The sequence below is a fragment of the Talpa europaea genome (assembly GCF_964194135.1).
Source record: "Talpa europaea genome assembly, chromosome: 5".
Taxonomy (NCBI): Eukaryota; Metazoa; Chordata; class Mammalia; order Eulipotyphla; family Talpidae; genus Talpa; species Talpa europaea.
The window spans coordinates 126188403-126260491 of record NC_140071.1 but is presented as its reverse complement, the minus strand read 5'-3'; positions in this window follow the sequence as shown (position 1 = coordinate 126260491).

Genomic DNA, 72089 nt, shown 5'->3' with positions numbered 1-72089 from the left:
CCAATATGGTCTTTCCAGCTCTCTGTGTACTTTATGTACACAGAGAGGGAGAGCTCCTAATTGTCACGTAAGTTAGTGCATCCTGGGTTATGTCTTTTGTCTACCCTGACTCAATTGAATGGCTCATTTAAATTAATATGCAAATATCCTCTGGGCAGAAACCAAACTAAGTATTAATCTGCAAGTTGTCACATTTCACTTGAGTTAATTTTTTTAATTATTTACTCCAATTTCAATTTATCAATGCTCCTGCAATGATAGTATGTGTATGGGGAAGTGATTTGATCCAAAGTACACAGACCAAACAATGATCACAAAACAAACCTTCCTATTTACCAAGCACCCAGCTCAACAAAATCCAATCCCAGCATACCACCAGAGCACAATCTTGTGTACTCTCCCATATCACAGTTTCCCCCCAAAAGTATGTACTAGTTTGAATTTTAACACCGCATATTTGATTTGCTTGCTTATCAGTTTTATATGCAAGAAGATAAAAGGGGTCTTACAGTAAGTACTCCTTTGTTTGGGCCCTTTTTCAATCATTAACATGTTGATTTACTTCAATTTTGATTTCTATGAAAAAGAGAAGAGCAATCTCTGACAGTCAAGAAATGTCCTGATACTCAGATACTGCTAGCAACTGGCCCTTCACACCCAGCTGGTCAATGTATTGTCCAAATTGACCAAGTTCACAATATAACATCAGACTAGAATCTCTCCGTAATCATAATGGATGGCATGAAAACATACCCATCCTTTAATAATGTCTAAACTTAGGGAAAACAGCATTTATAAAACAAAATGATCAAAAAACCCTATTCTGAGTGACTTGTTTCTTTACCAATAGTAGCTTTAGACTTCCTTTATTCTACCAAACTCTAGAACAGATCAATTAAGATGCCCAATCTTCATACCCTCACAGTATACAATTTGTAGCAGATCCCTATTTCCTTGAGTCCTCTTCCAAATCACTTGCAGAAGCTAAAACCTACCAGGCCTTTCTATCATCCTTTTACTGAGATGACACAACCTCCCCTGGTAATACTTTTTCTTTGTATTTTTCTTTGTTGCAACAATTAAAATACAAAACAAAACGATACAACTTTGTTCAGCTACAAATTTATAATTAAAAGTGTTTTGTATAACCTTATTGTTAGCAAACTCTTTGGATGTTGTGAACTTATACATGTCCCTAGAGCTATTTATGAATATATAGTATTTGTTTTAATAATATGTTTTCAGAGGGTTTAAACTTTTTGTCATTTTTTGTACCTTTCATTTATAAATATCTTTTTTCATTCCTCAAATATTAATGAAATGAAAGTACATTAAGGTCTATCATACAGTCAATATATGATAAATCAAGGAAAGAAGTCATTAGCAAATTAATTCTTAGACTTCTAGTGAGAAACTGAAATCCACAATTTATCTTATTTTCCTAGACACCAGTGACACATATTATAAGTGATGGGATCGTGACCTGGAAAGAATATTTTCTTTTGTACAAAAATCACTCTCAAGTATCATACTCAAAACTCTTAAAACTTTGACATAATTAAATCCTTTCCAACAAATATTACCAAAGTGATGATTTTTTATTATCAATTTTAAAGAGGATGTCACCAATTTACTTAAATCCAGGAAGCCCTGAGTTATAAATCTCTCTCCCTCTTGAACTGGAAAATGAGCTGAGTAACTGTCATCTAGTCCACAACCACAGCTCCTGTATGATTTGCTAGTCAGTAGCACAAGGAGATCTGTACCTGGACTTGGCACAATGTATTGTGTGATGGGAGTCCTGGGGAACATTTATGATGCTTGTGCTATTGCAACTGCTGTTCTGGGTTTTCTTTTTCCTGTTTCAAACAATGGCCGTGACAGTGGCAGAGACAGTTGATGATTTAAGAGTGAAGGATAGTGTTGCTGTTATAGATGTGGTGTCTGTGATGAATGGAGACATAGTCAAGCAAAAGGGAAAGAAGACGTGAAATAAAAGAGAAGAAGGATAGAAAATGACAGATTTAAAACCATTCTCCAAAACATTAGCCAGTTTACCCTGTGAGGGAAACTATACAATCTTAATTCTGAAAGATTTTATGGGATGTAATGCTAAATTTTTTTGAATCATGGTTTTAAATATAAATCACCACCTACTTAGCAATTACACTCACTTGGGAGAAATACCACCTGTTTTTGGACTTCTTAAAATTTTGTTGTTTTTTTTTTTCCTGAAAACATAGAAAATACTGTTTTTAATAAAATATGAGACTATAAAAACACTGAAATGTACAGTTTTATTGTTCAGTTAAATAATAATTTGGTACCATATTCTGCTATCATTTAGAAACTCTTCATAAAATGTTGATAAGATAATCATGCTTTTCTACAACTTTGTTTATAAGTGCTCAAGCATTTACACAGCATATCCTATGTAAACTCTGTAATGTTGGATGCTGGAAGGGGAAAAGGGTGGGGGGTACTTTCACAATACTAAACTTAGAACTTTAAAATGTTTCACGTTTTAAATTTGGTTGCACTGATGGTAAACAAAACAAAGTCATCTTATAATATAGGCCAATAGGAAATCCTGCTACTGGGTTTAAATACTATCAAAAAGAGACAAGAGGAAAAAAAAAACATTATTAAGTAGCTTTACCATGAATGTTTTAATGAAATACCTCGATCTGATGGACCAAGAGGGTAATTAAGAGGAATCTAGTTTTTACTCTAAGCTGTGTTTAACTAGAATTTAGTCATCTCACAACATGTCCTCTCAGAGGACTCAATTTGCATGATATATGAGAAACTTTCTAAAAAGGAACTTATTTCAGGAAAGAGAAAGTTAAGAAGCTTGACTTTCTATGCCTGCTCTTAAAGCAATACCAAAGAGCGGACGTAGAGCTATCTTGCCAATACACCATGGATTTGTACTTCTCAGACGGTTAAGCGATTTCCCTACAAAAAGTAAATTCTTGATACACTGGAAGTACAAAGTAGCACTATTCAGACTGAAGTGTAATAGCATGAGTCACCTCAGAGAGAATGTGTAGTAATTCTCTCTCCTTCCATCAGTGTACATAGAGCCTCGCTAACTCCACAACCTGGGTTATTTCTGTAATGTGGGCAATCTAGAGGGAGCCGTTTTGCACAGTGTGGCACCACCGTCAGCAGGAGATGGCTCTCCAGCCTCTGCTGTGGGTCCCATTAGCCACTATGAGAGCGACAGCACACAGATCCCGGGGACATGTGTAACTACACGGTATTTGTAGGCATTGCATGAAACAAGAAAGGGATTCAGAGCTTAGGTGCTAAATAAAGAAAAGATGAATGACATATTTTAGAGTTAAAACTTATTTTTGGAAATACACACATCTCCATATATATATTCTCTATGTATTGTATATATGAAGAATGGTGTGTATATAGACTTGAGTGTATATATGTGTGTTTGTATACAACTACTTGTGCGTAATCTCAGAAATATGTTTTCAGGTAATGTTGGAAAAAAGGTATGGGAATATCACATTTGTAAACATTTTAGCCCATTCAAGTTATTGTAACAAAATACCATAAATTGGGTAGCTTATAGTAATGGAGAAAATTTATCACAGTTCTCGAGGGTGGAAAGACTAAGACCATACTGCTGCCAAATTCAGTGTCCAGAGAGACGCTGCTATCTGCTTCATAGAGACCTGTTTTTTCTCTGTATCCTCACACAGTAAAAGGGGCAAGAGAACCTCTGGGGTCTCTTTCATGAGTGCACTATTTCAATACATGAGGGTGCCCCTTTAATGACTTAATCACCTCAAAATTATTCTGCTTCATATACCATTCAGGGACTAGGCTTCAACTTATAAATTGTGGAAGGACGTGAATATTCAGTCTATAGTAGCAGAAGATACCATATTTCCAGCTATCTAAAGTCTTGGAGATCATGTATTTTCCCTCTTAGAACTGAGACTTTGAGATTAAGTGTACAGAATGGGTTTTTATGGGCAAACAAAGAGGGAGTTGCTAGGAAAATGTTGTGCTGTCTGCTTTGAGTAATAAAAATATCATTCATTCACACATACAATCATACACAGCTTATTATAAATTCTAACCAGGATTACTTTTTAGAATTCACAGATCTGATTAAGTTTTACCAGAGAAGACTGGCCTGGAGTTTATGGATTCCTAATTCAAGCTGTAACATGTATAATATTAATACCACATGATAAAGTTTTAAAATGTACCTTTAATAAAATTGTTTCCCACATCATGTATTGTAAACCAGGTATTCAGCTAGGTGGGAAAGATGTGTATTTGTAGCAATAGTGTTTAGTGCTAAGAGAGTGAACTTTAAAATTGACTATTAGCAGTTTCTCAGCTTGTAAACTATGTAACATTAGACAAAACAATTGATCTATAAGGACTACAGTTACCATATTTAAAAAAAAAATAAAAATAGTAACAGCTGTAAAGTCATCTAGCTATTGTTCTTGCTAGTAGAAGATTTGTAAAGAACTTGGAAGAATATTTCATACATATTAGCTATTCACTAAATGCTAATTTCAATGATGTGTACTTGGGGCTACTTGATACACATTTTTTACATATTTGATGAGGAAAAATTTTCAATGTAGCTCTGCAACTTAACATCATTCATAATTAAAATTTACCCACAAGCCATATTTATATTTTAGTTTACTTAATGAAAATAACTTAAAAATGAATCTGGTTAAATAATATTTGTACATAATGATGAAGTTCAATAGAATTATGGGAACTCTGAAATTATAAACCGTCAATTTCTTATAAATTATTTATTTAATATACCAACATAAAATATAGCAGAAATAACACATAAACAGTAAGCCACTACATAATCCATAGCTGTGTGGCTTGGAAAATAAGATCTCCATTATCCAGGATTTATTCTAAAAAGCTTCTTGTGAATTTCAGTGACCTACAGATAATTTTTATATGCATTAAATTCATCCAGGATCTATCAGAGAAAACTTAGAATATCAATTCAGATTTGAACAATTTTGCTACACAAGTACATGTATATAAGGTATTCATACTGCTGGATAATATTTGCAGCAGAACAAATAAGATGTCCTTATTAACATATTTGAGTAAAATAAAGGCAACATGAAATTAATGTTATCAATGCAGAGAGCAACATAAAAGGATATTCTTTTAAATCTCTAGTACCTCAGAATATGACTATTTAGTAAAATACCGTTATAAAAGTAATCAAGTTTAAAAATAAGGCCTTTAGAAAGGACCTCATTCCAATCTGACTTGCGTCCTTCATTATGAGAAAAATTCTGGATACACAGAGTCACCAGGGGCGCATGCACACTGAGGAAAATCTAGTTAAGGACAGAGGATAAGGTGGTCACTGAAACCCAAGGAGAAAGGCCTCCTAAGAAACCAAACTTTGCAACACCTTGATCTTGGACTATGTCTTTACCTGGGAGAAAGTAAATTTCTCTTGTTTAAATACATGGTACTTTGTTATGAGAGCCTTAGCAAAAGAAGACAAAAGTATACCACTTTATAAAGTAACTTAGGGAGGGGCCTCCCTGGTGGCACAAGGTTGTTAAGTCTCAGTGTTACAGGGCAGGGAGAGGGGCAGCCCAAACCCCGCAAACCTGCCCATTTTAAATGGGTTCTAACATCCGCCGCATCAACACAAAACATGAAACTTTAATGAGAAGGCACTTTAATACAACTAGGAAACAATACAGGAAAGGCAAAGAATTTAGTTTCTAAATCAAGCACCCAAAGTTACCAGTCCCCTCATGGGATTGGCCCAGAGCAAGGTCCCAAAGCCTGCCACAGGTCTAAATCATCTTCCAGTGGGGACCCTCAGAAAAGGGTCAGAAATAACCAGACAAGCCCAGAAGGAAAAGAGCAAAATCAAAATCAAGATAAAAGCTGCCATCATCACCTCCCCACGGGTCTCACCCACATCTGTGTCACCCAGTCCACGACCAAAAGACAAGTGCAGTTTCTTCACGTGTCTCTAGGCTCCATGTGTCCCTTCCAGGTCTCCTTCTGGCTCCATCCTGCTTCCTTCCTTCCTCAGTCTCCTCTGCAGCTTCTTCTCTCCCAGTTCAGCTCCACCCTCCATTTGGGTGGGTCAGGGAACCTGGAACCTCCCTGTTTCCCTGGGAACCACCCTGTTACATCAGCACTATGAAGCTATCAGCAGACACTGCAGCATGAGCCTGGCCAGGGAGCTAACCCACATGGTGCAGCAGACCGCTCCTGGGTTACCCACTGCTACCCTCAGCAGCATATTTCAGTAGATCAGCCTGTTCTTCTCCCCACTCTGTCTCTGATGAATCCTCTCACTCCCCCACTCCTCTGGCCTACACCCCAGCTCTTGTATGCATAAATAAATAAAACTTTAAAAAAAAAGTGATGTAGGGATTGGAATAAATTACTTTCTCACTAAGTTCTATAATAAACTATATTCATATTTGTAATAGTTTGATGGAAAAAACCAAGAGCACAAAGTAGCATTCAAGGACTAGATAATCAAACATATTCAATTCTGAGTAGAAAGTAAAGGAGATGAAGACTGAAATAATAATTATTAAGTGATAAGCTTCATAGTAAGTCATATAAAATCTACCAAAAAAGGAGAAAAAGTACATGGCATAGATTTCTTATTGATATACAGTCCTCATGTTCCAGGTACACAAACATTTGTCCCTCCATGCATCTTACATAGATGTGAGATCAGGTGACACTTTGACCAACATATTTAATTTCCACAGAAAGTCACTCTTTGTGTTTCATTGCTGCAACACAGTCACATGAACCAAAGAGCACAGTCCTATCAGCCAGAATCACTACTTACCAGATTACCAGTCATGGAAAAAATGAAATGTTTAACCTATACTGATCTTCTAAACTTTTTAAGTAAAAAGGATAAATCATAGTTTGAAAGATAAAATGAAGGTAATGGTTTTAAATTGAGACTTAATACTTTTGTACCTAAGAATGGATAAATGAAGTGGTTGATTGAAAAAGTAGTAGATATAATGAAATTAAAGATATTCTGAACTAATTCTCAGCTACTTGAAAATTGTCTGGGTAAAACTAAAGCTGTATTTACTAGAGCCTTGTGCATATAAGACAAGTGTTAAAGGTTAGGGAGGAGGAAAAATGATGTAAAGAATGAGAGAGAATAAAGAAATAACTGAAATTGTATCTACTATATCCAGGATGGGTAACAGCATGGAGTACTGCTGACAGGATGAGAGAGAGGCAATTGAAGTGTTGGAAATCTCTGTACATCATTAGTCATTCTTACTAGTAAGCTTAAAGGAAGTTCAGAGGTAACTCAGGATGAGGATTTGTTAAATGAATCTGAAGAATATCAAGGAAGGATGAAGACAGGCAATAATAGCCCTTAAGTGTTTCAGACAAAATACCAGTTTGACTGGGAGAAAGCATTTCAAATAGAGAGGTGTAAGTTTGACCTCATCTTTGATAGCATCATTGTTTTAGAAATACAACCTATGTTGAATAAAAAGCAATGGGAAATTATAGAAAAGAAGGCAGATTCCAACTCTCTGTTCTATATTCATTGCTTAGGACTTGACTTCATGCTAGGCAGAATATGATTATTTTAAGTCTATTAAACAACATGGGGATATAAAACATCTTCCATTCTAGGAATATTGTATCAACAAATGACTAATATGATTTTATACCCATAAAAATATCAAAGTCTGCATATCTTACAGACTTATGTGTAATTTAATTTGATAATTTTTTCTGCGTGGTTGTAATAATAATTTATGGGGTGCTATTTTATGTGCAAAAGGTGTGTACTAACATCACAGCAACATCAAAATTACCAATTATTAAGCCAAACCTGTCAAGAGCTTATTTAAGTTTTATCATTGAGTATTTGGGTCATCTTGCAAAGTAGCCATATAAACAAGAGATGTTCTCATCATTTTTGTCAACAAAAGAGGATGTCAATGATTTAAAAAATAGATTTGAATGAAACTATAAGACAAATGTAGTTAAATAATATAAAAACACAATGTGCAGAATAACCATTTCAATATGTATCAGGCCTCAAAGAAAAGGGTTGTTGTTGTTTTCTTCTAATTACAGGGACTAATTCCAGCTATAATCACAAAAAAAATAATTATCATTTTTAAATTTTTGGTACATTATCTCAATCTTATCTTTAAGAATGTAGTCATCCTTATGGTACTTCTTGAATCTATACCAAAATTACTAGACCAACTTATTTTTTTAGTATCAACTTCTGGCACAATTTCTAAACATTTCTGAGGGACGACTGATATAATCATGTCTAAGCGATAAAATTCTACCATTTACTTAACAAAACTTCCAAAATAAGCTCTATTGCCATTCTGAGAGAAAGTTTCCACTTAGTCAACTCTGATTATAGTGGCTCCTTTATTTTTAATTTCACACTATCTAGGCATTAACCATCAATCACATCCCATCTGTATTCTTTAAAGTAGAGACAATACTGTTTTTTTTTTAAGATTTATTTATTTATGCATGCAAGAGCTGGGGTATAGACCAGAGGTTCAGGGGAGGGGAAGTGTGAGACAGACACCACAGAGTGGGGAGCAGAACAGGTAGACCTACTGAAATACACTGCTGAGGGGAGCAGCAGGCGAGAGAGGAGAGGTCTGCTAAGGCATGTAGGTTAGCTTCCTGGCCAAGAATAGAACTCATGCTGGCAGTGGCAGCTGATAGATTCATAGTGCTGACACTTAACCCCTTAAACCACCAGAGAAAGCCCCTCAATCTGTATTCTTATAGTGTTTTTTCTATCCCTCATTATGCCAATTGTCTCACTGTTGTGATTACAGTGTCTCATCCAAAAGCTCCTTAAGGAGAAGGATTTTTTTTTTTTTAATCTAAGCAACACTATTTAATGCAATTCAATATATTTTACTTTAAAACATCTTCTCAAGGACAATAAAAAGAAAACTAATTTTTTCAAAGCCTACATTGAAATACTAGTCAACAAAAATCTATAGCCATCTGTATATATAAAATACATGTGTATTTTAAATTTTTTTGTGACATCTCCATACCCTTTCCCATAGGGGCTGCACCAAATTACATCCCCATCAACAATGAATGAGGCATCTTTTCCCCCCACATTGTCACCAACATTTGTGGTTTTCAATCTTTATGATACAGTCATTCTCTCAGGAATGGGGTATTATTTCATTGTGGCTTTGATTTGTACTTATAAGTGATGAGCATGTTTATATCATCCTGTAGGTCTCCTTAATGTGATCCTTGGAGAAGTGTTTGAACATTTGCCCACTGGATTACTTGGCTCTTTGTTCTTGAATTTAATGATTTCTTTATATATTTTGGAAATTATCCCATTGCCAGACTTGGGATGTGCAAGCATTCTCCCAGTTCATGGGCTGCCAAACAATTATCCACATCAGACCTTAACATATTTGGGGAAGCAAGAGGTCATAGATATGAAGTTTACTGGTATAGCAATAGTCATATGGGTAGAAAAATGAAAAATCCCTATATATGCTCCAAGTTTTTCTCTTGAACCTAGTGTCTCTTCTCTTAAGAAACTAGTAAAGGGCCTCCCCGGTGGCGCAGCGGTTGAGTGCTGGGTTGCGAAGCTGCCCGCAGCCTCTGCAGCGCTGGTTCGATCCCTGGCTGCTCCCCGGCCACCAGAGGAGGGTCCCACATGGCGCGCAGACCTCTCCTGCCGCCCGCTGCTCCCCTCAGCAGTGTACTTCTGTCCTTCTGCCTGCTCTGCTCCCCGCTCTGGCTCTGGTGAATTCTCTCGCCCTCCCACGCTTCTGACTGTACCCAGTGCTTGTATAAATAAATAAATAAATCTTTAAAAAGAAACTAGTAAAAATAAATTCCTATTTTATTTTCCAAAATTAAAATAATTCAGAAAAAAGTTCTAAAATTTCTTCTTTCAAGATGTGCAATGATTTTGCATTTGATTCTTCTTTAGCAATGATTTTGGATAATAGGGCAAATATTTCATTAGATAAAATGAAGGCATTCATGCTAAAATAATAATAAGTAGATTTAGAGAGAGCCCTTAAAAGAATGTTTTTGAAACATTCTTCTTGAAACATACCTATATAGCATGTAGAACTGGCATTATCCTCATATTTCATATCCTCATACTTCTGAGGAAAAAATGATAAGATTAAAATCTTAAATTATTTTCCTGAGAATCCTCAACTGTTAATAGCACAGAGATATAAAGTCAGGTTTCCTAACTTTATATTTGCATTATTTCTATTAAATGATAGGACATATTCAACAAGGAAAAGTTTTATATATATAATGAAAAATATTTGAAGCAAAACATAGAAATCACAGATGATAGAGATAAAAATTATTGTAGATTTTAAGATTCATGATACAATCACAGAAACATAGTCTAATGAGAATTTAATCATAAATCAAAAATTTAAATGTGCACATCGAATCAGATTATAATATTAGGTAAAGCTCTATTTAATTGAATAAATTAAGTAAGCGCTTAAAAGTTAAACTTATGTGAAACAGAAAATATTAGAAGTAGCCCAATATATACAGTCATGAAATAAAGGGAGAATGATCATTTGATTTGAAATTATGATTGAGGGAAAAAGACAAAAGCTAATGTGGTCCCCACTGTCATCAAAAATACACTGAACTCCTTTCAAGGTCTGAATCTTCTTTAGAACAAAATTCAATATAAAGGTCAATCACTGAAGGGTCAGATATAACAGGAAAGATAAACACCATTTATTTTCCTATGAAGAAAATTTGTAGTTAGACTAGTGATGCAGTACTTACATTATGCTGACACACAGGCTCCTAAGACTTATACTGAAAGCTGGGCATAGAAAAATAATAATGTGCAATTGTGCATAGTTTTGAAGGATGATAGTAGCATCAGTGTTACATTGTCCTTGCTGACTAAATCACTCTTGTTTATTGCAATCTACTTTAGGGGTAAAATTTTTGCAGAACATTGGAATTGAACCTAATAGATAAGGATTTTATATTGCCTTTGGGACTCTAGTCTACAGAGGCACCATTTGAGGTCTTGTATTTGTATCAAATTAATGTCAAGGTTTTTGCAAAATGTTCACAGTGTTCAAAAAATTGTTAACCAATGACAGAGAATTTATTCATAATTCAACTTTCTTTTTCATTTCTTTCAAATTTATTTTTCTTGTGACAGAATAAAACATCTTTTTTTCTGCATAGAATAACTCAAGGTTTTGGATTCAAAAGACCAGATCTACAAGCTAGCAAAATACTCACGTGTAATTTACTTATAATTCAACTCTCAGTTTTCTAAAAGTACAAGAATTATGACATTAACACCTCTCACTTAGGATATATGTTAAATAACATAATATTTATCCAAGAACACAGGCCATGCCCTTTAAAGAATTGGGGCTGATTTTATATTTGGACAAGAGACTTTTATTTGTTTCTCCAAAATTTTTATTTCCTTCCTTCATTGCCATCAGAGCCCATGATGCTGCATGAATTAGAAATGGACCTGATGATCAGCGGGATTCCTTTGAAGCCATGGATGATCGCTAAACAAGTCAGAGCAGAAGTTAAATTGTGCTTTTTAAAAATTATAGGCTATATTCTTCATCCTTAGTGCTATTTTCAGTAAGGCTGGAAAACAGATGCAGTGACTGATAACACAGCAATCATCTTGAGACCACAAGGACAGAGTACATCTTTAATATGTTAGGACATCCAAGTGATAATTTGAAAGTCTTTGGTTCCTCGATACCATGTTTCTGCCCAAGCAGTCCTAAAATGCTTATCTCTGGACAACTTGTTATAAAACGTGAGAAAAAATAAACAACTATGTGTCAGGTATTCTAGAAAATGCATATAGATGCAATCTTTGCTAAAGGTTTGATGGATAACAATAAAAGATAATAATAGCAACAGTGCAGGAGAGTTCCTTTTTCTCTACAACCTCGCCAACATTTGTTGTTGCTAGTTTTTTTTTTTAATTAATAAATTTTATTTTTATATTCCCCATACAATTGCAATCCCCCCATTCTGACCCCAATCCCTCCCCTCCCGCCCCCCACCCCACAAAAAGTGTCTCTGGTTCATAGTTTTTGTTGATTTTGATTTTCACTTTCTTATAGTTATTCATTTTCCTGGTCCTTTATTTAAGTTTTCTAGATCCCTGCTATGAGTGAGACCATCCGGTATTTTTCTTTTTCTCCACTATGGAGAGCTGTGTGGAGATTTCTGGACCTACTAAACATAGAGCTTCCATATGATCCAGCAATTCCACTCCTAGGTATTTACCCAAAGGACACAGAAACATCAATTCCAAAGAGCACCTGCACCCCTATGTTTATAGCAGCACTATTTACAATAGCTAAGCTTTGGAAACAACCCAAATGCCCAAAAATAGATGACTAGATCAAGAAGATGTGGTACATATACACCATGGAATATTACTCAGCATTCAAAAAAGATAAACACATGCAATTTGCAGCAACATGGATGGAACTGGAAGGGATCATGCTCAGCGAAATAAGCCAGAAAGAAACAGAAAAATACCGGATGGTCTCACTCATAGCAGGAATCTAGAAAACTTAAATAAGGGACCAGGAAAAAGAATAACTATAAGAAAGAAAATATCAAAATCAACAAACAACTATGAACCAGAGACACTCTTTGGGGGGTGGGGGGCAGGAAAAAGGAGGGCTTGGGGTCAAAATAAGGGGGTTGTAAATGTATGGGGAATATAAAAATAAAATTTAAATAAATTTTAAAAAAAGATAATAATAGCTAACTGATAAATAAAATGATAACTATATTGAGTCCCCACTATGTCCATGAAGCAATGCATTTTAAAAGAATCTCAATTTTCTATTGTCCAAAAATGAAAAATCTAGTCAAAAGGGTAAGAATTACAGATATGAAAAATACAGATTTAACATATTATTTATTTCATACTTGGCAATGTATAGGTTATTAGAGAAAAAGTTTTTAAAACATTGGGCACTATGAATGCAGTAGAATGGACATCTGTTAGTTTTTAAAAGGAAAATGATAACTATTGAAAGATTTTGTGAAGAAGAGATTTGAGTTGAATCTTAAATTTTTTTCCATCATCTATGTATGTATGTATGTATGTATGTATGTATCTATCATCTGTCAATCATCTAGAGTACAAGTAATGAAAACCTGCACAGATCATTTCAAATTAGTACTTTGAACCTTCTAGCTCTGACTGAGAGTATGCTTTTTACTGAAATTTTAAAATTTAAAGGATATGCATAGTAAATTATATATTATAAAACTATGAATTTTATTTTTGTCTTTCTCATTACTATTTTGAATTTTAATATAAGAACTATAACTTTTTGGTGGAAAACTGTTATGCAACACTGTTGTGCTTTAACAACTGATTTGGGATGGGTCAATGTCTTATTGGTTTGTTAATTATTATATGAAAATCTCTAGAAATTCTGGACAAATATGAAATCATTGTGAAGTATTGTCCCTAGGACTACATATTCTTAATCAAATATCAAATAGGAAAAAAACACATTTCCAGAGTAGAGCATATGAAAAATGTAGAGTTCAAAGTAGCTAATTTCAGGCATTTTTATATTTCTGTCAATGTAATTAAAATTTGATTAAATTTCCAAATGTTTCCTAAGCATACCAATCCATTAAATCAGTAATCATTTTCTTCTCTCGATCTCTATTGCTGATATAATTATTTCAGCTCTGCTCATTTTAGTTCTCAGCTAGAGGATAGATGTGTCTGTTTGTGTGTGGGGGGGTATTTCTAATGGGCAACATCCTTTGATGTCTAATATTTTGATACATGAAACCACTGCACTGTACGTATCCAAGAAGTGGTTAATGGAACTACTTTCTTTTTTTTTTTTAACATTTGTTTATTTATGAGTACAAGAACTGGGGTACAGGCCAGAGGTGTGGTGGGTGAGAGAATTCTCCAGAGAGAAAGTGGGAACAGAACAGAGAGATATACATAGCTGAGGGTAGCAGCAGACAAGACAGGAGAGGTCTGCTGCACCATGTGGGTCACCTCCCTGGCCAGGGATCAAACTCATGCCACAGTGACTGTGGATAGCTTCACAGTATTGCATCTTAATGAACTACTTTCTTAGAAGTATTTTATTTTTTTAAATATTTTATTTATTTATTTATTTAATCTATTTGTTTGTTTGTTTATTTATTTATTTATTTATACAAGCACTGGGTACAGTCAGAAGCGCAGGAGGGTGAGAGAATTCACCAGAGCCAGAGCAGGGAACAGAACAGGCAGAAGGACGGAAGTACACTGCTGAGGGGAGCAGCGGGCGGCAGGAGAGGTCTGTGTGCCATGTGGGATCCTCCTCCGGTGGCTGGGGAGCAGCCGGGGATCGATCCAGTGATGCAGAGGCTGCGGGCAGCTTCCCAGCCCAGTGCTCAACTGCTGCGCCACCAGGGGAGGCCCTCTTGGTAGTATTTTAAATGTTATATGATTTATGTAATACAAAAATTATAAGCTATAAACTTAACTACATAAATGCTACATGCAAAATCCCTATAAACCTAGAGTACTCCTTGAACATTGGGCATGCATACAGGTTTATACTTAACAGTCTATATTGTTTAATTTAGATACTAATACTATATAACTAAATCAAAACATTGCTGCATACAAAGACTGTGTGCTCTAATATCCTGTGATATGATGAGTTCACATTTATATGGGTATATCTACTGAAATCCTAGTCCATTTCTGAGAAGCAGTCAAAACAAGATAAGCTCAAGTAACCCTGCACTACAAAAAGGATTTAAGTGTATGATTAGGAATTGGTGTCAAGACCAGATTTTATTGTCAATCTGGAGGATGTAATTTTACCTTGTGTTCAATTGATACATATGAAATTGTATTTTCATATTTCTTGAATGAATACCCATAAGTGGGATTGTTGGATCATAGAGTAATTCCATGTTAATTTTTCAAGGGACCGCCACACTATTTTCCATAATTTAAATATACATCAACAGTCCTGCAAGTGTTAATCTACCCCTTTATACTAAATGAGTTAAATTATTTAATCAATGCACAAAAGGAATTTAGAATCCAAATGTGAATTATTTACTACAGTTATTTTGGCTCAGTAATGTTTAAAAAAAAGCCTATAGCCTATTTGAAATTTATGTATTTTATTCATGGAGTCATAGATTAAAGTTTAAAATAAAATTAACCATTGTAAAATTCAGACTTACTACTTTCAGGAATTCCAAATGTGATCATTCCATTTTTAGATGAGTCTATTGATATGCAGGTAAGTTAAATCATTTATTTAGTTACATAGCTAGATTTTAGTAGAACTAGAACCAGATCCCAATTACTTAGTTTTCCTTTTCATAGTTTCTTCCATTTTTTCCTATACTCTTCAGTACTTATTACAATAATTATTGTGGACAGGAAGTGCTATGATTTAGGTTTATAATGTTAAGGGAGATTGATCAACACAAGGGATGTATATTGAATAATAATGAAAAATTAGTCTGTGTCCTTGGCAAAAAGGACCAAAATCACACCATAATTAATTGCAGCTGTTTTCACAAAGCGATTGTGCAGTTTCCCCTTCTTCTTAGGAGTTGCTGAATAAGGCTATGCAGCAAAGTTGATGTAGTACCTTCCGTGGAAATGAGATGTTTTAGATACTCTGTTCTCAGATGCCAGGATGGATGACAGTGTGAGATATAATACTTTCCTGTTTAATGTAACCCAAACCAATCTACATTCTAGAAGTCATTTGATTTCTTCCCTCTGTAGTGCTATCAGATAGCAACTAGCTCTCTGGGGACTCCATTCATGCTGAGATTGCACTAGCTAGTGATTACACTGCTGAATCAGTCTGTAATCAATCTTGCATCCTACTGATCTTCTTTGGAGTTTTTCTTTTGATCACCAACTAATGGGAAACACAGCATGCTAAAGAAAGAAATAGTTTCATCTAATTGTGGTTCCATTGAAAAGGCCTCTGGGTACTCTTGTGTTCACCTTTCAATGAAAATGTTCACATTGCAGTCAATTTCTAGTCAAAACATAATTATTAGAATTAGCTTGATTTATCTTGAGTATAAATGCATCATCAAAAAAATTGATGAGTTCTCAAAACAAATATAGCTTCCGAAGATAAAATTTTCTTCTATGTTTCTAATATGGTCAATCCAGACATATTCATAGATACTTACATAAGTAGCCAGATAGGTTTCATAATAGAAGATGCTGTCTCCAGCTATTAGACATAGTAAAGAAATGTATACATGAAATAAATTTAAAGAGAAGTTAACATTATCTTATTTTGTAAATAGTGTGTTTTCTCATAGACAAGGTGAAAAGATGATCAGAAATCTGTTTTCAGCTACTAACAAAGTAGCATATATATGAAAGGATATGAAACAATAATTTAGGTCACATCTAAATTGAAAACAAAGGAAATGGAAAGAAAATGGAGGTAAACTCAAGGCAAGAATTTCTGTTCTTACAATGCTTCCAATATGTATTTTAGGAAGTTTGCTAGATTATGCATTACCAAATTACCCATACCAATTCCTGCTTTATCATTGACAATGATTTGAGAACCTAGATCTCTGAATTATACAGTGTTGCAAACCAATGTTACTTCAATAAAATATAGTTCAATAAAGATTCAAATAAAGTTTTTTTCCTGAACCTGCACGCCTATGTTTATAGCAGCACTATTTACAACAGCTAAGATTCGGAAACAACCCAAATGCCCAAAAACAGATGACTGGATCAAGAAGATGTGGTACATTATACACCATGGAATATTACTCAGCATTCAAAAAAGATAAACACATGCAATTTGCAGCAACATGGATGGCGCTGGAAGGGATCATGCTTAGCGAAATAAGCCAGAAAGAAAAAGAAAAATACCGGATGGTCTCACTCATAGCAGGAATCTAGAAAACCTAAATAAGGGACCAGGAAAAAGAATAACTATAGGAAAGAAAATATCAAAATCAACAAATAACTATGAACAAGAGACACTCTATGGGGGGTGGGGGCGGGGAAAGGAGGGCTTGGGGTAAAAATAAGGGGGTTTTAATTGTATGGGGAATATAAAAATAAAATTTAAATTTAAAAAAGTGACTTGCAAGCATAAAATGTCATTCGTAAATTTTGAAGTTGGGTGGAGACGAGGAAACAGGACAAGCAAAGCAGAAGTGAAGAAAAGAAACTATAAATTATTAAGCTGATTACTTTTGGGATAACTGGGTCTTTCCAGTTAGGTCTGATAAATCAAGTAAAACAATGCCTCCCAATCCTTTGAAGGATGGATACAGAAAGCATATATCTACAACTTCTGTATCTTTCAAGTAAGATTATCTCATGCTGCATATACCCAAGTATAGTAATGTCTCACTTAACATCATGGGCAGGTTTTTGGAAACTCACTTTAAATAAAACAACACATACCCAAATTAATTTTACCAAAGGCTATGTTATACCAAGAGTTAATTTTTACAGCATGTTTCTGGTGACAAAATCATGAGAAAACTTCTAAATAAAGACCCAAAACATCTCTGATAGTAAAAATCACTGTATTCATCACCTCATTTATTCACTTTCTAATCTTATTCCAGTTGTGGGTCAAAGGCACAATAGGGGAACCAACAGTGAAGAGGAAGCCCTTCTACCAGAGGCTCACATGCACACACACACACACACCCTATACTCATTCAGACTGGGGCAGTTTAGACACTCCAATGAACTCAGTCTGCACATTTTTAAGATGTGAGAGGAAAAGAGAGTGCTTAGAGAATACCTAGGCAGACACAGAGAGAGCATGCAAAGTCCACAGAGACATTGGTTCTTCATCAGTATTAAAACAAAATGATGTTGTATGAATGTCATTCAAAGATGTGCTGCACTAACTCTCAGAAGCTGAATGGTGGGGGGAAGGGCATATGAAATATCAGAATAAGGACTTTTGAAAATATAATTAGTAATTATTACCTTAAAGTTTTCATTTATAGTCCTGAAACTCAATTTATATAAAGTTAGAATTGTAGCAATTGCTCTATATTTGTTCAAATATCATGAACATAGAACCAATGGTTGACATTTTTCTGTGCTGTAATAAAACAAAAGCAGTATCTATCATATTTTGCACTATACGTTATATGCTCTGCTTCCTGTGTACTATGCTGGGTGCTTTAACTCCAAACAAACCTGTAAGGTAAGCCTTTCCCACATTTTAGAGATGAAAGAATCCAGACTTAGGAAAATATGCTTGTCAAAGTCATACTTCCAGCCACAGCAAAAGCAGGAACACACTCTCATTACCTGATTCCCCAAACAAGTTCATCTATAAAACAAAATGCTAAAGAAAGCTGAGGAGGTGCCTCCCTGATGGCTCAAGGGGTTAAGCACTGCACTATGAAGCTGTTTGCAGCCTCTGCAGCATAAGATCGATCCCCGGCCAGCCAGGGAGCAACCCACATGGTGCAGCAGACCTCTCCTGTCTCACCCGCTTCTCTCCTCAGCAGTGTATTTCAGTCAGTCTACCTGTTCTGTTCCCCACTTTGTCTCTGATGAATCCTCTCACCCCACCCCTCACAACTCTGGCCTGTACCCCAGTTCTTATGTGCATAAATAAATAAATCTTTAAAAGAAAAAAGAAAAGAAAGCTGAGGTGGATGAAAAAGAGGATGATGGTGATCTATTGTTCTTCTTCTCTACTAAAAAAATTACATTAAAACATTAATCCTAGCATCTAAGTGAAACATAGGACACTGAACAGTTCATTATGGATATTTAGATTATAAAGTTCTGTTATCATTTGCTAACTTGAGGTAAGCTACTGTAATTTTATAAAATACTAGTGGTAAAGTGATGGCAGCCTAATTTGTTTTATTACTGTAAATTGCATGATGGATAGTTCCAACAACTGTGGCTAACAGCCATGTTGTTCAATAGCTGCATATTTACTTTTAACAAAAATGATTAAATTGTTATAAAATGTATGCCTGATTTATATAGTTTATCATGATTAAATAGTAGGGAATTTTTGATTAATTATAGATAGATGAAAGATAAATAGGCAGATAGTTTAACTTTCTCTACTGATATGTGATCAATATCTCTACTCAATCCCCTATAATTCTTTTCACAGGTTTAGTCATTAGAATGCCCTGATCCTTCTCAAGGTCTTTGTTTTATTACATTTACTTGTTTTCTGTATTGCTTGTACTCACTTAAAACTTGATTAAGCAAGCAAGCAAGCAGTTATTAAACATCATTTTATGTCAGAGAAATTACAGAATATTTTTTACCTAATGACTAGCATGAAATTTCAACAATGGCAAATATATGTGTCCTTTAATAAGATTCCTTATTAAGCTAAAATCTTTCTCACTCTTTCAACTTTTCCTTATGCAACTGTCTTCAACCAGTTCCAGATCCTAATCACTTCTTTGTTTCCATATTCCTCTTTATCAAATTCTCTCTGAAAATGTGGTCCTCGTCATATCATAATTTGTAGAGAGTGTACTAAACTAGGAAAATTAATTCATTTTTAAACACTTTGTTTGCTTGTTCTGTTTTGCTTATGTCTGAGGGTCGTTTTTACTAGAGAATCAGATTTGAAAATGAGATAATGCCAGTCTACCTGGGTTCAATTCAATGCCTGCCACTTACTGTTCTGTGACCTTAAAGTAACCTTAAAGAGGTTACTTTACCGCTTGAGCAATTACTTGAAGAATGAAACTGCGAGAGATGAAAAGCAAGGTAAAGAAACCAGTTATGATAGCATGGCAAGAGTCCAAGGAGGTAAGATGGAATGCTTTAATGATTGCGATGCTTTATTAAGCAAATATTAATAGTCACATCTTCTTCTAGATTCCAATGACATAAAATTTGGTAAGTCATGGTCCTTACATGCATGTAATTCACAGTCCATGGTGGAAATAGATACATAAAAAAAATAATAATAAGCCAAGTTGATAATTGCCATAATATGGGTGTAAGTTAAGTCCTAGAGAACAAAAAATTGATTCCATTATTCCATATGTGTCCTGACCAACACACTCCAATGGGGATATTATTTCCCATTATCTAGGCAATTAACTTCTATTATGCATCTTAAGATTGTATTACCTTTGTTAACTACAGCTCATTGATAGCTCAAATTAAGCAAGAGAAAAAGGAGTTGGTTGATTTGTGCCCTTTACATTTTTATTATATAAGTCTGTGATGACATTGGAGTTTTACCTTTTGATAAATTTAGTTTTTCAGTGAGTGTTTATATTAATTTTACATTATAATATACAATATATTAAGGACTGATATTCTTCATATGTTTTCCTATAGGTAGGAAATGTGTCCTGTTATTTTCTGCTTTCAATATTACCTGCTTTCCTGTAATGAAAATATTGCATCTATTCTTTCTTGATGGTATTTTCCAATAGATGGTCTTATGCACTTCGTTTTGATATTAGGTTTTATTATATGTTTATATCAAAGTTAAGAAAAATCTATAATAATTTAGTAGTTCTGAAAATTTCTGAGACCCTTTGTACTTTCATTATCCTGATAAATGTGTGGACATTTTTAATACAAGGTAAAAAATAAAAACATATTTGAAATCAAAATCAAACAAATGTAAATTTGAATCTCAAGTCTGATACTTATTATACTGATACAGGGCAGCAAGGGGCACTAAAACTGGCCAAGGGCACTGTCCAAATAGTTTATCAGTCAACTGAGTTCTTCACCTGCAGGCACAATTGCAAGACTACTCAGGCTCAGAAAACAACAACAAAGGGATTTATTTTAAAAAACAAGCAAAAACAGTTACTGAGGCGAAAAAAGGCCATTTACCTCACCCAAAGCTGTGTCCTGTGTTTTTAAGTCTTAAACAAAAAGCAGCAAAAGCAGCTAAGATGGCATGTCTTCCTACCATTGAAAATGTGGAGCTCCTCTCCCAAACAATAGGCCATATGCTCAAGATGGCATCTTCCTGCCACTGTGGACACAATGCAGCCAGACTATAGGCCAGGTTCCAACTCATGAAGGCAACAGAAGACACAACAGGAGATGCTCCCTGAGCAGCCAAGATGCCCCAGCACATCACCGGACAAGTGATACTCAAAACAGGAGCTGCAGTGGCAACAAACAGCCACACTAACGCAGCTAAGCGAGGCTCCTGGCTCCTGGTCTTCACCTTTTCCACCAGGCTTTAACAGCAGCAAAACCAGAAACAGTTCAGTTGATAGGCAACTTGCAAAGCCTCCAAATTTTCCTCTCTGAGGTTGGCTATTGCAGACCTCTTCCTTTAGAGGCCCACAACAGCCTTCTGAATCCGAAGCACTGAATCCTCAAAAGCCTAATCTGGGACACTGAATCCTGAAGACTCAATAATCTGTGGCTGCTTTTTCAGTCCCTTATTTTCTTATCCATCACTCCACCCCAAAATGTGATACTTTTTAGCATTTTTCCTAGCGTTACCTATTCTCACCAGCCACCCCCTCCAGGTGGCACCAACTGTAATAGTCTTTAGGCTTTAGCCACTGATTACAATACTATTAAACATTCCATAGAAAGTTAGCTTTTTAGGATGTGAGTCTCTTTATGCATAAAATGGGACAATGCTTACCTCACAAAGTCACTGTGAAGAGAAAAATTGTAACAATTTAAAAAATCTTACAGCAGTTTCTGACCTTTGAGAAATAGTCTACCTATACACAGGTAATGTGTAACGTAGATTTTCCTATGGAAAAGTGCAAAGGACTTTATAATTGTAAGAAACAATATTGATTTGCACATTTATCTTCTTTAAGATTAAATGAAATGTAAATTGATTTTGAAATTCCAAATGCAAAGGGTGAAAATATGAAGCAATTCTTGGGAAGAGCATATGCAAAATATCAAGATAAATGTATTTACCCTTTGGGGGTTCATCTGTTAATTGAATAATACTGGTTTCATTAATGGATCAAATTAAACTTAATATGTAAAGACATTATAAATGTTAGTTGTTAAATTTGAACCTTATTTTAGGGAAACCTGGGAAGAGGAAATTTGTTTTTGATGTCATTTACTCTGTAGTTATTCTTTTATTTTTAACTTAACTACCATATATCAAGCTACAGCATTTGTAGGGCATATTTGCTGTTTTATTTATCCTGTAAGCACCATGTAGAAATTGAATTTTTCATTGGTACCATTTCAAAACTGTCCACGTATTCACCATTCACATGATTATAATGACAACTGCTATGTTGGGAAAATGTGACTTCTACTCCCAGTTGATTGATCAAGGCCAGGATTGCTGATGTAAATTGGGCCTATGAAAGTGAAACTATGATAATTCTAAATGGAGATATGGTATTTCAGAGCTGAGTTATGTTAATGACAATGTTCTGAAAGAATATCCAACACCTTCTACTTAGTCATTTTCCTTCTTGTATGTCACAAGATAGTTCAGTATTTTAATAATTTTCCCTAATGTCACGACATCCCTATTTTTTCTTGTTTATTTTGCTTAAGCAAGCTGGGGAAACCACTTGCTACTTGAAAACTAATAAACATTAAAATAGATATATTAAGCAACTAGCAGGTTATTGTTCTTTGGCTCCCTGAACCATGAATAAAACTATCATCATATGCAAAGTACAGGAAAATCCACAGGGTATTTTCCCTCTAATGTCAGTATCTACAGCAGAAATTGTAAAATTTAAGCCACTATCAAAGGCCTCAACTATGGGACTGATGATAGTACTCACCATGTCAAGTCAATTATGTATCGTGCCAATGGACTGAAGGATGTTGAAGATTGATGGGGATTGATCACCTTAACTTTAATCTTATAATAAGTCCAAAGCAACCTAAAATTTCAGTTCTGTTCCATGGCCTCTTAGAATAATACACCATTCATTTGTTAAATAGATATATTAGTCTCTCAATGGATTTTTTTCTCACTTTTTCACTATACTACCGAAAATAGTTTGCCTTCAAGCACAAGTTTTCTGTCCCAAGGACTTTTACACCTCATTTCCTGACACGGCAGCTATGTTACTGGTTCTTCATGGCTTAAGTGGGAGTTGATGCTATTGTAAGTGTGCTCATGTTAATGCAAACCTGTCAGGGAAAATGTTCTTTCTTCAGTATCTCTTAGTGTGTCTTCGTTATGCTGAAAAAGCAAATCAGGGTGATTGCATCACCTTTGAATCTTTCTGAAAAATTCAGAAAGAAAAAAGATACTCTGAATGTACCACAACTGCTAATCCAAGAGTTTGAAAACAAGGAATAAGTTACCTGCAGAACCCAGAAAGGCCTAAAAAGTGTCGATCATGCTTTAATGTTGTACATATAATAAGGTCAGTGCTGTGCCTTTACAGTATGAGGGTTGCAATAGCCTTTGGCTGAACTAACAATTTTCAAGAATTTAACTGAGGTGGTGGAAACTTTTACTCTGTAAAAATGGGGTAAAATGATCAATTTCCTTTATGTGCATTTCTCTGTGACTATGTCCTTAATGTGTGTGTCAAATGAATCTCCTTAGAGGAAGATGTCATCATTGTGATTAATATTATACTTCAGCTCAGGAGAAAATTGGAACTGATAAAGGTATTGCCTCAAAGACTGAGATGATATGACTGTTGAGGTAACCAGCAAGATGAAGATGCATTGTGTCTTTTAGAAGGTGAAGGCAAATAACAGGTGAGAGACTATTGAAATAGATACTGAACAGAACCTATTAGTCAAATCTATCACTGCAGAATATTTGTCATTTGCTGATTGGATGAACACATTCATTTCAGTAATATTAGTAAAGAGGACTTTAATAGTAGAAACTATGTTACTAGGGTTATTCAACATGCTAATTCAACATGTGGTGACATTCATTTTTTCTAAGATTAAAAACAAGTCAAATTTGGTTGATAATGAAGAAGCTGTGTATATAGTCACCTCTTCTCTAGAGGTCTTGTATAATTGGTTTCAATTTTTGAAGATACTATTTTAATTTATATTGAGCTATAAAAACTATCTCAATCAAGGAAGAAGTCACATGGTAGCCTTTTGGTCAAGCTTTCTAAAAGCCAGACATAATTTAATTCTAATTTATTATTTATTGGATCAAAATGTTAATTCCTACTATGGAATATTTTAGTGTTGTAGGTACTCTCACGGTGGAAAATTAAAACATAGCTCTTTTTGTATTTTATGTTTGATTATTCCCCTAAGAGTATATGGGATAAAAATTTAAAATAATGAAATAGTAGTTTTACTCTAATTTGAGACCTAGTATCAATTTAGTCCATTAAAATGTCCTAATTGGTGCTTTTCAGACAATGTTAATGATAATTTATGAACCTATGTCTAGAGGTACTAAACTAAGTCAACCACCTTTTATCTTTTCTTGTCACAAATTCTTTTACCAAATATTTAGATTTCCATGTGAACCAAATGGTTTCCCACTCTTTACCCTAGTGCTTTGTTGGTAATGTTTTCGGTGTATACTTTAAGAGATATTCACTATCATGTTCATATTTATAAATTTCTTTCTGTAGACCATCCCTCTCTAATCAGTATTATTAGGATTGGGGCCTCCCTCATGGCAATGGCCATTTTTTAGAGTTTATGTACTTCAGGCTTAAGTTGGGTTTGAATTAACCTCTGGGTTTTGTACTGAGAATGGACTGGGTATTTTCGATTAAAACTCTAAAGATGGGGCCTCCCTGGTGGTGCAAGGGATTAAGAAACAACCTATGAAGCTCTCCCCAACAACTGCATCACCAGTTCAATCCCCGCCAGCCAGGAAGCAACCCACATGGCTCAGCAGACCTCTTGTGACTCGCCCTCTTCTCCCCTCAGCAGTGTACTTAGGTCAATCTGCCTCTTCTGTTCCCCACTTTGTTTCTGGTGAATCTTCTCACCCTCCACACCTCTGGCCTGTACCCCAGTTCTTGTATACATAAATAAATACATATTTTTTAAAAAAACAAAACCTGGCCAGGGAGATTCCGACATGGTACAGCAGACCTCTCCTATCTTGCCTGCTGCTCCCCTCAGCAGTGTATTTCAGACCTTCTGCCTGTTCTGCTCCCTGCTCTGTCTCTAGTGAATTCTCTTACCCTCCCGTACCTCTGGCCTATAACCCAGTGCTTGTATAAATAAATAAATCTCAAAAAAAAACCCTCTAAGGATCATGGGCCTCCCTGAGGCCACAAGGGGTTAAGCCTCAGAACTATGAAGCTATGGACAGCCACTGCAGCACAAGTTCAGTCCCTAGCCAGGGAGGTGACCCACATGGTGCAGCCGACCTCTCCTGTCTGGTCCACTGCTTCCCTCAGCAGTGTATTTCAATCAATCTGCCTGTTCTAGTCCCCACTCTGTCTCTGGTGAATCCTCTCACCCCCCTGCACCTGTCCCATACCCCAGTTCTTAGATGCATAAATAAATGAACCTTTAAAAAAAACTCTAAGGATCAAGATCTTTTTCAAGATAGAGGCATAGGCAGAAGCAGCAAAGATATTTTATGGGGTTCAAGTGAGGTATCTACTTTGGGGAGTGTGGCTCTCAACAGGACACAGGATGACTACTCTTTCTTTTACATCAGTGACTATCCAGGGGGCCTTCATGTCACATAGGCTATTAGGCTTTCCCTGAACTCATGACAGATTAGGGCCTAATACTGAGCTGATATATAGAATTCCTGGGCAGAGAGTAAAAGTTGTCCCATAAATATAGCATCCATCACAGCTTTTGCTGGAATCAAGACACATGATTCAATCTGAGATACAAAGATATGTTCTCACAGAGATATATCACCCAAACCACTTGAAGAAGGCCAGGCCCATACCCTGACCCCAAACATCACTTATTGAAACTCTGACTTAACTAAGTTAAATCTCTAACATAAGTTTGGTAGAATTCAACAAATGCAGCACAAAGCAGTAAGAGCAAGATCTGTAGCAGGCAGCAGCCCAAAACATAAGTTTGCCAAGAGGTAGCAACAAAGGTCAAAAAACATACAAGTCAGCGGGAAGTAGAGCATATTAGGAAGCTAAGAGTAAAGGAAACAGACTCCTAGTGGTTGTGATCATTACTCAGAGATCTTGCTCATGGTTAAAATGGTTGAGGATACCCTTAAAATCAGGAGACATCCCATCCAGTCTAGACTGATACACCACTCATACACCAAAGGTATAAAACAAACTTTAGGAGGTTTTCTGGAGGAAGTAAGGCAGGCCCCAAGTCTCTTATCCTTGAGAGAAAAGGGTAAGAGACTAGATTAACTTTTTAGAAGAGAGAAATGAAAATCTGACCCTGAATAATGACCATTATCTTATTTCTGACTTCATAGCAGACATAAATTACATCTCTCACCCATTCCTAAATGTCAAATAATCTGTCACAGAAAAAAATTACACTAACTCCAACCAGTCACATAAGCAAATTCGGGGAGGGAAGAACAGTGTGAATTTAAAGAAGCAGAATAAAAACTGTTCACATTTGGATATCGCAATTCTATATCACAGAGCCTCCACTTTTATACTTAAGAAACATAATGCCACTGGAAATTAAAATAAGAAACTCAAACACATGTTTTTTTCTCTGTGCCTCTTCATTGATTAATGCCCTGAGCTCACAAGACTGTAAAGTTATACCGATGTCCTCTTTAGACCATGCCTCACATGACTTTCCTGGAGAAGGGAGAGAAAGGCTTGTCAAGTATGGGAGTAAAGGAGATATCTCATTTGCACTGAAATATAGAAAGGATCAAAGAAAAGAGCTGCTTTTTCTTTGCTCACTATATTTCTTCTTTCAAAGATACTGATGATATAATGGAGCTGAACATGCCCCAATCGTTTGTGCCTGGCCTTGCTTTCTATAATGACTTCTTATGCCTCTTTGGAAAAAAAAAAAAAAAAAAAAAAACAAAACCGGGGCCTCCCCCATGATGCAACAGGTTGAGCACAGCGCTGTGAAGCTTCCACAACCTCTGCAGTGCTGGTTCGATTCCCCGCCAGCCAGGGAGATTCCCACATGGCATGACAGACCTCTCCTGTCTTGCCTGCTGCTCCCCTCAGCAGTGTATTTCGATCAATCTGCCTGTTCTGTTCCCTGCTCTGTCTCTGGTGAATCCCCTCACCCCCCCATACCTCTAGCCTGTACCCCAGCTATTGTATAAATAAAAAAATAAATCTTTAAAAAAAAAAACCCATAAAATATTGAATTCCTCTACATTCAGGAATCTACTAGACCTTTATGCACTTTTCTTTTCGTATGCTGAGGACAATATCTTATCTATCCTGCTCTGGATAATTTTATTCTATTAAAATAACCATGTGATTGAAAACAACCTTTTAAAAAAAATACCCCAAACTTACTATGTGATAAAAATGTTTTATCATTTATTCTCCTTACAGGAAGTACAAAGGTCATCAAATATATTAAACCAGACATTCTTTACTACTTGACTTAAAGCATTATTCACCAGAGGCCAGTGGTTATTTGGACACTCGTATAAAATTACTTTTACTTTTAGGCCATATAAAATAATCTGATTCTTTTTGTTCACATGAGACATATTCATTATGAAAATATTACAATAACATTTTTCTATCATATTCTTCATTTTCCTATCATATTCTTAAGTAAACAAATTAACAAAAACTTTTGTCAAAAATTGTTCTGCTCAAAAAGATGGATATTAACTCACTTAATCAATAAGCCTATGAAATTAACAATTTCCTTGTCACTTTATATCTTAACAATGGCAGTGACATGGATGAATATTCCAGAATCAGTAGAAACAGTCATTAAACCAGGCTCCAGCCAGCATGACACTAGAGGGGATACAAGACATTGCATCTTAAGAGTGAGGAATTGTCCTTTCTCACCTAGTTCTCTTGCACTGCTGGATTCACTCCTGCTTGCTGGGAGAGTAGAGGGCTAATTCCCATCCTGCTGTTTCTAGGTCAGGCTAGTGTGCCCTTGCCTAGATTATACACACAGACATTTCAACAATTAATTACTTCTCCTCCCGAGTGTTGTTCAAGGACCTGCACCCTCGCATGTCACACTGTTAGGTTACTATGATAAAGTGCTAATTTAATTCATTATTGGTGAATATAGAATTAAATGCAAGAAGTGTCATAAGGAATAAACCTCTAGGAAGAACATAATTTAGATTGCAAACTTTTAGTTAAAGTCAACCCATAAACTGCATTAAGTACATAGGATTATTTTACCCTGGGGTACAAAACAACACCAATTTGTTAATGTTAACATTTAAAAATAGATTACATTCAATTTTCAACACTAACATTTTTAAATTTATTGCTTGTTAAAAATTTTTGAGTAGCTCATTTACATATTTTATCATTTTACTTAGACTTATTCATGTATAAATTCCTGATCTTTAAAGAACTCTGCTTCTTTGCATTAGTAAGCTTTGTGATAATACAGTCTAAATCCACTATCTTCCCTTATCAGGTTTTATTCATTGTTCTCTGTGGAACTGCATTGCCCTTTGTCTGACTAACTTCATCATTATACAGGATTTTTAAATACCTAAGTGGCAGAAAGTATTAGAGGGTAAAAATTTCTCTGTATGAAGTACTACAAAAAAATTACTTTCTTGAGCCTCCCTGGTGGCACAAGTGGTCAAGTCTCAGCACTATGAAGCAATCCACAGCCACTGCAGCACCAGCTCCATCCACAGCCAGAGAGTTGACACACAAGGTGCAGCAGACCTCTCCTGTCTCACCAGCTGCTCCCCCCAGCAGTGTATCTCAGTCAACCTGCCTGTTCTGTTCCCTACTCTGTCTCTGGTGACTCTTCTCAATCCATGCACCTCTGGCCTATACCCCAGTTCTTGTAAGCATAAATAAATAAACCTTAAAAAATAACTTTCTTAAATTTAAGGGAATTAATAAATGGTGTTTCTTAATTCTGGGTACATTGAATCTTTAAAAGTGAAGTAAGAAGACTGAAGAAGAGGTCAGAGATAATTTGATATGAAAAGGACTCAACCTGCTATTGCTGGCTTTCAAGACAAGAAGAAGAGGTCTAAGAGTCAACAAATGCAGTCAGCCTCCAGAAGCTGAAAAAGGCAAGGGAATTGATTCTCCCTGGCATGTTCAGAAAAGAATACAGGCTGACAACACCTTGATTTTAGCTCAGTGAAGCCTATGTAAAGTGTCTGACCTATTGATTTATAAGATAATGTATTTCTGTTGTTCTAAGCTGCTAAATTTGTGATAATATTTTACAGAAACAATAAGAAACTATTATAGAAAGTTTGGGGAGAGGTGATTTAGGAAAGAATTTCCTTCTATATGGGAAACATTACACTAAAACTCAATTATTTTTATCATTAGAAGAAAAAGTTACTAGTGTTGAAGTTCTACTTCTCAAACACAGGGTTAGAAGCAGAAGTCAAGGTAAAACAGATAAATTAGTATTATCACCCTAGACTGAGTTAATAAATTGTGGGCCTGTATGTTTTACACTTTCTGTAGTTTAAACAGATTAAGGGCTCAACCAACATGGAGGGCAGGGATAACTTAAAGAAGCAGATGGAATGATAAATATATAAACAGATATGTATTGTCTAGAAATCTTTGCAAGTAGAGGGAATGAGAACCAACAAAATTGTCAAGGAAACCAGTTAAATTCTAAGAGTACAGGTATCAGTGATATATACCTATTGATAGTCTAAGGATTGACTTGACACCAAAAACCAAGTAAACTAGTAAAATGAATTAACAGTGACGATATTGACTTTGAAAGTTTTTTTTTAATGAAATACAAACAGCAATAGGCCCATCAAACCCTTAATCATTAACACAAGTTCCTTCAACTTGTGTTCTTTAATCAAAAGGACATGTGTTTATAAAATCTTATTAATACTGATTGTTCTGGAAAGCATATCATACCTTAAATTATTTTCAAGCATTTTCAGTGCTTGCAATATTCTTTATCTACCTATTGCTTTTTCTGTAGCAGTTACAGCTTTTATGGTTTTCCAAGTAGTTCATGTTTGTACTGCGTGGTATGGACTCATGGTATAGATTTTCTTAAATAGTTTTCACTTTGTTCTTTGAAAAAATATGACTTAAAAGTGTATGTATTTCTATTATTTAAACAAGTCAATCTAATATAAATATACTGATTGCAAATGAAAATACAAAGACATATCAAGATAACAAAAATTCTTTTATAAATCACAATTTATTTAATCTTCAACAAGTATTTACTGAGTTGACTACCAGTCAGAAATGGACATAAAAAAAGCAATGGACAATAATGTGAGAAAGTTAAAGTCCATTCCTTGCCTGTGATGTAAACAGGCAAATGTGACTTATAAGTGTGGAAGAACTAATCTAGTACTCTCAGTCTATATCTCAACTGAACAGACTAAGGAATGGACATTCTAGAGAAGAAAATGCAGTCCTTTGGCATTTCTTCAGTCAAAATACATAGATTCTTGCATGTTCTAATCATGTATTCTAATATCAATTTTGATATTGGCATAATACTTTTCAGTTTTTGATTGTTTGGACATATAATTTTCAACCATAAATGTACTTTCAATCAACATAAGGTGAGAAATAATGCATAAGGTGAGAAATAATGCTTGCTGGTAGCAATAAAATAAAAATCTTAGCTACAAAAAAAGAGACATTCTAATGTTAAAAAATGCAGTTTATTCTAAATATTCTTAGCAATATTACCGAATGTACACTGTTTTAGAAAGTGAAGAAATAACAATCACAAACATTTCTGAGGATTAGAGGAGAGTTGTCAACCATTGTTTTGTTGATTTCAGTTTGATTTCTTTTCAGTATGAGAAATTATAATGAATCACTACCAATCAGCAAGTTTAGTTATGAATGTCATCTATACGCCTGAAAAAAATGACTGCTTCTTACATCAGTACTAGACAGCTGTGGGTGAGACTGGCACTAAATAGACATTTGCCTGCTTTGTTGATTTTGGAAATCTTCCATCCTTAATACTTCTCCAAATGTAATATATTTCTTAAATGTCACCTTAATTATGTCACATAAAATTTAAATTTTGATTTAAGTTATAGTATATAGATTTAGGATATGTATTAGTACATAAAATATGTAATAATTCATATATATCATTATTTATAATGTAATCAGTTATCAGATTTTTGTTGACAGAGTTCTCATTTTATAATAAAGATGAAGATAAACAGAAGGAATAAGATGATATACAAAGACTGAATCACCAATAGGCAGGACACATATAATATATGCAAATATAGACATAACCCAGAAAAAAGGGAAATATAGAACCTAAAATAAAGTCAATATCAATATATGTCCATGTATGTTTCAGGTAAGTTTCAAATTTTATGTAATGATGCAGTGTTATCTTCACTTCAAATTATTTAAAAGGTATTTATAATATTTTCCAAGGCATACAATTACTAGAAACTTAATTCTGCCCAAAAATTGTAAATGTCCTCAAAACATAATTGGCTTTCTTGCACAAGGCAGAGTCTTATACCAAACACCTATGATACAATCGAGGTGTTTGGCTGTCCAAGTATATAATTGTCTTTGGCCTGAGCGTTAGCTTGTTATGAAGTCTGTTTAGGTAAGGTTGAGCTGGTCAATATAATAGAAATTTTTCAAAACATTTATCAAAAGGAAGAGACAGTTTAGTGATGTTTCTATGAAGAGGTAGCATTAACAGATAGAAGTTGTAGGTAAGATAATTTCCAAGGAAAAAACTTCAATTAATATTATCAAAGAAACACTTTCCTTGGCCAATGTTTTCTTCCTTTATCTTCAAAGTCAACAATGGTGGGTGGGGTCCTCCTCATACTGTCATTTTTGGGGTTCTTTTCTGCCTTCCTTTCCACATTTAAGGACTCTTGTGATTACAATGTGCTTACCCAGAATACCCACGATAAATTCCTATCTTTTTAAGGTCAACGGATTCACAACCTTAGTTCCAGCTACAAACTTAATTCCCACTCCTGTTTGCCAAGTTACATATTCACAGGCTCCAGGGAATATACATATATTGTCGGAATGACCCCCATTCTGCATACCTCAGCTATCCACCAGCTCATCAGAAATCAGCTTTAGTTATTTTTCATCAACTCATTAGTACACTGGCCAAATACAAATGATCCAATCTTTCTGAATGTATTTTTCCTCATGAAGAAAATGAATGCTTTGTTTGGATGAACTCTGCCATCATTTCTTAATATGAATTTAGTGACCATCTTTAGAAAGCCATAAATATAAGAATTAGATGTAATTTTATATTTGAAAAATACATCATTGCCAATATCCTTTATAAAAAATTAAATGCAACAGTGAGGAAAATACCCAGGTTATTTTGAGGACTTTCATTATGAATGAGATAGAAAAATAGAAAGCCTTTGGATAAGAAATCAGAATCTGATATATTCTAATAGCCCTACTTTCAAGCTAAGGAAATAAAGTGAACAATATCGGCAAAATTGTTCATCACAGAAAATTATGTAACTCTTAACAATCAGATTTTTGAAGCTTATTCATTAACATCTCATAATGTAACTTTTTCTGAAAATAAAAGATACTAATCTTTTGTTTAATATAGTTAATTGTTTTAGTTATTTTTAAAAGGGATATAAATGAAATAGAACTAATTAATAAACATAATTTATCTTGCGATATCTTACATATGATATTTTTCTTTTGTCTGGATAGTCTCATTCCTACAATGAGATCACAATTAAAGCATCTATAAAAACTAATTATTTTTAATTAGAAGATTTGGGAGATACTTAATAAAAATATTGGTGAGTAGTTAAATCACTAACAGCCCCATGGACAATTAAGGGCTAATATAGAAATAACTAGAGAGATATTAGTTAATACAACTCTTGTTCATGCAACAGTTTAATCCTCTGTCATTATACAGAACTGCAAAATCCTCTGAAACAATGAATCAAATTTCCGTTTTAAACAATATCTGTGCAACTGGATAATTTTTTACTTCAAGCATATCAAGTCTTGAACTTCTAAGTGGCTCCAGTTTAGTGACCATTGGAGTTTCTTCTTTCTCATCAATCACTATCTATTCATTTCATTCTTTGCAGTGTTTAGGAACTCTGGGTCATAATTTCTATCACTTTCCAGACAATATATTGTTTCTGTTCCTTTAAATTAAATTTCCATATGCCCGTTAAAACTGGATCCTGATTGCATTAAACACGGAAATTGCACAAATCCATTGAGCCTGCTATGTACCACAAAAATCACATAACTTTTAAAATTAACACTACCCTATTTTCAGGGTGGTCAGCCCAAGTTCTTACTTGCTAATCTACAGACTAATGGGAAAATTTTTCCCTATAGGTTACTTCCATTTTTTTTGAAAATTGTAGGATTCTATGGGTTCATAAAATATAAATGCAATTATGTCCAGAAGATAATATTATTAATTGGAATTTCACTTTTTAATGAACAACTTCTAGATTGTTCACCACAATAGCTTAAACTTTCTTTTGTACTATCTCCATTGTTGGAGCAGTAAGGTTGTATACACAAAACTTTTGTTTAACATTACTTCCCTTTGAGACTTGAGTTTGATTTTTACTCAGAAGGCTTCTACATTTAATCAGATAGCTAAATTTTTAAAGTAAGAATTCAAAGTAAAGTATTTTTTACTAACTTCCTTAAGTAAAATGAACTATTTGGGGGGAATTAAGATTGATTTATTTATTCATTCATTCATTCATTCATTCATTCATTCATTCAAGCACTGGGTACAGTCAGAAGCACAGGAGGGTGAGAAAATTCACCAGAGCCAGAGCAGGGAGCAGAACAGGCAGACTGAAGAAATACAATGCTGAGGGGAGCAGCGGATGTGGCAGGAGAGGTCTTTTGTTCCATGTGGGACCCTCGCAGGTGGCAGGGGATCGAACCAGCACTGCAGAGGCTGCGGGCAGCTTTACAGCCCAGTGCTCAACCGCTGCGCCACCAGTGGGGAGGCCCTATTTTGGGGGAATTATACCTTAAATATTTACTTGTTCAAGATACAAACAGCTTCACAATATTGAGTCCTGAAGCAATCACTCAAATCACGAATGCAATGGCTTTTATTATCAATTTATTTTGTAAACATAAAATTCTTAGAAATTTTAGGTTTTTTCCAAAATTAAATGTCTCAGGTAATGAATATTCTTCCTGTGCTCTTACTATCAGTCCCCTCAAAACAAAAGATTTACCTGGGCCTCCCTGGTGGCTCAGAAGTTAAAGTCTCAGTGGCATCGTACTAAGGGGAGCCACTGCAGCATGAGTTAGATCCCCACCAGTGAGCTACCCACATGGCACGTAAGACCTCTTCTGCCTTGCCTGCTGCTCCCCTCAGCAGTGTATTTCAGTCAGTCTGCCTGTTCTGTTCCCCACTCTGTCTCTGGTGAAGCCTCCCACCTCTCTGCACCTCTGGCCTACATCCCAGTTCTTGTATGCATAAATAAGTAAAAATAAAATCTTTTTCTTTTAATAAAAGCATTTACATACAACCTATAGAGTAGGGCTTTTCTTTTTTGCCATAGTTTTGAGGTAAACTAAACCTCAGCATCCAGTTACTAACAAGATGATGACATGTATATAAATATATGTAAAGCTGCTTAGAAACTTCTATATGTATTCTACTAATTAAGAATATTCAGCCTCACACTTACATTCATTCCAACTGCTGTCTTCCACCAGCCATTGTCATAAGTAAAGAAAAATTTTCCACCCAAAGTTCATCATACAGATGAGAACAATGTGACCAGAATAAGTGTATAGTTTTACTGAAGGGTTAAATACTAATTTCAGGCACAGCTGTTGTTAGAATAAATGTCTCCTAACACCCAATATACATTCCTAATTACTTACATTCTTTGCTGATTCATTCTTATGTGCTTTGTAGTTATTAGAACTAAGATGTAGATGAGTGAAGCAAATTGCCTTAAACATAAAAGGCAGTCAGTACTGTTTAGTGAATTAATTTGTTTCAGCCACTTCATAGGTAAAAAACATAACTATATTGAACTATTTTCCCAAGGAGTATGTTCCTTTGAGGGTTCTAAATATCAATGGTTTCATATCAAATTTATCTCTCATTTTTTAATTATAACAACCATTTAGATACCAGAGAATTATTACTATAGAATAAAATACAAGTTATTCATATTTTTAATAAGGTATGCTTGGAAGTTAGAAAGCCAAAGTACATACAGAGATAAAAATATTGCCCCAAAACTCAAAAAAAAATTACAGACAGCACATAATTGATCGTAAATATGTAAATATTTAAATGGTAAATATGCAAAATATCAAATTTTATAGCTATTTATATTATATTAGTAAATTTATCTTTATACAAATTCTTCTTAATCCAAAGTATTCAATGCATCTAGTGGTTAGAATAAGCTTAGTCTAAAAGCTTATTTTAATACTGTGCATATACATGGAAATACCAGTAAAAAGTATAACTATGTGAACACTCTTAGAAAGTTTGCTACCTTTCTTTCAATAAACAACAGTACAAATCCTAACCAGATGTAAGATAGGAAAAGAATTCCTCTAAACACCAAACATTATCATTTGTGACTTTCAAATTTCTTAACTAATCAATGACAATCTAGTATTGTTGACCTGACCTTATTTTTCCAGAATTTGAAACCAGACCTTTACTCAGTAGCCTTTTCATCTTGTATACAATCAGTCACATTTTGGATATTAAAACAGCATTTATTTTCAGCACCGGGTCTGATATTTCACTATAAAGAAAACTGAGCCTCATGCTATAAATGTGAATGACTAATATGGGGCTCAACTCCACTTGCAAGAAATTCTGGAGGACGTTCGATCCTTCCTGACCATGCACACTCCCATTTTAATGTTGTTATAGAAATAATTTCCTAATGGGCCTCCCTGGTGGCTCAAGGGGTTAAGTCTCAGCACTATGAAGCTATCCGCAGCCACTGTAGCACAAGTTCTATCCCCAGCCTCGGAGCTACCCACATGGCTCAGCAGACCTCTCCTGTCATCCTCATTGCTCCCCTCAGCAGTGCATTTCAATAGATACACCTGTTCTGCTCCTCACTGTGTCTCTGGTGAATCCTCTCAATCTTAGTACTTCTGGCCTGTACCCCAGTTCTTATATGCATAAATAAATCAATCTTTAAAAAAAAAGAGAGAAAAAGAGAAAGAATTTCCTAAATTCGCTTTCATAATGCCCCTTCTATCAAAAGTGTTTGTTCTTCTGTCATGAATCTTGAAATCCTGCCTTAGGATTACATAATATTTTCAAATACATTACAGAAATTAAAATAAATAAAATAAATCAACTTGATGATTATGTACAACTCATTGGTCACTTTGGGAAGACAAACTTCTTATTTTAAATACTGATAAATAAAAAGAACAAATATTATATGACTTTCCTTCTAGGACAATATCTATTAGGGTTATCAGACACTTGAGAAAAATTTTCTCCCAATATTTTCTAGCTAATAAAGAAGAGGGCCTCCCCAGTGGCACAGCGGGTTGAGTGCAATTCTGTGAAGCTGTCCGCAGCCTCTGCAGCTCGGATTCAATTCCCCACCGGCCAGGGAGAAACCCACATGGCACGGTAGACCTCTCCTGTCTTGCCTGCTGCTCTCCTCAGCAGTGTATTTCAGTCAGTCTGCCTGTTCCGCTCCCTGCTCTGCCTCTGGTGAATTCTCTCACCCTCCCGTGTCTCTGGCCTGTACCCCAGTTCTTGTGTAAATAAGTCTTTAATAAAAGGAGAAGAAATGTCTGAATTAAAATATTGCCATTTTGCAAATTCCTAATGAGTAAATGAAGCCAGGTAATGATCACTTATGACAACTAAAATCACAAAAAGCAACACCCTGTAAAATACTTTTACAAAAGAAAAAAAAAAATGTGTAATCTAACTCGTCTTCCTTGGTCCTCAATGCCAATTTATATAGAAACATTTTATATAGAAACATTTTATTCATTTCTAATTTATTCTTTCATTTACTTTATTCATTTCTGTACTCACAAACAATACATGCTTATCACAAGAGCAATCGTGCTATATAAGGATAATTGATAATCTTCATGTCTCTAAACACACCAGCCTGAGACAACCTATATCAGCTAAGTTTCATGAAGATCCTCCACAACTTTATGGCTATGCATATTATAAGTAAAAATATTTAAATATACATAAAGTTTGGAATATAGATGATCAGACTTTGCTTTAATTAAACTACTTTAAGCATTACTCTATTTCATTTAATAATATTATAGATTTCCCTAAAGATGCAAATTAAATTTTTTCTATTACTGGTATTTTACTGCTCGGTCTATCATATAACTGTACATTTATTGTTCCCTATGTGCATCTTATTTTTTAATGCATTTGAGAGTAAACCATAGACATCAGTACCCTTTTCTTTTAATACTTCAGCATGTATATAATAAACTAGAATTCACTAGAAGTCTCCAGATTTCTTTAAGTAGTTTTTACAAATGACATGTAAAAAATTATTATCATACTCCCCTCCCTGACCCTTTATCTCTTCCCCCTGAACCTCAGAAACCTTATCAATGTCTTCTAGTTCATTATTAAATTGCTTTATCAGTTAATTCTAACATTACTTGTATATGTGATTAGTTCCATATTTTTATTTTTTTCTAATTTATGTTGTTCCACATAATCCCCTCATGTTTTCTTTTGCTATAAATGATAACATTTTCTTTTTCCTTAAAGAACTGTATTCAGGGGCCTCCCTGGTGGTGCAAGGGCTTAAGACACAGCCCATGAAGCTGTCCACAGCCACACAGCACAAGTTCAATCCTTGGCCAGGGAGCCACCCACATAGCGCATCAGACTTCTCCTGACTTGCCTGCTGCTCCCCTCAGCAGTGTATTTCAGTCAGTCTGCCTGTTTTGCTGCCCACTCTGTCTCTGATGAATCCTCTCGCCGCCCCCCCCACCCACACCTCTGGCCTATACCCAAGTTCTTGTATGCATAAATAAATATTTTTAAAAAATTGTATTCAATTGTACATGTAAACGACATCTTCTTTATCCAATCATCTTAGCAGATGCTTATTTTGCTTTCATATCATAGCTATTCAAATAATGCTGCATATTCTTTAATTTGTAAACAACAAAGTATACTTTTCCAAATAATAATTATATAAAATTCTCAAATTAAGAGATATACTTTAAATATGCTTCATGATTTACTTTTTCTATCCCACATCTCATTTATACATAGAAAAATTTAAATGTCAAAATCAAGATGGTTATATCATAATTTTATATGAAATATGAACAAAACATTACACAAAGTTTTAACATAATTCTACTTGAAACTGAACCCTTAAATCATATAGTTGTTTGAAGTTGACATATTTAATTGTACAGGTTTGAATACCTAGAATCGAGATAATAATGTATAACTACTAATATCAATTCATATGCATATAGCCAGACATGTATATATTCAAATTTTACTTAATACTTAGTTAATATACTAAACTATGAGTCTCTTAACAATACACTTTAGACTATTATAGATGTAAAATCTATTTGATGATATTTTTAAAAAAAATTATGTGTACAAAAGCGGGGGTATAGGCCAGAGGTGCGGGAACAGGCAGATCTACTGAAATACACTGCTGAGGGGAGCAGCAGGCGAGATAGGAGAGGTCTGCTGTGCCATGTGGGTAGCTCCCTGGCCGGCTGGGGCTCAAACTCGTGCTATAGTGGCTGGCAGCTGCTTGATAGTGCTGTGTCTTTAACCCCTGTGCCACAATGGAGGCCCCTATTTAAAGAGTTTTGAAAGAGATAAACTGTCTATAGGCTAAATGCTAAAGTGTCCACAGGAAAGGTGGAAACATTTTTTATTCCCTATCAGTAAGTCAAGAATGGATTTCAGAGACATGAAATTCAAGGTAATTTCTAGGTTTCCTGTAGTCAGAAGAGGAAACACTAGGAGGCAAAGAAAATCCTATGATTCAATTCAGCTGCCAACAAAGAAGAATGTTGCAGGCGGCGTTCTCTGAAAGGCAGGCTCAGGTGAAGTCTGGTGGGCACCAGGGTTATCAGGGATGAACACCTGTGCAACAGAGGGTGCCCTCAAGCTGGAGCACACTGCAAGAGAGCTCCATCTGACCCACTACAGGGCTGTAGACCTAGAACGTGTTTCATAATTGTCTAGGATCAAAATAAAAATGCCTTTGTACCCCTGCCTTGATCAGATTAGTCCAACCTAGGAGGGGGAGGATCTTTGTTGGATTAACTCCCTGCAGCTGAAGGACATTCCTAGGAGTGGCCGGAAACTAAAGATTCACTAGACAGCTGAAATAAAAGCAAATTGAGATTTGATCTCCTTTTGTAACCAGGAGTTTGGCCTGTAAAGATCTGTATCAATTCATTCTTGGAAGAAATTTGTAAATTTTTCTTCCTCTGAAAGTGAATGTTGTATAGCCGGTAAACAAATGTCCAGAATAAAATATGTCTTTGTGTTACGTATAAAACAACTGCATAATTTTTCATACCAGGTATGTTATATTATGGACTGCAACCAAGTAGAGAACGTTTAAGAAGAGTATAGAGCAAATGGCTAAGTTTGTCCGGTTTCTATAAATCTGTTCAAGCAGCATCTCAGTAACAATAGGTGTTTCACCATTGTCCCCTTGAATTATATTCCTCTTTTTGACTTGATTACTTACTCTAATATCATCAAGGGATCTTTGTGATGGATTTGCGGTTGTGCCATCTGCTTGCCTTTTCTAAGTACCATGTAAAACTAGTTTTCATAGGAAGAGCTAGTCCCCTCCACACTCACCTATTGATTTTTCCTTTCCACCTGGCATTGGACATTTTAGCTGGGGCCATGCTGTTCAATTAATGTATATATTTGTCAGCCTCTGATTCAGATTGGCATGACCAAAGTAAACAACATTGACAACATTACTTTTGTGAAAAGAAGAAAACCTACATTTTCTAGTCTTTTCTTCTATCCACTGGCAGGAATGTTGAGACAATTCAGTCTTGATGTAAACAATCATGTTTATTTTTTTTTAAAGATATTTATTTATTTATTTATTTATTTATGCAAGAACCGGGGTACAGGCCAGATGCATGGGAAGGTGAGAGCATTCACCAGAGACAGAGCGGGGAATAGAACAGACAGATTGATGAAATACACTGCTGAGGGGAGCAGTGGGCAGGACGGGAGAGGTGGGCTTCTCACCGGCTGGCCAGGATCAAACCCGCAGTGCAGAGGTTGCGAACAGCTTCACAGCGCAGCGCTCAATGGCCTGCGCCACCAGGGGAGGCCCCAACAATCATGTTTATTGATGTCACAGATTTGATTCTCCTCTCTTCTCTGAAAATTACTTACGGTTGTTTCCTGCCCTAAGTTAGAATCTCTTTCCAGGGAGCTCTACCAACTTTCTTACTGACTTTCAAGTAATGTCTCTGTACTTTACCCTTCATGGACAAAATTAAACTTAGGTCCAATGTACTAACATTTTTGCTTAAACCCTGATAGCACATTGGAAATAGGCTCTATATTAAGCCCTCTTCCCTAATTATGATAATTTAAGTGCTATCTATTTTCATTTTGGATCCTCATGTATCCAATATCTTCTTTTTCCCCATGCTCTTTGCTTTGTTGGGTTTCTTCTAGTCATTTGCCTATTTCATGGCTGCCTATTCTTTCTTGAATAGCTTTAAACTCTTACACATACTAAAATATATTTTCTGATACTCACTTGAGGCCATGGCCTTTATTAAACAAATTTTGACTACTCCATGATTCTTATTGTTGACAACTAACAGAATTACGACTAAATAATTAACGTGGTAACATGATTTTGACTATTCTCACTTTACTCTAGAATTAAAAAGTTATATTAAAAAAAAAACTAAATTCCCACATTCATTCCATCTATCACATTGCCTTTTCAGAGCACACCAAGTGAAAATGACTTGATTTATTGAAAGCGTTAAGATGAGAAAACTAGATTTGTAAGTTTCTTATATTTAATAAAATATAAATCATAGGCTTTAAGGAAAATATGACTGGTAATTGGGGGTACACTGAGTAACTTCTGTTCAGTAGTCAATGTATTAATTTATTTGTTAAAGCAGGCACCCTAAATTGACTGATCTTTGAAAAAGGCAAATCATATTAAATTATTCCTATTCTAGAAATGCTCGAAAATCCTTTTAAGATTTATAAATAAAGGGCCTCCCCTGGTGGTGCAGCGGTTGAAGGCTGGGCTGCAAAGCTGCCTGCAGCCTCTGCAGTGCCGGTTCGATACCCGGCTGCCATCGAGGGTCCCACATGGCACGCAGACCTCTCCTGTCACGCCCGCTGCTCCCCTCAGCAGTGTACCTCATCAGTCTGCCTGTTCTGCTCACCACTCTGGCTCTGGTGAATTCTCTCATCCTCCTGCACTTCTGACTGTACCCAGTGCTTGTATAAATAAATAAATCTTAAAAAAATAAAAAGATTTATAAATACCTAATTTTTTTTTTTGACTTTCTGTTGTACACACAGAAAACTGACCTCTGGCTACCTGTCAGAAGGGATTTTATTCTCCCACTCCAGAACTACCCACTGGTCTGCTGAAGTATTTGTTCTTCCCTTTACACACCTAGTTCTTCCTCTTCTCAAAGTTTGTGAAATAATTATTAATGCTAAATGGAATTGTTCTTCCCCTAGAAGTCTTACTAAATTTACTTATTATGTGGGGAATTTAAAGAATGGAATGGTCACTGAACAGTTCCATCACTGTGCAGTCATTGGCTACCTCTTGGAAAGAAGATGTGATATTGGATGACAGCAGTAACTTAAAGGAAAATTCAAACAGACACAACTAACAGCACTCCCAGGCTATGGTGGAATACATCTGTTAGTCCTGAGGGGTGATCTAGCAGACACATCAGGGAATGTGCTACCCTCCCCCTGACATCATAGTCTGCTCTAATTCTGTCTTTGAAGAAAGTACACCGTTATTACAGTGGGCTTTATTTTTTTATTGTGCCGTATTTCATCTTATTATAGCCCTTACCACCACAAACCTGTACAACATGTATTTGTTTATTTGTGTTTTGTATGTCTCTCCCTTAGAATATGAGCTCCATGGGGTTTGAATGTGTCTATAATATTTACTACTTTATCTCTACTGCCTGCAACAATGCCTGGCAAAAATACAATGGATCAGTTTTTTGGAGTTTATTGTTGTTGCTGTTGTTTTGAGATAAATTTTTAAGTACTAAAATTGTGGTTTCTTTCTCTGCATATTTCTTGCAAACACACATACTCAACTATACATTTCTTTTCGTCTGTTTAATAAATTATTTAGGACAAAAAATCAATCTGGTTATTTTACTTACACATTTTTTTACAAAGTTATGTTACTTTTCAAATATAACGTCAGTTGTTAAGATTCTACTACATGGTAATATATAATCTAACATATATGGGTTAAATATTTTCTCATGCACTTTTAAAGCATTTGGATATTGCAAAAAAAATGTCATGTAATTACAGGGGAAAGGATATATTGGTAGGTAGTTTAATTATTTGAACCTTTGACATGCAAAAAATCAAATTTCAGGCTGTACTTGAACCTGAAAAAGGAACTTTCTGTAGTTCAGAATGGCTGAGTCGGCATAGAAACACTTCATTTTCTACATAATTATCAAGTACATACTCTAAGAATAAATTTGAGTTGCTAAATGTTTTCCCCCTTTTTAAATAACAGACTAATAAAATTATAATCTTTGAACCAGATATTCCTAAAATATTAGAGAAATGTCAATGATATTTCAGATTAAACATATACTAATGAGTATCTTTTTTTCTACTAATGTCTCTTAGGAGTAAAAAAAAATAGAACTGATGAAAAATATATCAACTATTTTTGTCCATGAATCTCATTCTAGTCAATAGTGATACAAGAAATAATTTTAAAATGTTACATCTAAGAAACATAATCTTAATTAAAATTACATAATTATTTTAAAGCATTTCCTATTTCTCCCAAATCAATGTTAATTGCTACTATTGTTAAAGCTACACATATCCTCCATTTTTGTGGAATTTTTAAAATTTATGTATTAATTTTGGTGCCCTTCAGTATTATTGATAAATGAAATGATAAGAACTTATTAATATTGATAGGTCATTTTCTTATATCAACTTACTTTATACTTTGATTTACTAATGGTATCATAAGTTTTATTTTAAAGTTTTTGAAACATTTATTTACATATTGCTAAAAAATATGTTGGTAAGTGATCAACTTTATCTCTTAGCTCTTAATAGTGTAATATAATCAGAATGATTTTTTTTTCACATTTCCAGTTTTTATTTCAATTTCACCATTTGAAACATTATTTCGGTAACAGATCATAGACTTTATGGCCATAAAATGATTTTTAATGAGGCAATCATAACTTCAAGTGTTTTAACATAAATTTGTGATATATTTGTATTATTTATGACCTTTTGAAAGATATACTGCCTTTGTGGAAGCATTTTAGTTTTAATTCCCTAATCTTGAATTATCTTTTTCAAATTAAGGTTATTGAATAATAAGCATAATTGAAATATTCATTTGTTAATGAAATATCCTCACAGTATCAGCTAAAATTTTATATTGATATTTTAATTATTATTTATGTTGTTTCTTAATATATATTAGCTTATATTTAAATACATTGCTTCCCAGAAGTGCTTTCACAATTGTTAGTAACAAGTGAAATAAGGATAAAATTAAAATTTTTAAGTTCATTAACTTGTCCAAAATATTATACACACACACACAGAGGCAACTTTATTAAATAGGTTGTCTTACCTATTAAATATTATAATCTTGAATTTTAAGTAGTTATACTTAAAATTAGTTTATAATTTATAGTTTATAATTTGCTATTAAATATAGCTGCTATTGTATTTAGTAAGGACTTAGATATTTAGAAATTTATGTTCAAATATTTGGTACTAATGTCTTTGTTACATATAACAATCATTCACTCCAGTATACCACTGTAAAATAGACATAGCCAGCAATTTAGAAAAGTCAATATTTTTCCATATATTTACCCAACAATGGTTTCTATTGAAATTAGAATTGACAGTGGTAATCTTAAATTTCCAATATATCTATTTAAATGTAGAACATGTCTAATGCTGCCTATAAATGTTTTGATAGAATATGAGGAATCGGATCATACAAGGCAATTTAAATAATATTCTTCAAAACTCTGTGCAATTAGAAAGGATAGTAAAGGTAAATAAATAGTATATACATACTTAGAAGATTAGGTATAACTGGATTTGAAGGGACACTTAGAAAAGAAAGATAAGGATAACATTAAGGACATATTCTTAAAAGAAAAACTGACACAAGGGCCTCCCTGGTGGCACAGGGGATAAGTCACAGTGCTGTCAAGCTATTCCGAGCTACTGCGTGTGAGGCCTGAGTTCAATCCCCAGCCAGGGAGCTAACCCACATGGTACAGCAGACCTTTCCTGTCTCGCCCGTGGCTCCCCTCAGCAGTGTATTTCTGTCAATCTGCCTGTTATGCTCCCCACTGTCTCTGGTGAATCTTCTAACCCACCTGCACCTCTGGCCTACACCCCAGTTCTTGTATGCATAAATAAATCTGGAAAAAAAAAAGTCAAACTGACACATGTAAAAAAATTTAATAGTTTAAGCAAAATCCACTGTGAATTGGGCAGCTGCCCAACTGAAAGTGGCTAAGAATCACTCTACCAACATGGGAATGTGAGTCAGTCCAGTCCTGTGAATAGTATGGCAGTTTCACAAAATATTAAAAATAGATCTACTACATGATCCAGCATTTCCACTCCTAGGTATCTACCGCAGATTCGGCAAAAACACCAACTTGGAGCGACATACACACTATGTTTTCTGCAGCACTAATTACAACAGCCAAGTTAGGGGAACCACTTAAGTTCCCAAGAACAGATGAATGAATTAAAATTATGTAGTATATAAGCAAAATGGAATAGTACTCAGAAAGATGAATTATTGACACTTGCAACGACATGGATAAATGGAGGGGATTATGCTAATCAGTCACAGGAGAAAGACAAATACATGATGGCATTGCTTATATATGGAATATAGAGAAACAAAACAAAGGGTCCGATGAAGCCAAGTAAATAATAAACCTTAGAAATCGGACTTTATAAATGAGGCTAGGAGAGGGGAAGTTAAAGAGCAGCATATGGATGGAGCCCAGTGGAGTATGATATAGGACTGAGTGACTGGGGGTGGGGTCTGGTAACATTCATCTGAAGGGATATGAGCCTATGCATCTGAATCTTATGTAGTGTTGAAACCAATTTATCTCAACTAAAAAAAAAAAAAGATACCCAAATTATATCTATTACATATCAGAAATTATATATCCATATTTATCAAGAAATGAGTTGAAAACACATGCTACTTTTTTTTACAGCATCTAGCTGAATAATTTTGCGACCAAATATATTAAATTCATGTTGTTATAATGGTTATTTCTTAAATTTTGCATCTAAACCAAAGATTAATTTTTTTTGACAACTTGAGAGAGTAAATATTAATTTTTTAAAAAATCTACCAATAATGCTCAGGAGACATTTGGATAGAGAAAAGGCAGAAGCAAATTAAGGAAATTGATTATTACTTAAGTCTCTTGCTGTTTATTATTGGCATTAGTTTTGAGTTCCTATCCTTGAGGCATTTACAGACTTGGATTTTGGCTTGCTTTCATAGGCTGTCACAGCATTAGAAACCCCTCAGCCTAATGGCATTTTTATTTAATTGATTGAACAACAACGTTGGGTACATGAAAACAAAATGATTTTCTTATGCCATTTAAAATCATTTCAGATTATAAAAATACTAAATGAGAGCCTCTAGACCAACGTAGCTTTAAAATCACAAATGAAACAAGCTAAAGTAAAAAATACATTGTTTTAGATAGTTGCTCAAATCTAATTTTAGTTATAATAGGTTATACCAAAGACATATTGGTAATTGTGTTAACAGTGACAATGTCACAGTGGTTATATAGAAAACAACTAAAACTTCAGCATTTTATTTCAGAGATGTCTATAGAGGTGTGTGTGTGAGATGATGTGATATCTTGGATCTTTAAAAAATAATATAGTAAATGGGGAAAATAAAGAAAAACAACTGAAAAGGATTTTGTTGAAGTTTATATTCCCAAGACACCATCTCTGAGATGGAGATTAGTACTTGTAACATTTACAGGGAGTGCTTTTGGGATTAAGAAATACCCCAATAATAAAAGCTTCCTCTTCTGTGGGATCAGGACAAAGTAATTGCATATTGCCATTTTCTTCTTTGTCCAGAACATCAAAAGGAATTGATCTCTTTATTTCTTTCATCTGATATTAAGAGGGTTTAGCTCTTTTGAAATATGGAACTGGTGTCAGGAACTTACATGGGCTGTCTGTAAATTATGTAAATAATATAGAATCTACTTTTATTTTATGTTGCTGCTAATCATTGTTAATAGTTGTATTAATATGCAAATACTCACATGAACATCTGTCTTTGTCATTTGGAAATGATTATCTATGAGACTAGGACATTTATACTCATGTAAAAGAATGAGGAACAGAAAGATAAATGAGGAGAGGAAAAATAAATAAAGAGGAAGAAAAAGGATAAGAAGTAGTAAGGACAGAAGTAGGGGAAACAATAACGTTGACAATAATGTTGACAATAATGTTCTTGTTATTTTATACTTTTATTTATGTATTTTATTAATATAAATTATTAATATAAAATATTATTCTTGAATAAGGCTTCTGACTGAGCTTCAGCTACATTTTGGCATCTCTGTTCATGAACCCACAAAATTCCTTTATCTCCACAGATACATTTACAAATACACATATGTATGCACATTATCTATGTGTTTGATTAAATTTAGAAGAAAAGAAACTCACATAAAGGGCAATAGGAGGGAAGGAATGTGTTGTTTCTTGCATCTCTGTAAAGGACATCTGCTGAATTCTGAAATAATGAAGTAATGCAGCTGGGAACAGAATCAGCAAAAGTAGGGTTTAAAATATATCATGATCTCATTGTTCCCTACTTGCTAGTAAGGCCTGGAGATAATCAATTTTCATTTAAACTCAAGATATGATAGCAAGTTGAATCATTTTACTTTCTTTATGAAAATGATGGAATATAATCAATTTGCCCTTGCATCTCAAACCCCTGATATTTTTGTATTTTGCATTTAAAGATATTTAAATGTAATAAAACATTCTTACATCATTTATATCATTAAAATATCTTAATCTTTTGTTTTTTTTATGCTGCTGTTTCTTTGCATTGTATCTCATAAGCAGTTTCTCTGTTATTTATATGGATTTCTAGGCATTTTGTTTGTCACTTTAGGTCAATACTTATTTAATCATTTTTTTTTTTGAGCAGATTTTCCTTTTCCATTCCAATTTTAAAGTAAGGAGTTATGTTTTGCTGAAATCTTCATTTTTTTAATGTCTGTAGAGGCTTTCTTTGCTGTGCTAATCTTTATTTAGTCTTTTTGCCATTTTTGACAGTTAAGGAGAACAAAGACGACACTGACTGGGATACAGAAAGCATCATTTTGAAAATATGACATCCAGAAGGTCTTGAGCGAAATGTATTGTGTAGCATCGATCCTGTACATTGTTAACTAGATTGGTGGAGATTCTTCCATCTCCAATTTCTAGATAGATAAACAGATTGATGATAGATTGGTAGGTAGACAGATAAGGACAGATGTAGGATAGACAGATATGATAGTAGATAGATATATGCATGCATACATAAATGAATATATATATGCAATTTCATTCATTCTTATATTTTATCTAGCATTTCATTCTTTACAGTCCAATGATTTTTTTTTCATTTTATTTTTAAGTGCCATCAATTTCTCCTTCCTTTTGTTTGCTCCTGGTTGCTTGTTTATTTTTCCTTATACCTCTTCAGTGTCACTTCTGAATGATTCTCATACCATAATTCTTAATTTAACTTTATTTACTTCATAGCATTGAAATAGTATTTATTCTTCTGTTGTTTAAATTGATTAGGAAAATATTCTGGACCGCCTTGAATACAAATAGAGAGCCTCTCTAAGTTTTAATAAGCAATATATGGAAATGTGTATTTAAACTTTGTCTATTGTTAGCACCAATTGATTGTAGAGTAAATGATGATATGAAGAAATCAGAATTTAAAGTATAAAATAATTTATTGGGGTACATATTATATGATTTCCATAAATATAAAATCATCCAGAATCTAGCTATTGGCTGTATACTAAAATAAATGTCTGGCTATATATAAATACCATTTTAGAGAATTTGTCTGTAGTCATCTTTAGAATAGTACACATAAATATGTCTTATGTAAATTTTTAGCATTATATTCTTCATATATCCTTTACATACATTTTATCATTAAATTCTCACAAAACATGCAATGTTGATAAATTCACTCTAATTTTCAAAGGAGAAAATTTAGCCTAGGAGAAAATGGATATAAGACAAAATTATAAGCTATTAAGTATAACAAGTAGATTTTATCTGATTCTATGAATGCTAAGAGCCTGTATTACAAACATTAGACATCTATAGAGGATATAGATTTGAGAGCTACTTAAAGTAAGACACAAAAATCTATTTCAAATGTCCCATTAAAATTTCAATATAACTGAATGTCAATGACAATCGAAATTATTACTATTATTTCTAGCATTTTACACTGCTTTCTGTGCAAAGTAAAAGTGGTTTTCCTTGATACCAAAATTACATATATTCATCCACTGTGCAGAAATTATTGATGCAAATATATATGGTTTACATGTATTAAAAGTCTATTTATTTAGTTTCCTGTTTCCTAAATTGAATTGACCTGCTATTTTATATTTCAGATTCTTATTTTTCTCTTTTTCCTATTATTGGATTATCATAGCATTACAATGCTATCTGTCCATATAGAAATCTATATTCAGTATGCTTTAAAAACTGTTATTTTATTCAAACAGCTGAACAAGTGTATTCTCTCCACAACTTAAAACAGACCATTTTTTGTTTACATTTGTTTACAAGAAGTTTAAAGATAATTTTTTGAATTCACATTTGCTTTATGAGAAACAAAGATTAGTTTTAAAGATCAATGTGTACTTAATTTTTGACTTATGAAAACAAAGCAATAGAATCAATAAACAATTAGCAATTAAAATAATGCCAATAGAGAGATTAAAAGTATCTAGTTCACATGAAAAGAAATGTATATAAGGTTTAATTCCAAGTAGTTTACCAAATGCTAAATTCCCAAATGTTATTTTTTAAAAGTATATTTTATTGTTTCATTCAAGTACTGAAGCTCTTATTTATCTACATTTGCATTAATACAAATATATAAATTTTTTGTAAATTAAGTACAGCATCTTCACACAAAAGATTTCAGACTTGGGGCCTCCCCAGTGGCGCAGCAGTTGAGCGCTAGGTTGCGAAGCTGCCCGCAGCCTCTGCAGCGCTGGTTTGATCCCCGGAGACCGGGTGAGGGTCCCACATGGCGCGCAGACCTCTCCTGCCACCCGCTGCTCCCCTCAGCAGTGTACTTAGTCAGTCTGCCTGCTCTGCTCTCCTCTCTGACTCTGGTGAATTCTCTCTCCCTCCTGTACTTCTGACTATACCCAGTGCTGGTATAAATAAATAAATAAATAAACCTTAAAAAAAAAAAAAAGAAACCTTATTAGAAAAAAAAAAAGGTTTCAGACTTTTATGAACTATACTTCAAGATCAAGGCATTTGACCTGCTAATTTAATGACATGTCCAAAATAGAAAATCTTGACTAATGGAAAATCTGGTGATAGAAGAAAATGAACATTTTGGGAACTTGAGAGTCATAGTGATCAGGTTTAAACATAGTTCTGATGAAGCTACTTATTAAATGTGTGACCTCAGGTAAGTTCCTTAACCTATCAGTACTTTTATCTGTCAGATGGACTCAAAATGTGATTGTGGCATTCAAGTATTGCAAAATCTTAAATTATACAGCAGGTCCTTAAAGAGCATCATTTTGCTCAAGTCATTTCATTATAACATCGATAAGGGGAAAAAATTCCCACAGTATTTAAAAAGGACATTATTAGATGACCTAAAGTGTTACTTCATTTCACTAAAAGTCAGCTTTCAAGAACCTACGGAGAATAATAACAATAAGAGAGAACTTATTGTAATTAGAAAAAATATTCAAACTGTAAAAAATGCCAATCTTTACAGTTTCTATATTTAATATTGAAACTGTGCAGACAAAAAATATAAAGGGCCCTGAACTCAAACCCAATACTAATTATGCCCTAGAACACTTTTTATTCTTTCATTCAATCAGTCAATTGGCTCTATTTATTGAGAACATCACTGTTCTGGGTTGAAATATAAGAACAGAAAATAGCACACCTGAACTGGTACTTCTATTACCTGAATTGGTTAACTTTTCATGACTTCAGTTTGTTTTGTTTTTGTTGTTTTGTTTTGTAAAACAAAAGGTTTCATAAATCTAAGTGCTTGTAATTCAAAGGACTATGTTAACAAGTAGCAATAATAAAGAAAACTGCATGGGCAAACCAAGGCTTAAGGAAAAAGTGCAGGTCACAGACAGATTTCAAACAGGTCTGGTACTACTGTGCCCAGTAGGTTGATGGGTCATAGTCATATCAGTTTGAAACCTGGCTCTATAGTCTACTATTTGTGAATTTTTTTTTCTGAGTTCTCGTTAATCTTCATGTGATAATAATTACTCTACCTTAGATAAGTTCCTTATCCTGTACAGCTGAAAAGATAACAAATAGTATCTGCAATGTGTTTGGTGCTATATGTGAAAAACATTAGTTAAGATGATGATGAAGATGATGGTAGAGTGACATGGATCCAGTGTTGCTATAGTTTTGTATTTTCTAGATCAGAAATTTACTAGGATAATGATTTTTAAGTGAAATATTCTTATTTTTATAGTAGTATATCTTTTGAAAGAGTAACAAAATTACACACTTCCGATAAATTACCTGCATATTTACTTAAGTATATCTGCCCAATCCAAACACTATGGATTGAGAATAAGAAGTAGACACCATATGTATGTATCTGTCATGCATAGTTTCCCTGGATTGTTAGTACTGTTCTCTGAATTTTGACAATTCAATATTTTCCTACAAGTTTAACCAAGATTCATTGATCCCAGTTCACCCAACCATTCTGCAAGAATCCTAAAATTGCATAATAAATAATATATAAATATATAATTATTTTATATATTTATATATTATATATTTAAATATGTATTTATGTATATTACATATAATATATAGTTATATAAATGATATATAAATAAGGTTAATATCAACTTATTTTTTTGAATTGTCCTACATACTATTTTCTTTCACTAAATAATAAAATATTACTTCTTCACATTGATAATGTTCCTGTATCTAAATATTCTGCAAGTAGCAAATTTAGTTTAGTCCAACACACAGTATATTGTATAATATAAAATGCATATTTGCATAGCACATAAATGACATTTAAATATCTTCATAAAAAAATTCAGCTTGACTGATACTCATGCTGAACTGAAACAGAATAAGATTAAATCCATTCAGAGCCAGTGTTTGCCTGCATGTTCTTTGCTTGCATTCATAAAATAATATCATTAATTTGGGGCATTAGCAATATATTTTACTTTCCTATTGTGTTATCTTTAGTTCTAAAGCATTATAACATAGCAATTCATCACTGTATAGTAAGGTTAGTGAACTATAGGGGGAAAAAAAAGTAAAATCAGTCCCTTCAACACAGCAACACTGAGAGATGAATTTTGAATGGCTAAATGAGTGTATTTGACATAACACAAAATAGTTCAAAATGGAGATATTTTTCATCATAAGCTTACTGACTTATGTATTTATACACTGTGATTAATAATATAATTTTATTAGTTTTTTCACACTGTGCTTTAGCATTTTCAAATCCAATTCACATACATTATATATTTGTCACAACAAATATATGTTGAATGAATATTCTATTTTACAGATGAGTAACCAAAAGCTGATAAAATACTTGATTATATAGATATTTAATTGTCCACATGGTTTCTTTTTCCTACCCTGTTACTATTTTATTATACACTTTTAACTACATGTATTTTCAGAGTTGTTGTCATATGCACATATATAAATACATATATTTATAAATATATATACTTATGTCTATCTAGTGACAGAGAGTGGAGGAAAATTGTATTTGGATATAAGTTAATGGACAAATATTTATCTTCACATACTAGCAAGATGTTCTTTCACAGAAGTCAATACCTGGCACAGAATATATTCTTAATAAATAAATATTTGGGCCTCCCTGGTGGTGCTTCACATGCACCTCACTGTGAAGCAATCCACAGCCTCTGCAACACAAGTTCTATCCCTGGCCAGTCAGGGAGCTACCCACATGGTGCAACAGACCTCTCCTGTCTCACCTGTTGCACCCCTCAGCAGTGTATTTCAGTCAGTCTGCCTGTTCTGCTCCCCACTCTGTCTCTTGTGAATCCTCTCACCCCCACACCTCTAGACTGTACCCCAGCTCTTGTATGAATAAATATATAAATCTTCAAGATAAATAAATATTTATGTGCATATCCATCAAAAAAAAAAAAAAAAGCTAGTGACTTACTCTCTCTTCTCCCAACCTCCTTTGTCCTCAGTAAGCTTAAAGATGGCTTCTAAAGCCACATGGGTGAATTCCTCAGGCATACTGAGTCTCTATCATGCATACAAGTGGCATAAATAGTGTTAAATATCTCTGTGTTTTTTTACTTTTATCATCAATCAATAAATAAATGATTTGAAATTAAATTTAAAGTTATCCACAAACCCTAATTATATGATTGGCTAATTCATGTTAATTTTCTTCATATATTCTCAACATTAATCAATGCATTTACAAGTATATATGAGGAAAATAACACCATGGTCAGGGTTTTTAAAAAGTTTCAGAGAGAAAAGTTTAGACTTGTCTTTGAGTGTATAGCTTGGAAGAAAATAGGTGGTAATAATTTTAAGGGTGAGAATTGCCAGAGTGAAGTGAAAAGGGTGAAACAATTTGAAGACTTTTAAAGAAAGTTAGCATGTCAGTGTTTCTCTAGCATGGATGCACTGAGAAATGTAAGACTTGGCCCAAGCATAGTTTTGAAGGGTCATTAATCCAAGTTAAAGGGTTTATTTCCCCCACAGCGAAGAGTCATTAGAGGGAGGTAAATGGCACGTTGAAAGCTGTGTTTAGGCTGACCGCCCTGTGCAGGATGCATTAAAGCGTTAGAAACTCCTAGTTGTGAGGGTGGTAAGCAAGCTATTATAGAACTAAATGTAAAAGACAAAAGCCTGCCTAAGAAACTTAAAAATAGGGGTGGGTATATGTGTGTATGTGTGTGTGTGCACACTTGTCTGTATTTGTTGTGTTTATTGGTGACCTAGTCAGTGTCCAGAGTCACAGTATTCCCAAGACTTTTAAGTCAACCAATCATCAGTCTAGTTTTGATTTCATCCCTATTAAAAATAATAATCAGGAAATGCAAGAAAATGGTATAAAACTTATTTTCTAAAAGTGTACTATCAGTAAAAGTGTTGTAATAAATCATATTGTTACCAGGACTTCAAAGTACAACGGTTAAGTAGCCGGTAATTAAATAACAAATGTTATATTTAATATAAATCAATGGTGGCTTATTTAATTCAGTAAGAAGTTAAAATAATTTAAGTATATATATATAATATCAATGGTTAAAGTTCAATTTGTAGTAGAACAATATAGGATTTATATATTTTTTTTTAAGATTTCCCTTGAGGAAAATCAAGTATAACATTCATCTCAGAGTAACATGCTCTCACCTTTTATCACCACAAAATGTTTGGGTAAAAATTCCTTCATTAGGGCCTCCCTGGTGGCACCAGGGGTTAAGATGCAACGAAGCTATCCATAGCCACTGCAGCACAAGTTTGATCCCTGGCCAGGAGCTACCCACATGGCACGGCAGACCTCTCCTATAGCTCACCCGCTGCTCCCTCAGCAGTGTACTTCAGTTGATCTGCCTGTTCTGCTCCCCATTCTGTCTCTGGTGAATCCTCTCACCACCCACGCCTCTGGCCTGTATCCCAGTTCTTCTATGCATAAATAAATCTTTTTAAAAAAATTCCTTCATAGCATTAGTGACAATAATATCATTTTCTGAAATGTAACAATAAATTAAACTAGTCTGGACTTATTTAATAAAATGTTAGTTTTTGCCAGAAAGACACACAATGGCATAAAATGTCATCTCTGTTGAGTTAGAGACTCAGCAATTTTTACCTCGTCTGAAAAGCAGTCAGTTTACATTTAGCACTCATAAGTGTTCAAGCTTTGTGGAAAAGAATAAGAATCATCCCTTAAATCCTGTCTCCTGTCTAATCAAAGAATTTTCTAATTCAAATTGCATTAAGTGGTGCACATCAGATGAGTTCATGTAGTCATTGAATGAGGCAAGCATCCCACTGAGGACTGAGCTGAGGAATCACTTAAAGCGTTTAACTATCAAGCTGTTTTCAACCTATTTATTTTCCATGACATCAATTATCATTTTCACAAGGCTGGTTTTTCAATAGTTTCTTTTTCTGGTGAGGTGGCATAAAAGGCAGGGGAAATACTCTTCTTTCTCAATTCATAAATCTCAATACTATCTGCCATGACAATGCCAAACAAAAATCATTTAAATTTACTCACGTGTAATACCACAAAAAACAGTATCCCAGTAAAAAGTAATATTTTAACATTTTACTTCCTTTATGAATAAAATGTTGGTTCTTGTTTAGCTAAATGTGGACAAAAACAGATGACATATTAGAATGTGATGATTCACTGTTTTGGCCACCCTATTCACTTGATGATTAGAAAATCAAACTCTTAGAATATGTTCTTGGTTAATTTTTTGATATTGAGCCACTTCTTAGCATACATTTTTCCTAATTAATTGGAGTAGCATCTAACCAGTCTAAGCAAATTGCCTATTTGTTGATTTATTAAAAAGTTACATTAAAAGAAAATCAAATTTAATTTTAAATCAGAATCTGAAGTTCATAAACATTGCACCACAATTTCACCAGACATCTACAATTCAATCTTACACTTATCTTAAAATAAAATAAAATAAAATAAAATCATATTTTATTTCTAATCAAATTTGAAATTCACTTGTCATGGGATTCAACCCCATCTGAGTAACCATGTTGGAGGGTCTCAGGAATTTTTATAAGTAAATCAAAGTATTATAATATGTTGGATAGTTTGTCTTGTGCCTTATCTCGTATATAACATACCTTTAACAACTGATTTTCACAGGTTTGGGAGACCTGAAGTTATGTCTTTCCTGTGAACACAGTGGGTCTCTGGTGTTAATGTGTGATTTCACCTTACTCTTTAGCAGAGACGAAATCCATCATCCCTTGTTACATGATCCCTTCCCCCAAACCTAATAGTTTCTGCTATTTCTGAATATTTATAATTATTTCATAGGAAAAACCTAACTAGTGATAAATGTAACCCAATTTATAGCTTAAGCAATTTACCATGGACAAGTCATTAAAGCTTAGGTAGAAAACTACAAATGTTATTTCTGACAGTATTAGAAAAAATGAATTTTTTTAAAAAAATGATATATTTTAATTTAATTACTAGTATTTCAGTGTCCAATGATGTAATTTACAGTTGATGGACCAAAATGCATTGATATTGATGTTGCTTATTTGAGAACTTTGAGACCTTACGTGTATTCTCCCTCTGGGTGGAACAATAGCTATGTTAAGAAATACCAGTATGCTTGTGTTTGGGTCACAATTGTAAGACACAATTGTCATACAACTTTGTCTAAGCTTAAGGAGTGCAATGTGTCGATTTGCTATATTATAGTTACCACCTTAGTTCTAGCTCACACCTCCACCCCTTAATTATCATTTTTTTTTTTTATTGTGGTGAGAGTATCTACTATGTAGCCTCCTAGTAATTTTGAGCTATATAATATTGGGTACTATCATTAGTATATTGTGCATTGAATCTCTAAAATGTATCTTTCTTCAAATCGCCAATTGTCCCTTTTAACACCATACTCCATTTTCCAAACCTTCTGTTTTTAGCCATATCTTACAAAACATCTTTGAAGTGTAATATTTGATCAATTAATTCAACTTTAGATTAAACTCAACTACACAAAAATCTGAAATGTCACAAATTTTATGTATATATAGAATGGAAATTTTGTCTTAGATTTTTTTCTTAAAGTCGGGGTTAACTGAGTACATCAGAAACTTGCATAACTTATGCCTCAAAAATAATAATTTCTTAGAAGTCTTTGACTTCTAGGAAGTTGACTGGATCGGGGATTTATTAGCTTGCTAATAATGTTAAAACAATTTCTGACTTTAGCTTAGAGTAAAAGCTATTCACAAAGGATGCTTCCTGGGATTTGAACATAATAACTTTACCTAATGTACTCCCAAACTTTCACCCACGTTTCATCTGTATTATTTCATAGATTAAATTAGTGCTATTGTCAAGTCCATAATTGAACTGTCATTGTTATACAGTATTTATATTACACCCAAAGCAATGATCAAAGATTAACTAAAGGTCAAGGCACAGTGAGTTAGAAAAAACAAGCAGACACACAAACACACACACACACGCGTGATACTGGTGATTAAGGTTAGAAGTACAAAATAAGTGACTAAATCCCTTCCTAGTGATGGAGTACATATTGCAACTGAATGTAAAATCAAAGATGATAGTGACAGAAATTAATTTTGTTCCTATCATGAGCATTTACTGCAGACACAGCACCAGGAGAGTTCATACAGACACAAAAATTGAAAACACAAAAGACTTATTAAGGCCATCAAGTTCATCTCATGCCCAGTGAAAGCTTGTTTAGAATAAGAATGATGGATGGTTCTTATTCTTATTCTTCTCTAGTAGGAAGTATTTTGAGAAGGAAGGCTTTGCTCTTCCTCATTTCAATTCAGCAAGGTTCTAACCTAACACATCAATTTCATCACAAATATGCCCCATGTGTGTGCCCAGAGCCCTATAAAAAAATTGTCCTTCCTCAAGCATATCCAACTGTATTTTTTTTTGAGTCTTTGCATTACCTTTCATACTGCTGAAATGATTACCCCATATTTTTACAGCATTTTCCCCAATTTTCCTAGGTCATCCCAATGGCCAAAATTTTCATGGAGTATGACTCATCACTTGAATTTTTTTTTTATTTTTACTTTTAATTTCTAAACTTTTTATTTTGAACTAATTTTAAATCTACAGAAAATTCACATAATGAATAAAAATCCTTTATAGCCTTTTTTCATATGCTCTAATGTTAATGTCTTCAATAACTATTTTACAACTATAAAAAGTATGAAATTAATGTTATAATACTATTTTAAAAAATATATACACTCTTCAAACATTGCCACTTTTTACATTATTGTCCTGTAAGTAAATATATGAATACCTATAAATATATATATGAAAATAGAGTCAAAAACAACAAATTGTGACTAGATATAATTTGATCTCATAAAAATATAGAGTATTTAAAGTCACATGCTTTTAAAGATCATCAAGGAAGTGAATTGGATGGGAATTAAGACATTAAGATTCCAATATCTGGACATATCCATCACTTAGTAAATAAGATGATAACTCACCAAACAGACTGAAAAAAGACTATCTAATGAGTGGGGAGGCTAGTATATCGAAGGTATGAACAGAAATATCGGTGCTCCAGGAAAGAATTGTTAATTGTGAGAACAAAGTTCTTAAATAAGTATATGGGGTCTGAAACTATGCATCCAATGTAAAAATAGATTGTTTGAAGTTCAAAGACAACAAAACTGTGTGAGTACAAACCTACGTATGTCAGATCAGCAATAATTTTGGTGACTTGTCAAAATTATTTTTCCAATATTTTTCACATTAAAATTAAAATAGCAAGATTAACCAGCTAAGCGTAAGATCTATGGAAGAAGTTATGAACATAAAGTTATTTAATGCAAGTATACCTGTTAATATCAATGTTTAAATGTCAGAGGCTTAACATAAGAAAAGCATTTCTTATTCACCATGTGTCTATTCAGTTTTATTTAATCTAATCTACTGGGTACATCTCTTCCTAGAGATTCTTGGATACAAGTTTTACCTGAAGTTTCAAGTGAAGGAGGTTAAAGAGTTAAGGGGACAAAGTGTGATTATAAAATTAAACATAGAAGTCATGCTCAACAGAGAATAATGTAAGAACCAAAACTCCAAAAGTAACAATAAAAATATTATGGGATAAACAAATTGATAGTTTCAATGAAATAAAAAAGGGGGGCCTCCCTGATGGCACAAGGGGTTAAGACACAACCTATGAAGCAATTTGCAGCCACTGCAGTACGAGTTCAATCCCCTGGCCAGGGAGCTACCCACATGGCATGGCAGACCTCTCCTGTCTCGCCCACTGCTCCCCTCAGCAGTATATTTCAGTCAGTTGCCTGTTGTGTTCCCCACTCTGTCTCTGGTGAATCCTCTCACCATCCACACCTCTGGCCTGTACCCCAGTTCTTGTATGCATAAATTAATAAATCTTAAAAAAAAAAAAGGTTTGATTCAGGGTCCAGGGAGAGAATGAGGCAGAACTATAAGAGTTGCAGTCAGATAGCGAGAGCTTGTAAATGGACATGAAAATTAGGAATGAGGTAAATAAGAGAATCATGTGAGGTAAAAATATTTGAAGTATTCTCGACAGTAATACTGACATAAATATGAACTATCATTAGACAAATATAGTGGCAATGACGTGAGGACCAAAAATTCAAGTTGTGAAGAGGAGCAGACTGGTTTACTGCAGGTGAGCCTTTGATCTTCAATGGATTTGAGTCTTTTACAGACTAAGAGGGTCTTTTGAACGTGATGAAGAAGGCAGAGAAAGATGCCTATTTCCCTGCAAGCTCTGGTGTCTCTGAGAAGGGAAACTGTTACCTTAAAGCACTGTAAGAAGGGGGGGGGGGCAGAGCAACATGGCGGCGAGGAGATGCTGCGAGTAAGATCTCCCATTAAAAAAAGTTAATAGGGAGGAAAAGCGGCAGGTCCCAGTGAGAACTGGGACACGGAAGATAAACGGACGACTCCAGCAAACTGCCCGAAGAAGAAAGTGGTCATAAAAGAGGACTAGAAGGGAGGGAAGCACAGAACCCTACTCCCCTCACCCGCCCACAGAGGCGGCGCTCTCCGACCCCGCAGAGAGGAGGAAAACAACAAACCAAAACGGCCAACAAGAACAAACGTTGCAGCAAGCGGGACTGGGAGTGGAAAGGAACTATTGCAGCCACCACACCCCGTGAACGGGAGCTGAGGCGAACCCTGCAGGATTCGCCGCGGCGGTGAGCGAATGGCTCCAGGCGCCATTAGAGAAGAACAAAGACCCCGGGAGATGCAGCCCGGGCTGCCGGTAAGCTTGCGCGGAAAAGCAGCGCAGACCTGCATTGCCGCTGCCCAGGTACCCGCGCCTGCGACCTAGGCTTGCGGGGAGACGCGCGGAGGTCCTCACTGAGGTGAAGGTCCCTCCCTGAGTAAGCAGGAACCAGGCGCCCAGGCACGGGAGAGGGTGCAAAAGGCGCCATTCCCGCGCCACTGAACTGGGCTACAGCCCGCGTCCTGGAACTGAGGGCTTTGAACTGAGACCCGGGGCATGAAAATTCGGGGCGTGGGTTCTCCACGACGGTGGGGCACAAGGCAGACACAGCAGCCCAAAGCTGTTGAGGTGTACCCTACCAATCCCGCTCTGTTCCCTGTCCCACGGGGTGGGGGGAGGCGAAAAACAGCCCCCAAAGGACAATAGGAGAGATCTCTGGAACCACCTAGCGACCAGAAAAAAAAGTCACTAACACCCCATAGAACAGGAAATTTCTTAAGACTGCTTGAAAAGGGCAGAAGGCTTCTGGAGGACCCAGTGGCCAGCCGGGAAGTTAGCCCATGCCAGGCCCCTTCCGACCAGCAGTCTGAGTCCACGGAGGGAGCAGGCACCCACGTCCGGGGCAGACCGGGTGCGCAGAAGAGTGTGCCTGAAACCGGAGGCGCAGGGACTGCATCCCGCTTCGCTATTTGAGAACAGGGACATTTCTTCAGTAAAAACTGCCTAAAACCAGCAGAAAGCTCCCCCAGAAGACAGAGATGGCTCCTGGAAGAGCCAGAGGGGAGCGGAGAAGTTCACCCAAGATGCCAGTCAGTCCGAGCAACACAGTGTCCCAACGCATACGACAAATTAGAAAACAGACAGTAGGGAGTAGAAGAACCACACGCAACCTAACAACTCCTCAGGAAAGAAGCACACCACAAAAAGAAAACCTCTCCCCAGATTGCAACGACAGCAACTTGGAAGAATTTCTGAGCCTTCCAGAAAGAGAATTTAAAATTGCCATGATTAAAGAAGTGATAGATCAGAAGAAGGAAATTGAGTCCCTAAAGAGGGAAAACAATGGTCAGAAGAATGAAATTGAGTCCCTAAAGAGGGAAGTAAAAGAAATGCAGGAGATCAAAGAATTAATGGAGGAACTAAAGAACTCCAGGAAAAGCAAGGAAAGCAGAATAGATGAAATGGAAGAACGAATAAGTTCTCTTGAAGACACAGAAATAAAAAGAACCAAAACAGAAAAGGAAAGAGAAGTACGAAGGAAAAAGAATGAAGAAAGACTTCGGGAACTATCTGACTCCATGAGGAAAGGAAATATAAGAGTTATAGGAATTCCAGAAGGAGAGGAGAGAGATGTAGGAACAGAGAAAATATTCATGGATATAATTGAAGAGAACTTCCCAAATGCGAAGAAGGAGCTGAAAATGGATATACAAGAAGCAAGAAGAACACCAAACTTCCACGACGAAAGGAAAAACACAGCAAGACACATAATAGTAAAGCTCCCAAGAATCCAGGAAAAGGAAAAAATAATGAAGCTGACAAGAGGGAAGAAACAGATAACATTCAAAGGAAAACCAATCAGGCTGACATCAGACTTCTCTGAAGAAACACTACGGGCAAGGAGAGAGTGGAGGGACATAGTCAACAGACTCCAAGAAAACAGATGCCAACCAAGAATACTCTATCCCGCAAAGCTCTCTTTCCTCCATGAAGAAAGAATATGGACCTTCCCAGACAAAGACAAACTCCGGAATTTCATTACGAATAAACCCCCACTCCAAAATATACTACAAGGAATCCTAAAGCCAGAACCTCAGAGGGACGAATAACAACGAAAGAAGACCAAAAAAAAAAAAAGTTATTAAAAGAATAAATAAATAAAATCAAAGGAAAGACAAACATAATGGCAAATACAGATGCTAACATATCAATATTAACTCTAAATGTAAATGGACTAAACTCTTCAACAAAAAGACACAGAGTTGCAGCCTGGATTAAGAAACAAAACCCAACCTTTTGCTGTCTCCAGGAAACACGTTTAGCTACAAAAGATAAAAATAGGCTCAAAGTCAAAGGATGGAAAACAATCCTACAAGCAAATGGGCCAAAAAAGAAAGCAGAAACAGCTATACTGATATCAGATAAAACAGACTTCAAACTCAAAAAAATAAAAAGAGACCCCAATGGTCACTACATTATGATTAAGGGGACAATACTTCAAGAAGAAATAACACTCATTAACATATACTCACCAAACGAAAGAGCACCAAAATATACCAGACAACTGTTGTCCTCTCTGAAAACAGACATCAGAGAAAACACATACGTAGTGGGAGACTTCAACACACCACTATCAACAATGGATAGATCAACAAGACAAAAAATAAGTAAAGAAACTAAAGCTCTAAATAAGGACCTAGAGCATTTGGGCTTAACAGACATCTATAGAACACTAAACCCAAAAAAAACGGAGTACACTTTTTTCTCAAGCGCACACGGATCATTCTCCAGGATCGATCACATACTGGGACACAAGACAAACATCAACAGATACACCAAGATTGAAATCATACCAACCATCTTTTCTGACCACGAAGGCATCAAACTAGAAATAAATCATAAAAAGAAGGCAAGGAACTATCCTACCTCATGGAGATTAAAAGCCACACTACTGGAAGACCACTGGACTAACGAGGAGATCAAAGAAGAAATTAAAAAATTCTTTGAATTGAATGACAAGGAGGACACCAATATCCTAAATGTATGGGATGCAGCAAAAGCAGTAATAAGAGGAAAATATATAGCAATAGAAGCTCACATCAAAAAACAAGAAAGAACTCAAAGAAACAACCTAATCTCAAAGCTCAAAGATCTAGAAAAAGAACAACAAAATAACCCCAAAACCAGTAGTAGAAAAGAAATAATAAAAACCAAAGCAGAAATAAATGAAATTGAAACTAAAAAAACAATCCAAAAGATCAATGAAACCAAGAGCTGGTTCTTTGAAAAAATAAATAAAATAGACAAACCCCTAGCCAGGCTCACAAAGGAAAAAAGGGAGAAAGCACAAATACACAGGATCATAAATGAAAGAGGAGAAATCACAACGGACACAGCAGAAATCAAAAGAATAATCAGTAACTACTATGAACAGTTATATGGAAACAAGTTCAACAATCTAGAGGAGATGGACAAATTCCTACAACTCTACTATCAGCCAAAGCTAGATAAAGAAGAAATAGAACACCTAAACAGACCAATTACAAGCAGCGAAATTCAAATGGTAATCAAAAACCTCCCCAAAAACAAAAGCCCAGGACCTGATGGATTTACAAATGAATTCTACCAAACATTCAGAGACGAATTAGTGCCTATCCTTCACAAACTCTTCCAAAAAATTGAGAAGGAAGGGACAATACCAAACACGTTCTATGAAGCCAATATTACACTAATACCAAAACCGAATAAGGACAACACAAAAAAGGAAAACTATAGGCCAATCTCCCTAATGAACACTGATGTAAAAATCCTCAATAAAATTTTAGCTATCAGAATCCAACAATGTATCCATAAGATAATTCACCACGACCAAGTTGGATTCATTCCAGGGGCACAAGGATGGTTTAACATCCAAAAATCAATCAATGTTATCAACAAAAAGAAATATAAAAACCATATGATAATATCAATAGATGCTGAGAAAGCTTTCGACAAAGTGCAACACCCATTCATGATAAAAGCCCTTGAAATTCTTGGGATACAAGGAACATACCTCAACATCATAAAGGCCATCTATGACAAGCCAACAGCCAGTATCATTCTCAATGGTGAGAAGCTGAAAGCAATTCCATTAAGATCTGGAACAAGACAAGGATGTCCACTCTCACCACTGCTTTTCAATATAATACTGGAAGTCCTAGCCAGAGCAATAAGACAAGAGAAAGACATCCAAGGAATCCAAATAGGAAAAGAAGAAGTCAAACTATCACTATTTGCAGATGATATGATAATATACATAGAGAACCCCAAAATCTCCACAGAAAAACTAATTCAACTCATCAATCAATTCAGTAAAGTGGCAGGATACAAAATCAACACGCAAAAGTCAGTAGCCTTCCTATACACAAACAATAAATCTGAAGAAGAAGAAATCAAAAAAACCATCCCTTTTGTTATTGAAACAAAAAAAATCAAATATTTGGGAATAAATCTAACAAAAGAGGTAAAGGACCTATACAAAGAAAACTATAAAACACTGTTAAAAGAAATAGAAGAAGACACAAAGAAATGGAAAGACATCCCCTGCTCATGGATTGGAAGAATAAACATTATTAAAATGGCCATCCTACCAAAAGCAATATACAGATTCAATGCTATTCCAATCAAAATCTCAATGGCATTCTTCAAAGAAATAGAACAATTATTGATGAAATTCATATGGAATCAACAAAAAACCCCGAATAGCCAAAGCTCTACTGAAAAAAAAAAAGAAGGAAATGGAGGCATCACACTCCCAGACATCAAACTATACTACAAAGCCATAATCATCAAAACTGCATGGTATTGGAACAAGAACAGACATACAGACCAATGGAATCGAATAGAAAATCCAGAAATAAACCCACAGATTTATGGTCAATTAATCTTTGACAAAGGAGCAAAGACTATGCATTGGAGCATAGAAAGTTTGTTCAATAAATGGTGCTGGGAAAACTGGGTCGCTACATGCACAAGAATGAAGCTTGACCACTACCTCACACCATACACAAAAATCAACTCAAAATGGATTAAAGAACTGGACATAAGACCTGAAACCATAAAATACATAGAAGGAAATATAGGCGAAACACTACGGGATTTGCACATCAAAGACATCTTTACAGACACATCACCCAAAGCAGTGATAGTGAAGACAAAGATAAACAGCTGGGACTACATCAAATTAAAGAGCTTCTGCACAGCAAAAGAGACAATAACAAAAACAAAGAGAAACCCCACCAACTGGGAGAACATTTTTCCACCCAACACTAATGATAAAGGACTGATCACAAAAAATCTGCAAAGAGCTGATGAGACTCAGCAACAACAAAGAAAATAATCCAGTCAAAAAATGGGCAGAAGAGCTAAAAAGAAACTTCTCTGAAGAGGAAATGCAAATGGCCAACAGACATATGAAAAAATGTTCAACATCACTTGTCATCAGGGAAATGCAAATCAAAACTACCATGAGATACCATCTCACACCAGTGAGAATGGCACATATTACAAAAACTAGCAACAACAAATGTTGGCGAGGGTGTGGAGAAAAAGGAACTCTTCTGCACTGTTGGTGGGAGTGCAAACTGGTCCAACCACTGTGGAGAGCTATGTGGAGATTTCTGGACCTACTAAACATAGAGCTTCCATATGATCCAGCAATTCCACTCCTAGGTATTTACCCAAAGGACACAGAAACATCAATTCCAAAGAGCACCTGCACCCCTATGTTTATAGCAGCACTGTTTACAATAGCTGAGCTTTGGAAACAACCCAAATGCCCAAAAATAGATGACTGGATCAAGATGTGTTACATATATACCATGGAATATTACTCAGCATTCAAAAAAGATAAACAGATGCAATTTGCAGCAACATGGATGGCGCTGGAAGGGATCATGCTCAGCGAAATAAGCCAAAAAGAAAAAGAAAAATACCGGATGGTCTCACTCATAGCAGGAATCTAGAAAACTTAAATAAGGGACCAGGAAAATGAATATAAGAAAGTGAAAATCAAAATCAACAAAAAACTATGAACCAGAGACACTTTTAGGGGGGTGGGGGGCGGGAGGGGAAGGATTGGGGTCAGAATGGGGCATTTGCAATTGTATGGGGGAATATAAAAATAAAATTTATTATTTAAAAAATAAATAAATATTTTATTCTCTAAAAAAAAAAAAAGCACTGTAAGAAAACAATTGCTCAAAAAACAGTATTGGTTTTGTGTATGGGATTGTGAAGGGATGCTGCAAATAAGTAATTTTACTGGTGAGAAAGTATGAATTTCAATGGACAAATCAAAGATTCATTATTATGCAGGGGAGATTGGGTGAGTTTTGGGGATTTACAACTATTCTAAGATGAGTCTCATTGATGAGGGACAGTATTAAGAAAGTAAATAATCCTAGCTGTTTTGATCAATTAACTATTATTCTTTTATATCTTTTCCCAGCTATCTCCAGAGCATAATCACCTTCTATTGGCAAGCATTGGTTTGTCCCCACAAAGCCACATATATAGAAATATATATGCAAGGAGATAGGAACTGGAATCAAAAATAGCATGTATGTAAATCAATAAAAATATCAGTTTTATCACAGAAAGCATATATTTTAATTACCCAAGGAAATAAATTTGGTTTATGTACGTATTAGAGAATTTATCTGATGCTTCTGTTATTTTCATTGCCCTTACTGTGAAAGAAGATAAATTATATAGAATCAAGTCAGTCCTTTTCCTTTGATTATAACCAACAGTTTTTGGAAATAAATAAGGAATTACTGCAGTGATCTAAAGTTAGAAAATTATAATGCTTTTGGTAAATATACTAAATGCCATCAATTGTTTTCCAAAGAAAAACAATTATGACTCCAATAAACGAAGGACTTACATCATAGACATGCAACTAGATTTTAAACATTTGTGCTGACATTTCCTAATCCAGATATGAAAATGTTGTATAATGCTTAGATAATAAATACTACATATATGTATTTCGAGGCATAAAACTCCACTTTTTATCAAATGGTGTTGTAGGTTAAAAATATAGTAGTCAGGGGCCTCCCTGTTTGGCACAAGGGGTTAAGTCGCAACACTGTGAAACAATCCACAGCCATTGCAGCATGAGTTAGATACCCAGCCAGGGAGGAAACACACATGGCACAGAAGACCTCTCCTGACTAGCCCGCTGCTCCTCTCAGCAGTGTACTTTCAGGTAAATCTGCCTGTTTTCTGCTCCCCACTCTGTCTCTAGTGAATTCCATCACCCCTCCACTGCTCCCCTGGCCTATACCCCAGTTCTTGCATTTCCTCCTATGTTAGTATAATATGTTCAACTGCTTTTTCCAAGAGTTTTTATTTAGTTACATTTCCAGGATTAATAGATCTCTTAAAACTTTGTATCTTCATTTCGTCCTCATTTAAATTATAAGTTTACAATAAATAAAACCCCATGTTTGAAGCTATTTAATCCAGGTCATCATCCTTTATAAATAACCAGACTTTATAGATTAAGTATGAGGAAAAATGTTTTTTTCTTAAGAAAAAAAAGCTGTCCCACACTCCTGAGAGTCTACTACCTAATCCAGTTCTTTTATATAAATAAAATCTCTCCAGGAAACAAGATAGCCCCTAGTTCATCTGCTTTTGTCATCTAGACAAGTCTCTACCTTTCCTGGCTTCCTTGCTCAATGAATTGTAAATACCCAGAAAGATCTCAGCTTCATCTTCCTTGCACTTGGGGAGCTTAACCTAGGCTCCTACTCTGAGCTATAACATTGTCCCTCTCCTAGAGATAAGGGAAGTTTTATTATCCTTTTGTATAAAAGCAATTAACTAGAGAAATGGCTACAAACAGAATTCTCATGGTTTATGAGGAATCTTAGGAGACTGGGGAATTTTACAGAAAACACTGAGAAATCTAGGAATGTTTTATTTCCCCATATCTGTTTTTTTTAAAAACTTTTTCTATAAATGATTTTTTTAACATTTATTTATTTATGATTATAAGAACTGGGGTACAGGCCAGAGGTGTGGGAAGTGAGACGATTCACCAAAGACAGATTGGGGAACAGAACAGGCAGACTGACTGAAATACACTGCTCAGCAGGCAGTCAGGAAAAGTCTGCTGCACCATGTGGGTAGCTCCCTGACTGGGGATCAAACTCACGCTGCAGAGGTTGCAAACAGCTTCGCAGCGCTGCGCTCAACACCTTGCGCCACCAGGGAGGCCCCTCCCCATATCTTTTTTTTTTTTAATATTTATTTATTTATACAGGCACTGGGTACAGTCAGAAGCGTGGGAGGGTGAGAGGATTCACCAGAGCCAGAACGGGGAGCAGAGCAGGCAGAAGGACCGAAGTACACTGCTGAGGGGCGCAGCGGGCGGCAGGAGAGGTCTGCGCGCCATGTGGGACCCTCCTCCTGTGGCCAGGGAGCAGCCGGGGCTCAAACCGGTGCTGCAGAGGCTGCGGGTAACTTCGTAACCCAGCGCTGAACCGCTGCGCCACCCGGGAGGCCCTCCCCTTATCTGTTTATGTAAAAAAGTGCATAGCTTCTGAGGCAGTGCCAGTTAAATCACTAACATTAAGTTCCAAGTTGAATTTTATACATGGTCTGACAAAGTTGATAAATTAAGTTTTTACTGATTAGATTCTTATGAGGTAAAAGAAATCACTATCAATAATTATTTTTAAATTTTCCAATAATAACTTCTTGTATCTGACTTATTAGCAACAGTAGCTGATTCTTTTCAAACACTAACTTTGAGTCAGGCATTATTTTATCATATTAATGTTTTTATCCCTCATAACCTAATAAATTAAATACGAGTAGTAGCTTCATTTTACATGAAAGGAAACAGGCATAGTAAAGTTAAGAAACACTCCAGAGGCCACAAGTAGATATGTAGTTACAATCAGACTTAGACCAAGTCTGAATATAAGATTCCATTCTCTAAATAATGAGACTCAGGCCTCCCTGGTGGCGCCGGGGTTAAAGTCTCAGCACTATCAAGTTATTGCCAGCCACTGCCACATGAGTTCCATACCTGGACAGAGAGCTAACCAACATAGGGCACCCTTTCCCTTCCTCTACCTCTTTGCTCTACTCAGGTTTCTCCATGGAATGAAGGATGCCCAGCCACTCTGGGGAGGGTAATCTACTTAACTAATGTAGCAATTTAAACTTTATTCTTTTCTGAAAACACCTTCATAACAAATTACTAATTAAATAACTATTTTATCATAAAAAGTTAATTGGCTTCTGTAATATTAAAAGTTGCTATTGTTTATATTCATGGCAATAGATAGGATCCTTGTTTCTTGCTTATTTTTTATTTCTCTTAGACTTGGCTCCAGTTAACCTTTGCAACTTGTTCAATGAGAAACTCCAGTGAACTGTATCACCGTACACAATTAATGGTTGAGTGGTCTATAATAAATGAAAATGCCACCACTGCTTAGCAATTAGCTTATGGATCATCTCCAACCACTTAGAACCTTTTCTGTCTGCAGCCTTTAAACATGCTGGGTGATTTAAATTATACTTAAAGCGGAAGGCAATATATTCAATTACTAGTGGGTTCGTTGCATGGAATTGTCACCATTATGATTAACAACCCTTATGAAAAACAATTAATTTGGTGTCTTGTTGCTAGGTCAACTATAAAAGCTAATTCCCTTGAGGAAAGAATTATGTTTATCAGTACATGCCCTTTTATAATACTTTGATCGAAAAACATTAACATGATCCCTTTAAGGGAAAGTTGCAGAACATAGTGTGAAAATATATCTTCAACATTAACTTAAGGGGGAAAAAAAATCTTAGTCATTTATTTTTCTAGCTAAAAGAACATAGTGACAGGTAAAAAGAAAATAAAAGCTTCAATTTACACAGAAACTAGATATATTCTTTCATATTTCAAATCTATCTTTGGGAACTCAATTACTCACATTCAAGGGAGGAATGGCAGTTAGACAAGGCATTTGACTTCTTATAGAAGAGTTCAAGTACCAAGGAGATATGTTTCATTTCAAACCCAGTAGCATAATAACACAAATAACCATCTTGTCTGACTAAATCACTAAGTTAAAAAGAAAATAAGAAATAAAGCAACAGTTTTTTTTTTTTTAAGCAAATGATTTCAAAAGGTGTATGAAAGAACTATTCTTGACTTCATAATATCCTTAGTGAGGTTGAGAAAATACAACTCTTTTGAAAATCACTGTCTCTTATTTGTAGTCTTCATTATAGGAAGATATAATATCATCCTGTTTTTATGAAACTTTTGAGATCAGAGGGTCAATGACTTGGATGGTGATGAATTTATGGTGATTGCAATTGTCATAAATGTATATGTGTTTGTTTTCTTTGTGGCAGTTATACCTAGCTGTGTTCCTAATCAGTATATATGGAAGATTTCTTAAACTCTTTTCAAGTCTTTATTTCTTTTCCACAATTATCATTTAACCACATTACTTAATATTTTACAACAGATCTCCATCATAATAAATCTTTTTTCCATTAATTGACTTCTTCATTGGGGTTCATATACAACTTTCTCACACTATATACAGTTATTAATCTGGTTTCTCCTGTGTTTGGACCAAAAAATAAATTTTTAAAATTTATAAAAAAAATAAAATTTATAAAGCTTTAGAATTGAAAAGGAATCTGAAGGATATAAGGTTTGATTTTTTATTCATTATATAAATGTCTAAAATATTATTGACAAATTTTGTCATGTAATTTCACATGACAATTGTTGTCTTCATGTCATGAATAACCTAATCATGAGATTATGCTAGGGTTTTGTCTTTCGTACATACATGCACACACCTATATATGTTTATATTCTGTCCTTTTTCATATCACATTATAATAATATTTATGAATGTTTCTTAATCTCTTTAGGAAAACTTAAAGATAAGTTCTCATCTTTTCTCATCTTTATGTGCCTTATATTTATAAAGTATATGGCTTGTAAATATTCAGTAAATAAATGAGTAAAGTAAGAATTTTTATCCATCTTATTCAACAAATGTATTGACAACATATTGACAGCAGAGAATTGTGCTATGAGATGTGTACAAAACGATAAACAAATTAACATGGATCAATAATACAGTCCAATAATACTTTCTCCTGATATGGTATCCAAAAATTCCTTTCAGTGTAAGACTCAGAAGACACAGGGATTACTCTTAATCTGGTCAAAATCCAAAAATAGATTCTCAGAAATTTGCAAGTGTATGTAAATCTATCAGAGATGGCTTTAAGCAGGGCATAGAAAAACAAATAAAAACAAAAGCAAGAAAAAAATCTAATTTATATAAAATGTTATGATTTATAATATTTGGGCATGCATTCTTGTCAATATTCAGAATACCATTATAAAAATAGTTTTGACTATTCTTCTCATTTTATAGTCAAAGAAAGCAATTCTCAAAAATGTAAGGAACTTCCACAAGATGTACAGACATTTGAAAGAGAAAATTGAATGGCTTTTGTACTCAAAATTTGGTTCTTGGATCAATAGTATAGACATTACCTAGGATCTTATTGGAAATGTACAATCTTAGACCAAAGATACACAGAATCAAAATCTGCCTTTAACTCTTTCTCAGGTGATAAACCTGTATAACATAACATTTAAGAAGTGTTGGTCTTGCTTACTTGACACTTTTATATTCATCATTACATTAAAAGATTAGACCTGATATAAAATATTGCATCATTACTAGAACAGCAGAGACTAAGGGATAAAATGCAAACCTGTACACACATCCTGGTGAGCAAAAACTTATGACAAATATTCAGAAGTGTTTTTCAACTAATTTTGCAAAGGAAGAGTTTTGTGGCAGCATAAGAGTCTTCAAAATGAATGACAAAAAGTGGTGCACGGAAAAATCAAGATTCATTGTTTTGCTGAATTAAAGTGTATAAAACCAAGACTAGGTTTATAATAGTGATGTGTGAACTCTTCAAGGGTACTGAATGCAGTTTCCTTCCTTTCTGTAATCACAATACTTCCCAAGTTATTATATTTAAAGAGAATTTGTTAACTATGACAGTTAATTAAAAATACAAAAACGAAATGATGTCAGAGACTATCACTCTATAACATGCATTAGAAATTATAATGAACATAATTGCCAGATTACTTTAGAAATATGTGTCATACTAAAGACAGAATACACTGATATGCAAGACTGTTTGTGAAACTGTTTTTTGTTTTTCTGTTTTGTCATTTATGTTGATACTTTCTTCTTTCCCCTGCTCCTCCTTAAAAGCAACATTGGATAAGATCTCAAAAATATTTTACACAAAAAATCAAATAAATATAGAAATATTTGCTTTAATTGGGGTTGTCCTATACTAATAATGGTATTCCAAAATGAGACCTAAAAATGTATGAGGTTAAGATAATAAAGAAATTCCTCCCCTGTGACCTAAAAAAAAAAAAAAAAGACTGAATCCTGTAGAAATGTGGATAAAAGTTTCCTATAACTCCTTTGGGTGGGAAAAAATCATTTATAGATTTTGTTCTTAAATGTTTGCATGTATAAATAAACACCTCCTCCTTTGACTGCAAGTTCAAGCCAAATACTCCTCTGGATTTAGACTCATTCATCCTTGATATT